A 72,089-nucleotide genomic window follows, 5' to 3' on the forward strand; every position below is an offset into this window, starting at 1 on the left:
TACAGACAAGACCACGAGGCACAAGCAACCTTCAAGCTGCAGAAAACGTGTGGGCAAGAGTCTGAGATTCAGAGAACCCAAACTACAGCTCATCTTTTCCACTCTCCTTTACCGAGGTCCCTACTATTATTAAAGACCTTCCGAATGCTCCAGCTGTTCCCTCACATTTATGAGTTATTTATTCATATTTACTCACTCTTCTAGACTCATCTTCCACATCCTAAGTTGTCTGCTTTCTCTCTCTCCCTCACTATAAATGTCCACTTAAAGCTCTCACCCTCCTCACTGCCTCTACAAACTCCTGAACTCACACTCAATCATTCTCATACTTTCTGTAACATAAATTGCTACATCTTTTTGCAGCTTTGATCACCCAAGGATGAAGCTCTTCTTTGCCACCCTGCTGCTTTGTACTCTTCTCCTAAGCTCCTCTTTCTTGGAGCCTGCCATGGCTAAGTCAGGTTATTAATGAGTGTTATTCTTTTATAAATGGCCATGTTAATTTCTCTTGTACTCTGTTCCAAAAACACCTAGAAAATACTAAAACTTCATTTGGGGCGCCGTATCTGCACTTCATAGAAATACAACATTTTCTTTTGGTTTTCAGTTTTTTGATTTTATCTTTATTTATTGACAAAGTGCATTAGTTAATGTTAAAGTTAATCGATTAACTTTTTTTTAAAGGAGTCACACAAAATTTAGTTAAATGAGCATTTGCTGATTTGTTCTAGCTATACTCACTCGATCGATTCTTCCTTTACCAATGCATTCAAGCACCCGTTAACAAAATGTACCTTTGAATCATTTGGAATATTAGACATTTCCTAGTTAGCTCTAGTCTTTTGCTTTTCAATTACTAACAGCTATTCTTATGGGTAATGTGAAGGATTTTGCACCAAGAAATGCGCAAACAGGTGCTCAAAAGCAGCGGTACAGGATCGATGCAAGAAGTATTGTGGGATATGCTGTGAGGAGTGCAAATGTGTTCCTTCAGGGACTTATGGGAACAAGCATGAGTGTCCTTGCTACAGAGACAAGAAGAATAACAAGGGCAAGCCTAAGTGCCCTTGAAATCAATTGATGGATGTCTTAAGAAATGAATGTGTGTGTGAGAGAGAGAAAGAGGAGAGGTAGGAGAGTAGTAACTACTAACTAGTACATGAAGAGTGTTCTGTGAGGTTGGTTAGGTATGCATAATAAATTCTTGGGTACAAGTTTGAGCGATATTAGTGGATCTTACTCGTGTGATCATAGTGTTATAATCCTATGGACGTTGGATATCACATGTGATATATTTGTAGTATTCTATTTAATGTTGTTGTTGGATATTAATTATCATATTAAATTATTGTATTTTCTCTTCTTTTTTAAAGTTTGTGGAAAACTAGATGAGGATGGCTTTATTCAAAGTTTGCTTATTCTATAAGGGTTATGCTAACGAGCCCTCTTAGGGCACTCATTAATAATCCATTTTAGGAAAGTTTTGATACTACTTTTATGGGAAATGAAAAAAACTGTCAAAATATTAATTACTTTTTTTTTTCATTTTTCATAAAAATTTTCTTTAAATGGATTATTAATCAGTACTTTAAGAGCACTCGTTAGCATTTTTCATTCTATAATTTGTTACTCACGTAGATTAAGAGCGTGTGTGTGTGAGAGAGAGAAAGAGGAGAGGTAGGAGAGTGGTAACTACTAACTAGTACATGAAGAGTGTTCTGTGAGGTTGGTTAGGTATGCATAATAAATTCTTGGGTACAAGTTTGAGCGATAGTAGTGGATCTTACTCGAGTGATCATAGTGTTATAATCCTATGGACGTTGGATATCACGTGTGATATGTTTGTAGTATTCTATTTAATGTTGTTGTTGGATATTAATTATCATATTAAATTATTGTATTTTCTCTTCTTTTTTAAAGTTTGTGGAAAACTAGATGAGGATGGCTTTATTCAAAGTTTGCTTATTCTATAATTTGTTAGTCATGTGGATTAAGAGCATGTTTGGTGGACTGTAATAAGCGTTGTAATGTAATAGTTATTTTTATAATTTAGTTATTCTTTAGTTTGATTATATTTTTATTATAATGAATAATTATTTCTTATGAAAATCTATTTTTCAAAATGAGGAATAACTATTCCTCTTTAAAAGGTTGTATTATTTATTCCTTAGTAAGTGCAATAATTTCAAAACTTAATATATTTCCAAATAAACAAACTTTTCATATACATCTAGTAATTATAAAAATAAAAAATCATAAAAAAATAACACATATCTCTCTTAAATTTAAAAATAACAATTTTTAAGGAGATATAATTGTATGAGTAAGAAATTTCCTAAAATAAATGTTAAGTTTCATTCTAATGTTATAACTCACAACCAAACTAATGAATAAGTTTAGTTATTATATTACAACACATTTTATTCCTAGTAATAAAGATTACAATTCCTGTCGTAATCCCCACTTAGTGTACCAAACGTACCCTAAGGTTTCAATATAACCGTCGTCAAAGAATGATGTTATAAAGTGCACTAAAGTTAAACCTGAAGTGGTTGTCCAACTTTCCTTTGCTTAGTAGAATTGTGGTTGTCCCTTCATTCTGAAGGTGCGTTTTGTGTGTTCCTTGGAGTAACAAGGGTACTCCTAGGCTAGTGGTTTCTTTTTTCGGGGGTTTTGGGAAACATAAAATAGTTTTGGTTAGATTTCGTTCTTTGGGGACTAAGGAAGATCTAGCTTAGAATTGGAGTCGTCTCACCTTGTCTAATAGGGAGGGTCCTGGATGCAATCTAACCAATAAAGATTGCTTCTTGGATTTTTCCATTATTGCAAAGTTTCTTACAAAGAGAGTTCTAAACATTGATGCTATTGCAAAAACTTTCAACCCTTTATGGGGGTCATGCAATGGTTTCAAGATTCAAAACTATACTTTTCACTTTCGACAATAAGACTGATGTTGACAGAATTCTCTCAAGCGAACCATGAAGTTTCAATAAGCATTTGGTTGTCATGCAGCGATACGAAAAAGAAGTTCTAGTTGGTGAAGTCAAATTTGACAGGGCAAGTTTTTGGGTCCAACTCCATGGCATTCCCCCACGATACATGACATTGGAAGCGGCTTTAAAAATAAGCAATGTGGTTGGAGAAGTGTCCCAACCCAAGGAATTCAAGGAAGTTGGTGGTGGAAACTTTCTGCGACTTAAGGTGAAGCTAGATTTATCTCTTCCTTTGTGTTGCGATCGCCTCATCTAGTTAGAGAATGGCAAGCAAATTTGGGTAAGTTTCAAATACGAACGATTACGGAACCTATGTTATTAGTGTGGCTGGTTAACTCATGATGACAAGGACTGCGAGACTTGGATTGATAGTGAAGACACGCTAAAGCCAAAGGACAGACAATTTGACTCAGGTTTAAGAGCTCCGGCCTTTGTCATGACTACAAAGATTAGATTGACGGTCCTGGGTTTCTACTCAACAAAGAAGAAATCTGTAGCTACTCTGTCCTACTCTTCCATGGATTTTGATAAAACAGGTCAAGCTTCGTCCAATCCTGGTGAAGTGGAGCAAGTCAGTGGCTGGAGCAGACAGGAAGGAAACAGCTCAGGTAGCATGATCGGTCACAATCAAGAGGGTAATGCACATCCTGAAATTAATCATGCGATAAAGACTCAAACAGAATTAATGTAGAGTACAAATTGTGGCAATAAGTCAGCAATTATTCCCCAAGCCATTTTTGATAACCATCATGAAGTAGTTGATTTGCATTCAACCACAATTACAGCCTTAGTTACTACACAAGCCGTTGCTGCCCCTGATGATAAGGACTTCAATACACTGTTAAATGAAATTGATGCAGAGTTGGCAAAATTTGATAGCATTGAGGAGTCCAATTTCAACTCAAACAATATCAACCCAGATGCCACAATAATTGACCAAAGCCACGGCAACTTAAAAAGCTCACGTGACCCCCAAAAGTTGGCTAGGGATTCAAATTCAGTTGCAAAGCTTTGAGTTTTATCCACCTGGTCTCGCAAAACACATGATTTTGAACCCTCTCAAAAAAATCCAGGACTTGAGCTTTTCTCTGGTAGAAAACGTCAATACACATCCTTATCAGAATCCCTTCCAAACACCAACAAACAATCCAGATTGAGCATGATGACTACTCTGAAGTGGTGGAGGCTGTTAATCAACTCCGCCAAATCAAACAAATTGCTTAAGTTGGAACTGCCGTGGACTAGGACAACCACGTACAATTCTGGAGCTCACCGAGTTGGTGAAAAAATATTCTCCCTCTATACTTTTACTCATGGAGACAAGATCGAAGGACAGCCACTTAAAGAAACTTTGTTCGAAGTTACAAATAAAGAATGTTTTCACTGAGCCAAGGGTTAATATAGGTGGTGGCTTGGCACTCTATTGGAAGAATGGAATTAATCTCAAAGTATTGGATTCAACACCAACATTCATTGATGCAGCAGTTAACCTAGGAAAAATGATGCCTGGTGGTTAACGGGATTTTATGGAAACCCAGTAACGGCCAACCGAGAACATTCTTGGGCACTATAAGACACCTCTGCTTGAAGTTGGATCTGCCATGGTTGTGTATGGGAGATTATAATGAAATCACCAAAGCCAAAGAAAAGAAGGGGGGTGCTTTATGACAGGAATGATAGATTAGAGAATTCAGGGACGCTTTGGATTTTTGTGGATTTGAGGATTTGGGTTTTGTTGGAAAACCTTTCACGTGGTTTAATAATCACTTTGATGGAGAGATGATATGGATTCAGTTGGATAGAGGGGTAGCAACTCCATCATGGACTGAATTGTTTCCAACAGTTCGACTTCACCACATTGAAGGTACATTATTTGACCATTGTCCATTGTGGTTATGTTCTGACGATGAAAATGTTAGATTTTACAAGAAATCTAGGCCTTTTCGTTTTGAGGCAGTATGGTTGAAAGATGAAAGACGTGAAGGGATTGTCAAATCTGCATGGAAGGGGACCGGTGGACAGGTTAATTTGCAAGGTTAATGCTTGCCGTTTGAGTTTGCAAAAATGAAGTAGGCTTTCTTTCGGCAATATTCGTCGATTGTTAGCTCAAAAAAAAAAAAAAAATTTAGTGCAAGCAGAACTCATGTCAATGGCGGGGACTAATCATGAACAAGTTCGGTCTCTAAGATGCAAGGTGTATGACCTTATGGTGAAGGAAGATTGTTTGTGGCATCAAAGATCAAGGGTTGATTGGTTGAAGAGTGGGGATATGAACACAAGCTGTTTTCATAGCCGAGCAACCCAACGCAAAAAAAGAAATTTTATTTCCAAATTAATTTTGGATGAGGTCAGTGGTGGTTGGTGACAAGCAGATTGGAGAGGTGTTGGTGGTTTATTTCAAGCAATTTTTCACTTCCACTTCTCCCTCAAGCTTTGAGCAAATTCTTCAAGGCATTGACACAAAGGTTACCCCATTGATGAATGCTGAATTGACTCGGGAGTACATTGCAGATGAGGTGGAACGTGCCTTAAAACAAATAAAGCCATTAACAGAACCAGGACTAGATGGTATGTTTCCAATTTTTTTCAAGTCTTGTTGGAATTTTATTGACAAGGATGTGATTGATTCTTCCCTAACAATTTTAAATTTGGGGTCCATGCCTAATAGCCTAAATCATACATTCATATCACTGATTACAAAAACTAAATTGCTTGAAAAAGACAAGGACTTTTGCCCAATAAGCCTTTGCAATGTCCTATATAAAATTGTGTCCAAAACCATAGCCAACCGTCTAAAAAACTATTCCCCAATTTAGTTTCGGAATCACAAAGCGCTTTCATGTCAAACAGATTGATCTTAGATAACATCCTTGTAGCATTTGAAATCCTCCATCACCTCAAATCTAAGAAAAAAGGGAAAATAGGGTTAATGGACCTAAAGCTTGACATGAGTAAAGCTTATGATAGAGTGGAATGGATTTTCCTAAAAAAATTGGAAAAATTGAGTTTTGATAGTAGGTGTATCTCACTTATCAGCTCTTGTATCAGATCTGTTTCTTTCTCAGTTTTGGTAAATGGCGAGCCACATGGTAACTTCACCCCTAACTGAGGCTTTCGTCAAGGGGACCCGTTATCACCCTATCTATTTCTATTGCGTGCAGAAGGGTTACATTCTCTCATACAATAAGCTAAAAATTCATGTTCAATCAAAGGCATGTCTCTTTGTAGTATAGGCCTAAAGGTTTTCTATTTGTTCTTTGCAGATGATAGCTTGCTCTTTTGTCGAGCAAATACTCAAGAGTGTGCCACTATTTTGGAGGTTTTGCAACAATAGGAAGAAGCTTCAAGTTAGCAAATCAACCGAGACAAAACATAACTCTTTTTCAGCCCCAATACAAATCCACACACGTAGGAAAATATCAAAAACCTCCTAGGAGTTGTAGTCACATCCAATTATGACAAATACCTCAGTCTACATCATTTGTGGGTAGAGCAAAAAAGCAAACTTCAATTACATTTGGGAATGGATTTGGCATAAAATGCAAGGTTGGAAGGAAAGACTATTGTCGCAAGGTGGTAGAGAAGTGTTGATAAAAGCGGTCCTTCAAGCAATGCCCACTTTCACCAGGGGATGTTTCAAAATCCCAAAGAGTTTATGCAAAGATATTGAATCTTAGTTCAGAAATTTTGGTGGGGCTACAGGGGAGATAAAAGGAAAACACACTAGGTGGGGTCAAGGTTGGAAGGAAAGATTATTGTCGCAAGGTGGTAGAAAAGTGTTGATAAAAGCGGTCCTTCAAGCAATGCCCACTTTCACCATGGGATGTTTCAAAATCCCAAAGAGTTTATGCAAAGATATTGAATCTTTAATTCAGAAATTTCAGTGGGGCTACAAGGGAGATAAAAGGAAAATACACTGGGTGGGGTGGAAGAAATTGTGCAAACTGAAAGGCCAAGGGAGTTTGGGCTTCAAGGATATTGAAAATTTCAACCTTGCTATGTTAGGCAAATAGGTATGGCGATTGCTTCACAATAAAGATTCCCTTTTCTATAAGGTCTTTAAATCCAAATATTTCCCAAATTGCACTATTCTAGAGGAAGGGGTGAAATTGAATGGGTCATTTGCTTGGCAAAGTATCCTAAAAGCAAGGAGGGTAGTTCGGTTGGGTTCGAAGTGGAGGATATGAGATGGAGAATATGTGAGGATCCGTAGGGATAAATGGCTTCCTGATTTACAAGCAAGCTGTGTGATTTCGCCTCAGAAAAACTTCCCCAATAACACAAGGGTCTGTTCCCTCATTAACGAGGAAACTGGCAGGTGGTTAGAAGACAAAGTGAGAGAGGAATTTCTTCCCTACGAAGCAAAGGCAATTATCAGCATACCTCTAAGCACCGCTGGCACCGAGGACAAGCTCATCTGGTCTGCCACAAGCAATGGTTGTTACTCTACCAAATCAGCTTATCATCTTCTCTCAAAGGAGGCGAAATTTTCAGAACCTGGTCCAGGCCATCAAACCCGACGACACACAAACAGTTCTGGAGGCAGTTGTCGTCGCTGAATGTGCCAAATAAAATTCGGCATTTCTTATGGCGTGCTTCCAATGATTCTCTACCTATGAAGAAAAATTTGCAGAAACAGAATATCACGCCGGAATCGACTTGTGGGCATTGTGGTGATGATACTGATGATACCACCCCCTCCATCTTTTTATAAAATAAATTTGTGATGGTGCAATGTTCCAGGATTTTGTCTCGGCGGGGCTGGGTGTGATGGTACGAGATTCAAACGATAGGGTCATCGCAGCTCTATCGAAACGCATCACCCTCCCTCCAACAGTAGAAGCCTTGGAAGCCTTGGCCTGCAGGAAGGTTGTCTCTTTCGCCATTGATTTAGACCTCCAGGACATTGTGTTTGAAGGCGACTCAGAGGTTATCTTCAAACATCTCAGCTCTGATCAACCAAGCATGGCTGCCTTTGGTCACATAGTTGAAGATGCATGCTCTCTAGCAGCGACGTTGAGGAGTTTTCTTTTTCACACATCAAGCGCAAGGGTAACATGGTGGCAGATAAACTCGCTAAACTAGCAAAGTTCTTGTATGAACCCAAAATATGGCTAGAGGACATTCATAGTAATGCAGCTATTTTTGTAATTTCTGACAGAAATTTTCTGTCCTAGTAATGAATTTCCACAATTGGTTTCTCAAAAGTTAAACCTAGTGAGATTCTCATTAAAAAAATAATAATAATAAATAAGTGAAATTTTACATCCTGCATGACATTTTCAAACTTCATATCATTATGTTACATATTCATTCAAGCACAAAAAATACGTGATTTAGAGCATGTCTTTTTAAATAAATGAATAACTCAAGGAAAATTGGCATATGAATTAAGTTAAACTTTGGTTTGTTCAAATTTAACATAGGGTGTTTGCTGCTTAGCAATATAGACCACGATAATGAATTTGAAATTTGAAATAGTATTATTAAACTTTGAAAAATTTTCAATTAAACTTTGAGATGCATGCTTGTTATCCAAGGGTAGTTTGATACATTTAGGGACTTAAGGTGAAAAATGAAATTGAGGCTTTTTATATATTTAAATATGCATGACTTAAAAAAATTAAATATTATTTAAATTCTATTATCTTAAAAAAATTAAATATGCAAAATTATTACTAATTAACATGAACCATGTAGAAATTTTTTATAGAAAGTCCATAGACAAAAAATTTGACAAAACTTTTCACACCTATTGACGTGATAAAATGATCGATAGATTAGTGGTAGAGTGATGTTAGTGGTGGATTTAGGTGAGAACGAGTAAAAATTAGTCAACTCAACTATTATGAAAAATGTTGTGATTTTTTTTTTTTTTTGTTTGTGTATTGATTTTTTTTTTTTAGAAGTGCTACATCCATAATATAACTCATCATTGAAATTATTTTTTTGCTATCAATAACAGCCTTTAACAACTTGTTACTTAATATTTGTTGTAAGAGTGTTGTGAAAATTTTTGTAAAAGTAGCATTTTTATCTCTCTCTTTTTTTTCTTGTTTTTCATTTGATAAAAAATATTATTTTATTTATTGACTAATATTTGGGCTTAATTAAATTAAAATTTGAAACCTTTTTTATAATTGGGGCTTTAAGCAATTGCATCCATTATATTTAGTGTTAAGCTGGCACTGTTGATATCTAGAATATAAGGGTACAACTATATAAGAGAAAAGAGGAGGAATAATGGTTACAATAGTTTGTATGGAGAAATATAGCAGTGCTTTCTTCTATAGGGAAATGTACTTTTTATTTATCGATGAAAACAAAAGAATTCATCCAAAAAATGGTTCAAAGACTAATAACGACATGAAAGAGTAAAATAAAATACAAAGAATGTGTATATTTACTATCATCCAAGTCCAAAAGTGATTAAAAAACTAATAATGTCTTTCATGACCAAAAGAAAATTAAAAACAAAATGATAACAACAAATAATTAACAAGATAATTGTCGGGGACGTTTTTGCGACAAGGGCCAAAAATGTGATATTAGCCCAAATCTCCCCTTGGGTTCTTTAGAAGTGTTTATTGTGGAGAATCAAGCCCAAAATTCCAAATGTATAATTAAAAAAAAGGCTAATAGTGCTTTGACAAGAGATAATCAAAATGCTAATAACAAAAGTGCAGAAAAAACATAAAAACATAACAAGTTTGAAACTTTGACTCACAGTCACCGAGAGGAGGAAATTGAGAGAGGTTGTGAGGAAGAGAGGGAAGGTTCCCCTATAACCATATTTTCACCCCTTAGGTTCAGAATTGTGAGAATGTTTCTTGGCTCAGTGGGTATTTGCTCTCAAGTTTCAGCTTTATAGGGAAAACGTGGTTCAATAGGTCTGAAACTTCGACCCACAGTCACCGAGAAGAGGAAATTGAGAGAGGTTATGAGGAAGAGGTGAAAGATTCTCCTATACTCGTATTTCCATCCCCAAACTTCGGAATTGTGAGATTGTTGACTGGCTGAATGAGCTTTTACTCTGAAGTTTCAGGTATGTGGGTAGAACGTGGTTAGTTGATTTTGAATCTGATTGGAGCCTTTTGTATTGAACTCGGAGTGAACTAAGTGACTGTTTTTGGTCAATAGAAGAGGCTTTGAACCCTAAGGTATGAATCAAAGAAGTTATGGTCAAATTTGATTTAATTGGGTAAGAGGGATGCCATGCTTTTTGCATAATTTTGGAAATAAAGTAGTCTAAATTCATGGGCGTGACAGGTCCTTAGAGATTGCATTTGGTTGTTGCAGCAGACCAGGCCAGCCACTTAGGGTCAGCCATGTGTTTTATGGAAAAAATGGTATAGTAGAAAAGTTTGGTCACAGTCACCCAGAGCAAAAAAGCTGTTTTGGGGTGGAAATTTCGGGTACAAGACCTCCTCTATGAGCCTAAGGTGCTACTAGTGTCCCTTGCCCACTCGGTAGCACGCATGTGTTGGGCTCATGCAAAAGGTTTGAAAGGAACTGACTCATACCCTTCAAACCACACTTTCTCAATTTCCCCCAATAAGTCGCATGGGCTTGGGCCATGCTTAATAAAATATAATATAATACATGAATTGAGCCCATAAGGAAATTGGGCTTGATTGAATCGGGCTTGTAAAAAAATGTGTCGCGAAAATGGGTATCAATAATAATCAATGACAAGGTGCTAAGGAGAAAATTCCTAAAGTATACCCTTCTATAAGAAGTGCATTTATCCATAAAAGAAGGCATCACCATATTTTTCCATACTATCCCTTGTAGCAATTCTTCTCTTCTTCTTTTTTTATTTTTCTTTTTTCCTTTTTTTTTTCTTTCTCTCTCTTGATTCTTAGTAACCTTCAATTCTAAATAACTCCACACTTGAATCTCAAATTTTTATTATATTTGTTAATTTGTAGTTTTTAACTATGCTCATTTTTGTTAATTATTAATTGTGTTGGTCAATTGGGGATTTTGATGCGGTGGAAGGCTTGACCGATTGTTTTTTGGTCGTTAGTTTTAAAATTTTCTTTGAAGAAGTAAAAAAAAAAACCATGTGCTTAGCATTTCATCAATTTTTTTTTTTTTTTTTTGGTGGGAGACACTAAAAAAAACCAATTTTGATTACAAATTCTCAAAACACTATAGGAAAAATAATTTGTAAACACAAAACCTAAAATAACAAACCAATCATATCAACGTTTCTAATTTTCATTGGGTTTGATATACTTGCTTATTTTCTAATTAAAAAAAAAGATATACTAGCTTAATTATTTGAAAAATAAATTAGAAAAAATTGCAGCTAAAAAAGAATTTTTATGTTCACAACAAATTCTTAGTGGTAGATTGTTACTAATTGTTATTAATAGACAAAAAAGTAATTTTAGTAGTGAGTTCAAATTAGAACTAGGAACGGCTTACATCTAGTGAAAATGTTGTAAAAATGTTGTGGATATTTTATATATGAAAGTATAAAAAAAACTACATAAAAAATAGTACAAAATAAAGAAAAAAAATGAAAAACCCAGCTAAACCAATAATTGGTAACCGAATTTTTTTTTAAAAAAAATGTTTTGATTAAAAAACAATTAGAGGGAAATAATATTCAAAATATTTTAAAACTACCATCAAGAAGAAAACGAAATGAAACAAAACAAAACAAAACAAAATTGCGTCGTAGTTGTATATTACTGGTTGCCTTACCCTTTGCCCTTCTCCCAAATCACTGTTTCCCTTTGAAAGCATTTTCAATATTCCAATAGAGAGAGAGAGAGAGAGAGAGGTTTTGCCCAATTTCCAACAATGGAGCACCCTAAAGTGCAAGAGGTATCTCTCGATCTCTATATCTATGTTTATGTGTAGGCATAGGATTGATGGTGTTGGTGTCGGTGATGGGTTGGGTTGGGTTGGATTTTTTTTAACCCACCATGGTGGGTTGGGTTGAAAAAACTTCATAACTTGACCCATGCACACCCCTAAATACAAGCATAGACATAGTAGCAATATCAAATACAAGCATGGACATAGCAACGGTGCTAGTGCTATGGTAATAGTCCCACTCTCTAGATTATCAAAAAAAAAAAGTCCCTTTCTTTCCCACTGTTGTGAAAATATATCCACTAACACAAGATTAAAGAAGAGAGAAGAAAATAATAGACACAAGGTTTTACGTGGTTTAGCAATTGCCTACATTTTACAGAGAAAGTTCCACTATAAAATAAGGAGATTACAATAGTAGCACACTAGTACTCTCACAAGACTTAGCAAGCCCCAAATACACACTTGGCTCTCACACACCAAGAATAGAGCACCCTATTGTATTTGCACTAGTCTTGTAGAACTACACTTTCTCACACACGATACAAATTCAACTATTGCTTGAACATAGTATACTTGTATACTAGCTAGAAAGGGTTGGTTGTGTCATGGTATACAAGTTCAATTCCAAGTAGGACATAAGGTACGTTTGGTACATTGAATGAAAATTACATTAAGAATAATAATCTTTATAACTGGAAATAGAAGACATTGTAATGGAATAACTATTATTTTTTATAAGTTTGGTTGTTACATATAGAAAACTTGTAAAAGATGATGTATAAGGAAACTTTATATTTTTTGAATTAAAAGCTATCATGTGCACTAAGGAATAACTATTACATCCATTTTAAAGAAGAATGACTATTTTTCAATTTAAAAAATAGTTATTCCAATATAATAATTAATCCATGTAATAAAGATACAACCAAACAATCAAATTAGTATTACATATGAATAACTATTCCATTATAAGAGTTATTATAGTACTAAACGTATCCTTAACGTATTGTTGCTCACTGCTAACACAATCCTAGTTTAAATAGGATTTAGTCTTGGATTTTTTTTTTCCCAAAATAATATCAATTTTCAAACAATTTTGTTAGTTAGTATTGTTTTCAAATTATTTAGGAAACCAACATCTTGAGTCTTCCAGACTCAAGTTCATTGTAGCAAATCGAGTATGGAGGAATCGATTTCCAGTGGAAGTCGAGTCTGTGGGAATTGATTTCTAGTGTAACTCAAGTATTAGATACTCGAGTTCCTGGTTTGAACAAATAAAAAAGAGAAAAACAGAGGAAAACGACCTTCGCTTGAGGAATCACATGTTTGTGGGTTCAGTCCAAGCTTGGGTTCATGGGTTTCTCCATCTGGGTTCGTGGGTTCGCCGCCAAGTTCGTGGGTTTTGGGTTTTGTTGCTTGGGTTTGCTGCTTGTGTTCGCCAGTTCATGGGTTCACTGCTGGGTTCATCAACTGGGTTTGTGGTTTCTGTTTTCAGTGTTTTGATCTCTTGCTTTAAGTGTTTTGCTGACTATGGTTGTCGTGGATTTTTTTTTTTTTCCAGATGTCGTGGATTTTTTTTAGAGGGAGAAGAGGAAGAAAAAGAGACTGAGGTGTTTCGCCGACTGTGGTTGTTGTGGATTTCAGAGGGAGAAGAGGAAGAAGAAGACTAAGGTTTCTTGGGGTTTCTTTTGTGGAAATAGTGTTTAATACTCGAGTTTCCCGTGAATTTTAATATAAATCGAGTCTGTGATACTCGATTTGCTACAATGAACTCAAATCTTTTAGCCTTGAGGTATTAGTTTGCTAAATAATTTAGAAACAATGCTAACTATTGTTTGAAAATTGGTGTTATTTTGAAAAAAATCCCTCCGGTCTCTGTCGTTTAATTAAAAAAAAAAGAAAAAAAAAAGAAAAAAAAGAAATCGGTCAAATACATCTTGACCAAGAAGCTCCCGACTCAACACCCACTAATCCTCCTTAACACTTTGTCCCTCAACCAAAAGATCTTTTCCCCTTTCTTTGTGGCTGCAGCTTATTATCCACAACCGTAAGTGTGTCCACTTCACCCAGCTTCATAAAAGTAAAGCCAATCTCTCTCTCTCTCTCTCTCTCTCTGTGTGTCTATTTCCAATGGCAGAAAATGTAGCTCTACCTCTTCTACTCCCAAACCCACCACACTCAAGACCCATATTCCCCAACAACCACCACACCCAGCACCACCCTCCATTACCTTCACCACCACCACCACCCATATCCCCTATTATCCAAGACCTCCTTCTTCTCCAAAACCCCAAGACTTCCTCACGCTCAGAGACCAACGCTCGGTCCCCAGTCCCCAGAACCCGCAACCGCATCGGCAAGTCTCGTGACCCCAACCGTGGCAAGCCCTGGTCCCACCGCCGCCTCTCCCTCAAAGGTCAGAAAATTCTTCAAACTCTCATGGACCCACTTTTTGATTCTGCTAAACTACATGAAGTTTTGCTTCAATTGTTTGAGCCATCATCTCAAGAGAGAGTTTTTTCTAGTGTGGAGTCCTTGTCTTTTGATGTGTCTGGTATAATAAAGGGTTTAAGGTTTAACAAGAAACATGACTTGGCTTTGAGTGTGTTTGAGTGGGTTCGGAATCATAAAGATTGTAAATTGATTTTGAATGGCTCTATTGTTGCTGTGGTTATTGGTATTCTTGGCAAACAAGGTAGGGTTTCGGCTGCCAAGTCTTTGCTTCACAATTTACAAAAAGATGGGCTTGATATTGATGTTTATGTTTATACTTCTTTGATAAGTGCTTGTTCTAGTAATGAGAGGTATAAAGAGGCCGTGATGCTTTTTAAGAAAATGGAGGAAGAGGGATGTAAACCTACTTTGATAACTTATAATGTGATTTTGAATGTGTATGGGAAAATGAGTACGCCCTGGAATAAGATTATGGATGTTGTTGATGGCATGAAGAATGCTGGGATTGCCCCTGATTTGTATACTTATAATACGCTTATAAGTTGTTGTTGCCGTGGCTCTTTGTATGAAGAAGCAGCTGCACTTTTTGAGGAGATGAAATCAAGAGGGTTTACACCGGATAAGGTTACTTATAATGCGTTTTTGGATGTTTATGGAAAGTCTAGGCGGCCAAAGGAAGCCATGGAGGTGTTGAGAGAGATGGAGTTGAATGGGTTTGCTCCTAGCATTGTGACTTACAATTCATTGATATCGGCATATGCTAGAGATGGTCTGTTGGATGAAGCAATGGATCTTAAAAATCAAATGGTGGAGAGAGGGATTAAGCCTGATGTAATCACATACACCACCCTTTTGTCTGGATTTGAGAAATCTGGGAAGGATGAGTCTGCGATGAAGGTTTTTAAGGAGATGGAAAGTGCTGGGTGCAAACCAAATATCTGCACCTTTAATGCCCTTATTAAGATGTATGGTAACCGTGGAATGTTTGAAGAAATGATGAAGGTCTTTGAAGAGATTGGTCATTGTAGTTGTACCCCTGATATTGTTACTTGGAATACTCTTCTGGCAGTGTTTGGGCAAAACGGAATGGACTCAGAAGTATCAGGAGTGTTTAAGGAAATGAAGAGGGCGGGGTTTGTGCCTGAAAGGGACACCTTCAACACCTTAATCAGTGCATACAGCAGGTGTGGTTCTTTTGACCAAGCCATGGCTGTTTATAAGAGAATGCTGGAAGCAGGGGTTGCTCCAGACCTTTCCACCTACAATGCTGTTTTGGCTGCACTTGCCCGGGGAGGACTTTGGGAACAGTCTGAGAAAGTACTTGCTGAAATGAAGGATGCTCAGTGTAAACCCAATGAGCTGACATATAGTTCTTTGCTTCATGCTTATGCCAATGGCAGGGAGACTGGACGTATGTGTGCTTTGGCAGAAGAGATATATTCTGGTGCAATTGAACCCCATCCTGTGCTTTTGAAGACCCTTGTTTTAGTAAATAGTAAAAGTGACCTTCTAACAGAGACCGAGCGTGCTTTCTTGGAGTTGAGTAAAAGAGGGTTTTCACCTGACATAACTGCTCTCAATGCCATGGTTTCTATATATGGCAGGAGGCAGATGGTTACCAAAACAAATGAGATTTTGACTTTCATGAATGAGAGTGGGTTCACTCTGAGCTTGACAACTTACAATAGTTTGATGTATATGTACAGCCGCTCCGAAAACTTTGAGCGAGCAGAAGAAACTTTGAGGGAACTTTTGGAGAAAGGAATAAAGCCTGACATAATTTCATATAATACTGTTATTTATGCCTACTGTAGAAATGGTCGGATGAGGGAGGCTTCACGGATATTTTCGGAAATGAAGGATTCTGGCATTGTTCCAGACGTGGTCACTTATAATACCTTTGTTGCTAGCTATGCTGCTGATATCATGTTCCCGGATGCCATTGATGTGGTTCGATTCATGATAAAGCACGGATGTAAACCAAACCAGAACACATACAATTCCATTGTAGATTCTTACTGTAAGCACAATCGTCACGATGAGGCAAGCATGTTTGTTAACAACCTTCATAAGCTTGATCCACATGTTTCCACGGCAGAAGAATTTAGGTTATCAGAACGTATAAGAAATAAATGGTCTTAGGAAATTCTCCTCTTTGAATGGATGACAGTTTGGCCCTTGTTTTTTAGCTTCTTACACTCTAATCAATCCAGTCCTTTGTTCTCTCTTTTCATGCCCGTGTTATATATAGTTTGGGCAGGGAGATGAGGAGAAATCAGATGGTGTTGTACATAATTATGTTCTTTCTCTGGGAGCTTAAAAGAAGGATTTGATTCTCGACATTTAAGGCTGGCCATGTACGTTGTATAAATCAGATGACAGAAGAAAAGGAGGGGAGTTGAGTAAATTTTAAGTTATGTATGATTTCCCACATAGCATTGAATTGAAAAACAATATGTACAGTTAACCTCTTGTTGCAAGAAGAAATTCATTTTTTTTCTTCTAATTGTTCTGACAAAGTTTTGGGCTGTAATTTATCATGTTTGCAGATGATTGTTTATGTGAATTTAATGTTAATGAGAAATGGATTAAAAAAAATGTTGTAGTATTGACAATTGGGCTTAGATTAAAATTTTCAACTGATATTTAATCATGTGAAAGATAGAATTAATCTTGGTATTCTTCTTGTTCTGGTTTAATATATATATATATATATATATATATAAATTTTAAATTTTAAATTTTAATATATGAGTAATAGAAATTCATTTAACAAATGCATAAATAAAGCGCTATCCTAGTACACGGGATGTATATAAATATTGCAGAGAAAAGCAACAAGGAACAGAGAGAAAAACTTAACAACTGAAAAGAAGTCATCTAAAAAGTCCATGAAGGTAGTTAGGGAGAAATGATAGGAATTGGAAGTCTACTTGTATAACTGTATAAGGCCTTGAGAAAGAGAAACTTAAAATGTGGCAAAGGTAACTCCTTTCCCTCAAAAGAGCAACAATTCTTCTCAATGATTCCGCTCTTCCTTAAGACATCACATGAGGTATGAAGGAGCTATCATCCTGCAGAGAATGTGGTAAAGAGAGTAAATTCTTTTGCTTTATTATTCTATTAGTACATACACTCTGCAGTTAGAAGTTCTTTTCTGGACAATTATTGTTGCTGTTATATTTGCAGACTGCTACATCATCAGACTTCTGAATGTTTTGTTTTTTCCTGTCATGCTTATTTGGATTTTGGAGCCATGCAGGGGATAAATTGATTCAAAAGCCAGAAATGTTGTGTTCTGTGGCTAGTGAGTGCAAGAAATGCTTGCAGCAGGATGTTAGATACGAGTTAGCATGATTAGAAATGGTTGTAATCATACTTTCTAAGAGTTCATGACACAAGTATCTACCTGCCTTAGAGGATTTTGTTAATTCCAGAAAATTTTCCATTTCACGGGGATATAATTCTGTTAGAAAAATCTGTATTTGAAATTTTGGGCATTTTCTTGGATTATTCAAGTCATTTTTGTATTTTATCATTTGACATTCACTATTGGTGCATTTTTAGAGCATTTGCTTCTTGTTGATTTTATCCCTAATGAATATGGAATTTCTAATTCTTTCTTGTTCAGATAGTGGTTCACTGATATCCAGAAAATGCCAACAACAAATATGGGCATATATAATACTGCTGGTTTTGTCACCTTTGATGATTTCGACCAGTTGACGTCTGTTCATGTTAACTCTAGGGATGAACTTTTTCTAGCAAGTGGGTACTCAAGAAATGTTGCATAGTATTTGTATGACATAAACAGTGGAAGATGCTTACAGGTGTTCACTGATATGCATCGAGAGCATATTAATGTTGTGAAGTTTGCCAACTATTTTCCCTCACTTTTTGCTGTACTGCTTGCTTCAAGCTCTAGGGGAAATGTATGTGACGGTTTACTTTTCTCCAGATGATCATTATCTTCTTGTGTCAGCTGTGGACAAAAGAATTCATCCAAAAAATGGCTCAAACACTAATAACGACATGAAAGAGTAAAATAAAATACAAAGAATGTGTATATTTACTGTCATCCAAGTCCAAAAGTGATTCAGAAAAACTAATAATGTCTTTCATGACCAAAAGAAAATTAAAAACAAAATGATGACAACAAATAATTAACAAGATAATCAATGACAAGGTGCTAAGGAGAAAATTCCTAAAGTATACACTTCTATAAGATTAAGGAGTGCATTTATCCATAGAAGAAGAAGGCATACCATATTTTTCCATACTATTTCCTGTAGCATTTCTTTTTCTTTTTTTCTCTTAGACTCTTAGTAACCTTCAATTCTAAATAACTCCACATTTGAATCTCAAATTTTTATTGTATTTGTTAATTTGTAATTATGCTCATCTTTGTTAATTATTAATTGTGTTGGGCAATTGGTAATTTCATTGCGGTGGAAGGCTTGACTGATTGTTTTTTTGTTGTTGGTTTTTAAATTTTCTTTGAAGAGAAGGATCGAGTAAAAAAAAAAAACACGTGCTTAACATTTCATCAAAATTTTTTTTTTTTGGTGGGAGACACTAAAAAAACCAATTTTGATTACAAATTCTCAAAACACTCTAAAAAAAAATAATTTGTAAACACAAAATCTAAAATAACATACCAATTGTATCAACGTTTCTAATTTTCATTGGGTTTGATTTACTTACTTATTTTCTAATATAAAAAAAATATGCTAGCTTAATTATTTGAAAAATAAATTAGACAAAATTGCAACTAAAAGAGAATTGTTATATTCACAAAAAATTCTTAATGGTAAGTTGTTACTAGTTATTATTAGCGGGTAAAAAAATAATTTCAATAGTAAATTTAAATTAGAACTAGAAATAACTTATATTTAAGATTTATTGTGAGTATCAAAAAGATTTACTGTGAAAATGTTATAAAATTGTTATAAACATTTTATATATACATATATATATATATATGTGGGGCCCAACAGTTTATGGGCCAGACCCACTTGCTCATGGGAAGTCCAAAGGCCCAAGCCGAAAAAGATTATGGCCCAAGCTCAAAAATATAAGGCAAAAAATAGCCCAGAGATGCAGCCGAGGACAGTTTAGTCCTCGGCAGACCCAAAGCTCCCTTGAGAAGAGGGGTAAAAAAGAGGTATAGGAACAAATCTGTAAGGAGATCTAAAATATCTTGGGAAAGTTACCCTTACTACCCTTCCCAGATAAGACTCTGCACCTAACAGAGTCGTATTCTTCAGCTTTATCAACCATCCCCAACAATTCTGGGATTAGACTGACGGGACAAATATCAGTCTTGTAAAGGTTGACCCTACACGTGGACGAAGGACAGCGAACGCAAGCTAGTATAAAAGAAAAGGTAAGTAAATTTGAAAAGGAGGCCCCAAGAAAAATGAGGGACTTCCATCCCACCTGGAGGGGAAAGACTCCATGGATGAAAACATCTTAACAACTTATGCACATCACAGAAAAAACCCACCGTTGGGTAACCAGGGTAAGACCTTAATGATCCTCGAACCAAGTCCGAGGAGACCAACCCCGCAGGATACGAAGCTATAGGGTTTAAATGCTCAAACCCAACTCCTTTTTCTACATGAATTCCTCTAAAATCAAGACCGGACCATCGCCCCGTGATCAAAGGCAAGCCTTTCAAGCCCACTCTCTACAAATCATATTGTGAGGGATCATTCATGTACGAGCCCAACATCATTATTGGGCCGTTAAAAAAATCGTGTCCCTACAATTGGCGCCGTCTGTGGGAAGGCTTGCGCGTTGGCACAGGTGGCGTTCTAGTCAACTCTCTAGCAAGCAGAGATTCGCGGGTTTTCCCCCATCTCCGGCGACATGCAGTTGTTATTCCGACATAAACTTGTGCCAGGGCTTACGTCCTGTAGCGCCAACGGCACGGGCAGCTCTAGGGGCTTCCGACCCCAAGTCAGCTCTCCCCGCCATGGTCAAGGGGCTGACCTGCGAAAAAGCAAATAAGTACAAAAAAGTACTCAAAAAAGTTTTGGACAGAACCAAGGCCTTGCATGGTCCTCGGACTCAAGCCTATGGGGAAACCAAGTACTCAAAAAGTTTTGGACAGAACCAAGACCTTGCATGGTCCTCGGACTCAAGCCTATGGGGAAACCAAGTACTCAAAAAGTTTTGGACAGAACCAAGGCCTTGCATGGTCCTCGGACTTAAGCCTATGGGGAAACCAAGTACTCAAAAAGTTTTGGACAGAACCAAGGCCTTGCATGGTCCTCGGACTCAAGCCTATGGGGAAACCAAGTACTCAAAAAGTTTTGGACAGAACCAAGGCCTTGCATGGTCTTCGGACTCAAGCCTATGGGGAAACCAAGTACTCAAAAAAGTTTTGGTCAGAACCAAGGCCTTGCATGGTCCTTGGACTCAAGCCTATGGGGAAACCAAGTACTCAAAAAGTTTTGGACAGAACCAAGACCTTGCATGGTCCTCGGACTCAAGCCTATGGGGAAACCAAGTACTCAAAAAGTTTTGGACAGAACCAAGGCCTTGCATGGTCCTCGGACTTAAGCCTATGGGGAAACCAAGTACTCAAAAAGTTTTGGACAGAACCAAGGCCTTGCATGGTCCTCGGACTCAAGCCTATGGGGAAACCAAGTACTCAAAAAGTTTTGGACAGAACCAAGGCCTTGCATGGTCTTCGGACTCAAGCCTATGGGGAAACCAAGTACTCAAAAAAGTTTTGGTCAGAACCAAGGCCTTGCATGGTCCTCGGACTCAAGCCTATGGGGAAACCAAGTACTCAAAAAGTTTTGGACAGAACCAAGGCCTTGCATGGTCCTCGGACTCAAGCCTATGGGGAAACCAAGTACTCAAAAAAGTTTTGGACAGAACCAAGGCCTTGCATGGTCCTCGGACTCAAGCCTATGGGGAAACTAAGTACTCAAAAAGTTTTGGACAGAACCAAGGTCTTGCATGGTCCTCGGACTCAAGCCTATGGGGAAACCAAGTACTCAAAAAGTTTTGGACAGAACCAAGGCCTTGCATGGTCCTTGGACTCAAGCCTATGGGGAAACCAAGCACTTAAAAAGTTTTGGACAGAACCAACGCCTTGCATGGTCCTCAGACCCAAGCCTATGGGGAAACCAAGTACTCAAGAAGTTTTGGACAGAACCAAGGCCTTGCATGGTCCTCGGACCCAAGCCTCTGGGGAAACCAACTACTTATAAGGAAAAACTACATTACAGGGACCTTAGGATTTATCCAAGGAAAACTCTCCACTAGCAATTGGGGTAGTTCCTAAATTGCGAGGATTCTCAAGTCTGGTTTCGAATCTTCAGCACCAAAGGGATCGATGCGATATATAGAGCAATATGTCGCCTGAAAAACGATCGGGGTTCCCTACTGCTCAGTCAACTCCTCGGGTGGATTATTTAGAGATTATCATTCTCGGACGATATTCTCGCACTTATCACAGAATATTCAGTTGTTACCTCGGTTAGTTTCCTAAGTTTAACTTACTACGAATTATCGTTGTAATGCCTGGTAGTGTTGGTAAATTAGAATTAGTTGGATTATGTTTCAAGGTTTCCTGCTCTAATTATCATTGAAGAAACACACACATAGAGCACACCCTTTCACAAAATAGTGTTGCAAAAAGAATAGTATTCAAAACAAATAAATAAATTCCCATTTTTTACTAAAACAAAGTAATAGTACAGCGTACAATGAAAAGCTGGAATCAGCTTATGTCAAAACTTACTACATAATTGAAAAGGAAGATACAAGAGAATAAGGCAAAGCCGAGGAGGCAGTACAGACGAGAGGTTGGCTTCTAAAGCTAACCACATAATCAAAAGGAAAGATACAAGAGAATAAGATAAAGCCGAGGTGGTGGCACAGAGGAGAGGTTGGCTACTGCTTCAAGACCTTGTTCTTCCTCAATGCTTTTACATGCCCATAACTCAGGCAGCAAAAGAACCCAGCTTCAGGCTAGCGTAGCTGAAGAAAAGGTGCATGAAACCCAACTTGAGTCTCACACCGCTGAAGGAAAGGTGCAGGGAGTCGGAAGTTGAGGAACTTTCACCAAAAATTTGCCTGCAACAAGGCAGAGGCGATGATGGCGGAGAATCTTTCTTTTGACACACCAAAATTCTGGCATGAACAGAACCTGCTTCGGATTTTGACTAAAAGGGGGAGAAACACCCTTTCCCCTCTGTCGAAACGGAATATTCTCTTGAATTTATGCCTCCTTTGCCCGTACCTCACTATTTTGAGTCTCAGGAGGACACGGCGCCTCTGTAGCGGAGAGAGTTCCTTTTCCCCAACCCTCGCCTCAAACATGTTATGCTAAGGGAGGATAGCACCGGATATGGGAGTTGTGATTTGGGAGGAAACTGCAGGATTTGTGCGTAGGTAAAGCAACTTTCTCTCCTATTTATTTAAAAAGATAAGGTGGTGGCATTTAATTCACGCAGCGTCCCAAGGAACGCTACAGACAAAATGGCTCTGGCTCAATTTCCAACGTCACCTGCAACCATGAGATTAAAGGAGCCTCGTGAAGGCGCACCTCGAACACTGGGACGCCAAAGAGTACCGCGTGACCAAAGACTGCAGAAATACCTCTTAATTTGTGGGCCTAGTGAATTCGCGGCCCAGACCCGTTCTACATGGGGACCCAGGGACTAGGGCCCACGTCGAGAAATAGCCGTTGCCGAGGACAACCTCCTGCTCGGCACCTCGTGAAATACCTGAGGAAAGGGAGAAACTGAACTCAAAAAAGTTTTGGACAGAACCAAGGCCTTGCATGGTCCTCGGACTCAAGCCTATGGGGAAACCAAGTACTCAAAAAGTTTTGGACAGAACCAAGGCCTTGCATGGTCCTCGGACTCAAGCCTATGGGGAAACCAAGCACTCAAAAAAGTTTTGGACAGAACCAAGGCCTTGCATGGTCCTCGGACTCAAGCCTATGGGGAAACCAACTACTTGGACGACAAAATTAGGTTTTGGACAGAGCCAAGGCGTTGCGAAGTCCTCGGACTCAAGCCTATTGGGACGCCAACTACTCGGATGGGGAAAGTCCTCGGCTCAAATACTGTAAAATGTTAAGGCCAATAAAAGTGTTAGGATGATGGCGAGAAGCCTCACCATTCGGTAGCCTAAGGGGGCTGTTCATTTTTGCGGGTGATATGTCTTCGGATGATTACTTCCTACACCGCATAGAGTATCTAGTTCTAATCTCGGCATTGTTTCGGGCAAGTATCGTTATTCACAGGTACGCATGGCCATGTCAAACGATTCTATTAAAGTTATGGTGACATCTTTTTATTAGCAAGTATTTTGGCCTTAGTTGTCATTGATTCAAATGCTATATTATTGTGCCGAGCAGCGCTTGCAAATTTGTAAAAACATAGACAGAACATGCAAAGTAAAATAACAACAATTCTTATTAATATGAAAAATTATTACAACGTACAAAGAAGGGCTTGAACAAGCCTATACAAAAGGTGAATTGCCGAAGCAACGGTAACATCCGCAATACAGATAAATAAACAGTCGGGTGTCTTTTAAACTCGTCTTCAAAGTCTCTTTAATCTCTGCCTCAGTATTGCCCATATTGAGAGAAGAACATTCTTTGGAAAAAGATGAAGGAGAAGGAAGAAGAAGATGAAGGAGAAGGAAGAAGAGGATGGAGGAGATGAATGAGGAAGATGGAGGAGATGAATGAGGAAGATGGAGGACATGAGTAAAAGAAGGAGGAGAAGAAGAGGGAAGAGATGAAAAGAAAGAGAAAGGAGCAAAAGAGAGAGAAGGAAAAGCACCAGGATGGATCTGGTGGTGGAAAGAAGAAGAAAGAGAGGCAAAGGGAGGCGCCAGTGAACGAAGAGAGAAAGAAGCAGGGGCACTTAGTCCCTGCCCCAGTCCTGACTCCTAACACACTGGTGCCATGTTAGATATGCTTATGAGGGAGCGGGTGGTACTGATAATGTGTGTCCTCGGCTCAGTCACGCTGAAAGTGTGACGTGACGAGCCCCTGCTTCGGATTTTGGCTGAAAGGAAGGCGAGACAAATCTTGAGTCTCCGCCATCCTTGCCCTGACCGAGCCATTTCGAGCTTCGTTAGAACATGGTGTTTCAGGGAGGGGAATGGTTTTTTCATTGCCTATTACTACGGTGAGTGTATTTCAGGTTAAGGTATAGCCGGAGAGTAAAAGTAAACTCCAGAAGGAATCTAAGGGTTTCAAATTTTGGGGGGATTAAAGGGATTCATCTGTGGGAGAAACAACTTTTGTTTCTTCTCTTTATATAGGGGACGAAGAAGAGAGTACTTAATGTGCTCAGATCTCCAAAGAAATCTGCAAACAAGAATACGCCCGTTTCATTCCCCCACGCCATCAAAAACCGTTGAATCTGGGAGGTCTCGTAAAGGGAAGATATTAAAGACGCGCTTCGGATAACCAAACGGCATAAACGCATCGTACGCCAATTAAGGGGAACATCTTGTAGACAGGTACACTCCCTGGGCAGGTGAAGAGTCGCCAGCGTCAGTCAATGGATGAATTAAATGAGCCATAATAAAGGCTTGGTATTACCAAAACCCCCATCTCCAACTAGGATGTTGGACAGCAGGGTTTTGAGGGGCTATTGTGGGGCCCAACAGTTTATGGGCCAGGCCCACTTGCTCATGGGAAGTCCAAAGGCCCAAGCCGAAAAAGGTTATGGCCCAAGCTCAAAAATATAAGGCAAAAAATAGCCCAGAGATGCAGCCGAGGACAGTTTAGTCCTCGGCAGACCCAAAGCTCCCTTGAGAAGAGGGGTAAAAAAGAGGTATAGGAACAAATCTGTAAGGAGATTTAAAATATCTTGGGAAAGTTACCCTTACTACCCTTCCCAGATAAGACTCTGCACCTAACAGAGTCGTATTCTTCAGCTTTATCAACCATCCCCAACAATTATGGGATTAGACTGACGGGACAAATATCAGTCTTGTAAAGGTTGACCCTACACGTGGACGAAGGACAGCGAACGCAGGCTAGTATAAAAGAAAAAGTAAGTAAATTTGAAAAGGAGGCCCCAAGAAAAAGGAGGGACTTCCATCCCACCTGGAGGGGAAAGACTCCATGGATGAAAACATCTTAACAACTCATGCACATCACAGAAAAAACCCACCGTTGGGTAACCGGGGTAAGACTTTAATGATCCTCGGACCAAGTCCGAGGAGACCAACCCCGCAGGATACGAAGCTATAGGGTTTAAATGCTCAAACCCAACTCCTTTTTCTACATGAATTCCTCTAAAATCAAGACCGGACCATCGCCCCGTGATCAAAAGCAAGCCTTTCAAGCCCACTCTCTACAAATCATATTGTGAGGGATCATTCATGTACGAGCCCAACATCATTATTGGGCCGTTAAAAAAATCGTGTCCCTACAATATATATATGAAAATATAAAAAAACTGCATAAAAAAATAGTACAAAATAAAGAAAAAAACAGAAAAAGAAAAACCCAGCTAAACCAACAATTGGTAACAGGAAAGAAAAAGAAAAGAAGAAGTTTTGATTAAAAAACGATTTAGAGGGAAATAATATTCAAAATGTTTTAAAACCACCACCACCAGCACCACCAAAAAGAAAGCGAAAGGAAACAAAACAAAACGACGTCGTAGTTGTATATTAGCCTTCGCCTTTTGCCCTTCTCCCAAAATCACCATTTCCCTCTCACTCTCGCTCTCACTCTCCTTCTACATACATGCATCTGAAAGCATTTTCAATATTCCAATAGTATCGAGAGAGAGAGAGAGAGAGAGAGAGAGAGATCTTGCCCAATTTCCAACAATGGAGCACCCTAAAGTTCAAGAGGTATCTCTCTCTCTCTCTCTCTTGATCTCGATCTCGATCTCTATATCTATGTTTATGTGGTTGATTTGATTGTGTTGGTGTTGCGCAGATTATAGAGAAGCAAGTGCTGACGGTGGCGAAGGCCATGGAGGACAAGCTAGACGAGGAGATCTCAGCACTGGATCGCCTTGACCTCGACGATCTGGAGGTGCTCAGAGAAAGGAGGCTCCAGCAGATGAAGAAGATGGCCGAGAAGCGGAGCCGTTGGATCTCCCTCGGCCACGGCGAGTACACCGAGATCTTCTCCGAGAAGGACTTCTTCTCCACCGTCAAGGCCAGCGATCGCGTCGTCTGCCACTTCTACCGCGAAAACTGGCCCTGCAAGGTCCTTTTCCTCATATATTTATTTTATTCATTCTTTTTTCACTTCAATTCTACATTACATTGTCCTTTTAAACTTTAATATTTGATTATAACAAAAAAAAGAAATCTTAATTATGCGATAATTAATGAGACGAGCATGTGAACTTAAAAGTAGAGTCTAACAAAAATTGAAGAAACTTTGTTAATTGCTGAATTTGAAATTTAAGAGACATTGCCACTGATCTCAGACTTTATGATGGGAAAATGTGCGATTTACCAATGACTAAATAAATTTTATTGAAAGAGATGATTACTTCATGTTCAAAATGAATTATTACAACATATCAAACCAAAAAACACAAAGTGAGTGTTGGAACAATAAAATAAGGTTACAATGTGGGTTCTGGTTAGTTAAATCAGTAAATTTTCTTATTATCGAATAAGAGATTTGGGGTTTTGAATCTTGCTTATACCAAAAACTGATTGGTGTTTTGGCATGATGATAACGAGTGTAATTATTATGGAGCGGACATGGTAAGTTGAAATTCTATTGTGTAAACCAAAAAAAGAAAGAAAGTATAAAACACCTTGCGGGAGGCCAATTTAAACAATGTGTGGATTAATAGGGATTTCAGCTCCCTATCCTCCAAAGTGTGACTGTTATATTCTCTCCATACTAGCTACTTCAAACATAGCAAAGTAATATTTTAAACCTCTGAAGAGTTTCCTGGACCAATATCTTTACTCAAACAATAGGATAGCTACTATTGAGGGCACCACCCATTGAACCCCAAACACCCTAAAAACTTCATTTCACAAAGCATAAGTAGTCTCACAATGAAGTAACAAGTGGTTTATAGACAGAGACCCTCTTGGTGAGGTTATCATAGGTAATAGTCTGATGTAAGACATCTTACCCCAAGCTGCAGTTTGGACAAAGGACATCCTCTTTGGGGCCTTAACACACCATATACTCTTCATATGGAATGAAGAGGCATTAGTACCTCTAAGAGCCTAGTAAGAATGAACATCAGACTTTGCCACTGCCTTTGCAATCTATCACCTTCCTCCTCCCTAGGCACCTGTGAATAAATAAGACCTAAAAAGGAATTCGCCTACTTTAATTCCCAATGCAATTTACATTATTTATTTAATTTTTTTAAAGGAAGGATAATAATAGCCATGTGGTTAATTAGAATATGGTATATTCGACATGTTGTCCAGTTCACATTTTATTGGAAACTTGAAAGAATTGAAATTTGATGACTAGTGAGCTCGTATATGAAGGGACCTTACTGGAAGGTAGGTTTCGATCTAAGAAAAGCACAATTTGTTGTTATATTTATAAAAATGCAGTGAATATGGATTACGTAAATGTATGTGTATATATGAATTTGAAGAGAGTGGAATCTATGATACTGTATAGAGTTTGGAAAGATTTAAACCTTTAAAAGTGCAGCTAGTGAACTATGTCTCACTCTCAGTCTTGTTTTAAGATGCCATGCTTTTAAATGGATACAAGCAAAAAGACCATGTTATCAAGCTCATATATGATAATGACTCTAAAAATTTAAAGGATGTTGACCTTGTTAATAGACTGACTGAGCAAAATACTTGGTTATTTGTTTAGAGTTTGTTTGTTTTAGCTTAAAACGTTAGTTTATTTTCATTGCTAACTTATGTACCGCTTTTAAAAACCTTTCTTTTATATAGTTTTTTTTTTTAAACCAAAATAATCTTATCCAAACACGCTCTTACATAGAATTTTTTTTTGATACTTTTAAACCTTACATTAAAATGATTGCATTGTGGGGAATATTTTCCTTTCAATTCATTCCATGTTCACCCTTTTGGAAAGTATTGCTTTGTACTGGGTCCTCTTAACTCTTTGATACTTTGGTTCTGTAATTCATATAATACTGCACAGTCACATTAGATAATGTTGTAATGCTGTTTTCCTAGACTCTTGCAATTTTTGTATTTGATTTCCTTTCCCTTGTTCACTTCCGGTGCACTTGGGTGTTCCTTTTTTTCAATATATCTTATTACTTATCAAAAAAAAAAAAAAAAATGTTGTAATGCTGTTTAAACATCTTCATATTCTTTCTTATTATTTATAAAAAAAGAATTGTGGTATGTTTTGGTATGGAGTGCAGTCTCTATATCTTGCATCCTTAACCAAAATTTCCTTAGGAATGAGCATATTATACATGGCCTTGAGCCTTGGCTGCTAAAGGTTGGTGTGGGTATTTGGTAGGCCTTTGACATGGGATAGAATTGGGACTTATCTATGTGTGCTTGTGGTAGGTCCGGGGTTTGGAGAATTTGAGAATCTAGGGTTAAGGTTCATGAACAACTAGGGGGTTGGTGGGGAAATAGGTAATATTATATCTAGGATTGCAAAAAAGGTGAGAAGTCAAGAAACTAAGATCGCATCTACCCACAAGCTGTGAACAGGAATGTGAATAGTGATAGAATGCCTAGGAGAAGAGAAAATGTGGGGGGGGGGGGGGGGGGGAAATGCCAAGGTCTAACAAGACTCAATATTTGAAAATTTTTTCCATTAATCAACTCAATCTATTCTTTGAATACATTGGGCACAAATATATTGGAACTCTTTCTTGTACTAGTAGCATTAGGATTAGGAAAAGGTTTAGCTCCAAACATGTTTAGAGCCTTGGGCTCCAACCACCAATAAGAAGATGATATTTGTCTCGTCAAGTGCAATGCACATGACTCACTTAGTTAGTTGGGCTAAGTGAGTAATATGTATATGTATTTGCATGTGACAGGAATTGACATAATCATCCTATTGGTTGTTGGAGCCCAAGGCTCCAAACATGTTTGGAGCCAAACTTTGCCCTTAGGATTACTAATTTGAAATGGTAAAGCAAAACAAATAAGGTATTAAAAAACTAACTTATTCTCAAATCTTACCAATCAAGAAGAGTACATGTCATTATGCTTTGGTACTGATGATGATGCATTCTAATTGGTACATGTGACAAATGTGTAATTAGTCAATGAGTGCTAGCTCAAATGACAGTTCTTTTCTTAATAGTGAGACGAAAGGTAAGGTTGTAGATATGGGACTAATGAGGTGCATGCGTAACTTACCAATAAAACACATGTAGTTAAGATTGAAATCTTGGTATGTTGATGCATTGCCTGTTCATGTCAATATTTCCAATATGTAGCTGTAGCATGTATGTGGTTTTAAAGTCTCCTTGTCTGTTGTGTTTCTTAATGTTAGATATGGACAACATGAAAGTAGGATGGCCATTGGCCGATGGCATTTATCCGACCAACATGACCTGATCCAACCCACATCAACACGACCCCCACACTATTAATAGTTAAAAAATATATGTACTTAAAAGTTGTTAGTTTGATTTTTATTTTTTGTTATTGTTAGACTTAGTTTTGATAAAATTGGAATTTAGGCTTAATTGTGTAGATTCTAATAATTTATTGAATAATGAGTTTAAATAGTTGAATTAAAACCTTTTTTTTTTGTTGGGTCTGACAAAATGGCTTCAACCTGACAACCCAACTTGATCCTTGGGTTGGATTAGGGATTTCTCAACTTGAGTAGTTTGGGATGGGTTGAAAAATACCTCAAACCCAACCCAAATCCTACCTGTGTACACCCTAAAATTTTGATGGATTTGAGGAGAGTTTATTATTCCTTTCAAGTGCAAGTATACCGTTTATTCTTATCTCCGTAAAGAGGTTTATATGGGTTACCTTTTGTTTTTTTGAGGCGATGGAATCTTGGAAAGAGAACTGTGCCAACCTTACCCCCTTTCTATTCATTGAAGTACTGAATAAGTTTCCTGTGGCATTGATATCTTGAGATACATTTGAGATATAGGGGGAGCCATTTATGTTTACAGTTCATTTGCAGGTTATGGACAAGCACCTGAGTATTCTGGCAAAGCAGCATTTAGAGACACGTTTTGTGAAAATCCATGCTGAAAAAAGTCCATTCTTGGCCGAGAAGCTCAAGATCATTGTTCTTCCAACCCTTGCCCTCATAAAGAATGCCAAAGTTGACGACTATGTGGTATGATGGTGGAAAATGCACATACTTTTTACTGAACCCTCATTTATATTCTTATATGATTATTCTGGTCTTGGGGGCTTTCATGACGTTAGCATTACAATGTCCAATATGATGTGTATCAGGTGGGATTTGATCAGCTTGGTGGGACGGATGAGTTCAGCACAGAGGAACTGGAGGAAAGGTTGGCTAAATCCCAAGTTATCTCTTTTGAGGGTGAATCATCTCTAAATGCATCTAGATCTGGTTCACAAGCCAGGAGTGTCAGGCAAAGCACAAAGGCAGACTCATCAGATTCAGAGTAAGCCTTTGTTGCTGCAGATTGTGATCTAATTTTAGTCATTTGGATCACCACCCTTATTTTATCTTAATAGAGATGAATATTTGATGGCTACCATAAGGAGTGGCCTGATGTTTTGGAGTTTTGTGTAATCAAAATTTTAGATGTAACCCTACTGTATGTAAAGTTCATGCTATCTTCTTGAAATTATCCTTTGGTATTGGAGTGGTATCAGTCCTTGTACTCATGCAATTTCGTAATCTTTTGAAAAAGATGTCTTCCTTATTAGTGAAGTTTTGAAGTTATCTTGTAGGTTCCAATTCGTACACTTTACTGTTATGATTTTCTAAATCTAATAGTATATAGATTACTATGTTATTTAATTTTAAATAACATGACAATCTATACCTCCTAAGATTTGTAAAAATTAATCTAAACAATGAAATTGATTGATTTCAGAGGATCTCTTTTGTCAGTTGGGTACTCCTCTCATTAAAGACCTAGTAGCAAGGCACATAGTTTGGACCTGTCAATCTCATCAAAGCCACAAGCCAACATTCAATATCTTATTTTATTTTAATGATAAATAACATTGCATAAACTTGCTGATCCATACGGACCATACCTTCAATACTTGTAATTCTTCATGAAGTGTAATATTTATAATGAAAAAAACGTAGTTTTCTACCGTGGGATTTCTTTCTATTCAGTCTTCCCCGTAAAATTAGTCCCACATTTATTATTAAAGAGAAAAATGTAAACCATACATTTATTATAAAATTTACCATTCTTTCCAATTATCTTTGATTGTTGAGCTGTCAAGTCATTCGTAGTTTACATGACAATGTCGGATTAATAATCTCCCACTTAGGTTAAAAAAATCAACAAATTACTTTTTTTTTTTTTTTTTTTGGAGAAGGAAGAAATTACTTAAAATAATTGGGTTATTTATTTATTTATTTATTTCTTGGGGTAAATCCAGATAACATTAAGGAGCAGAATCAACAACAATAGAATTTAGATGACTACGCTTCTCATAATACAAACCTACATTGTTTTAAAATAAAAGCAAACATAAGTTCACAGGGAGGATTATCAAAATACATAATATCCTAATCTAGAGTTGAACCTTTTTTGGCCAAAGCATCAGCACACTTATTTGCTTCATGGAAGTAGTGACTCATCTTCACTTGAGGAATTTGGCTAATGAGGATCTTGCAATCCAAGGTATGAGAAGCATGATGTAAATTACTACTATATTTCTCAATTATTCAACCAAACACAGTTTTAGCATCTATTTCAAGTTTCATTGCACCAAGATTCAATTTTTCCACATTATTAACCCTTCCCTTAGAGCCTATAGCTCTGTATCAACACTGGTAAAGACCCCCAATAGAACGAGTGAAGCCTTTTATTCAACTTAACCTAGCCAATTTCAGGTTTATCTCAATTGACCTTTAAAATTATGACCTGCTTCCTTTTAACCAGTTCAGTTCGAGAGGCACAGTACATAAATCACTAGCCACAGCCCAAAACCTCCCTGTATAATGAATACAATTGAAATGAGAATGGGGTTGTTAATTTATAATGATACTTGCTTTTTTTTTTTTTTTGGTAATTAAGTAGTGATATTTGTTTCTTATTGTGTAAGAACAGAGATAAGAAATGAAAAATACCTTATTCCAGTACCCGCAAGAAGTTTCTACCTAGAACAACTACTCAACTACATTTTACAACACGTGCAAACAAAAATCAGCTACACAAAAATACATTCACTTATCTAAAACCAAATAATGATAATAATAATAATAAAAAATAGTGAAAGTGTAAAATTGTGAGTAAATTGATAAAATAATTAAGGGTTTTATTAATGTATGCTCTTAGGACATATATTAGTAAACTATTTTAGGAAATTTTTTATGGAAAAATGAAAAAGTGATTAATTGTCTTGACAGTTTTTTCAATTTCTCATGAAAACTTTTTAAAAATGATGGTTAATGTATGCTCTTAAGGCATATATTAATCGAATCCAAATATTAAAATGAGGTCAATCAAAAGTTAAAATTGTTCCATTATATATATATATATATATATATAAAAGTGATTTCCTATCCATAAAGAATAAAGGCAAGCTAAATACAGCAATAAGAAAGTAATAATCAACAAAGAAGTCGACAAATCACATAAATTTAAGTTAAAAATAATAATAACCAAAAATTCAGCAGTGATTATTATTCATTTTAAATTCTTTCTTCTAGAGTTATTATAAAACACATATCTGTACTATCAAATTATCTATCTCACATCATTAAACACAATCCGAAGTTCCCAACTAATCCAATAACTATTAAATAGAGTTATGTTAGGACTGTGTTTATTGTAAATCTACTTGTATTTTCTAGTTTCTTTACCAAAAAAATAAAATTTTATAAGAAGTCTTGGTACTTTGGGAGAATATGGAAATCCTATCAATAAGATACGGAGCATATAGAGACGTAAAAAAATAGATGTGTTTTACCTTTGCAGATAATTACCTTGAGTCCTTCACTTTCTATAAACTATTAAACTATACTCCTCACTCTCATTCCTCACTTTCACTCTCTTCGGATTCACACACCACACAAAGATGCCGAGTCCACGCATTCTCGTTCTCTCATTCATGGCTCTGCTCCTCTTCTCCTCACTCTCTCGAACCCTCTCCAAACCCAGCGAAGTTGATGAAGACCTGTCATCCCTCGAAAAACTGGAGAGCAAAAGCGAACACACCCTCACTTCTGCTCCGGATCATATCAAAGACGAGCTTTATGAGGAGGAGGAGGAGGAGGATGACGAAGAGTTCATGGAACATCCCCGTGCCGATCCCCATGAATGGGACTACCAGGATCCGTACAGGCATAGTCCTCCTTGGTGAAGTTTATGTAGTAGTAGTGTAGTCAAAGTTACTGTTAAATTATATCCCTTGGACGATATTGGAGTGGTATTAATAATACAGTATGTAATTTATTAGTAGAGTTTCGAAGTTATATTGTGGGTACAGCGATTTTGTGTTTGCTATTTATTCAATGTTGGGACGTTTGATGTTGTTGATGTTATTTTAGTTCTTATTGCAACGCATATAGTAGTTTGGACCTTTCAATCTCATTATAAAGCCATATAAAAGCTGATTCATACATTTAATACTTAGTTTTTTTTTTTTTTAGAGAATTTCAACTTATGGCGTCCGCTTCTGATAATAGTTCTTTATCATTAGACCAAGATACCAATCAGTTTTTGGTGTAGGTGGGGATTGAATCCCAGATCTTTTATACAACCATCAGAAACTTTACCAATTGAGCTAACTGAAACCCACAAATACTTAGTTATTAATTCATCTATTCTTATATAATTCAATGGTTGGGATAATTTCAACCCTAAACATATATTGAAACATAATTGAATTACAAGATTTTTGGCCATACTTTTAATACTTTGCATATTTATTTGGGAATAGTATTCTAATGTTGACTTCTATTAAGTCTTTCAATACCTCCCCCCCCCACCAAAAAAAAGTGTCTTTCAATAGAAATTCAATACCTTCTCATAAAAAAAAAAAAAGGTCTTTCAATAGAAAGTCTTTCTCATAAAACTGAATCCATAGTTCATATATGCTAATCACATTTTTCTTTCATCTTTGAGATGTTTTGACTTTTGAGATGTAAAGTCATTGTTAGTTTACATGAGTCAGACAATTGAGGAGTGATCACTTCCTTGAGTCACATGACAATTGGGGAGTAATCACTTCCTTAAGTTAATTGGGCTTAGAAACTAGTAATTAATTGAGTAGCATATATTTTTTAAAATATATTTATTGTTTATTATGCCATGGTTTAACTAATATCTTAGGAAATATGTTTGTCAAAATAAAATGCGTTTTTTTATTTTTAGTTTAAAATAATTTTATAAGTTTAAATGTTACTATTTTCGCTAAAGAGCTTTTTCTCGTACATGATTATCCATCTTCTTTGCCCTCCTAATTCTGCATTTTCTATTTTTTTTTTTTTTCAATTACAAAGATTGTGGAGGAACAAATTTTGCTCTTTTTTTGCCTTTTTCCTTTATTTTTTTATTTATTTATTTTTTCCAATCACAAGATTGTGGAAGAACAAAAGTAATTTCAACTATTAGTTTTTCGGAAAGTGTGAGAGAGAGATTGATGATAGATTATGCCAATGGTTTACTGTTTTACACTTTGGGGTCTGTTATTCACCAACTAGTTTGGTGTTTATCTTATATAAACATAGTTTAAATTCAAAACAATTATATGAGCCCCTAAAAAATTTGTCCCCTCTCAAAACCATCTTGCTATTCCGGCACATGCAGAGCCTAGGCAGTCGTACGTGGAGGCCACCCTTGGGTCTGTTTACAAATTAAATTTTGACGCCACTGTATTTATACAGATAGGTGCATCAAGTTGTGGTGCAGTGGTTCGAAATGAGATGGGGTTAAGTGATTTCTGCTCTATCGGCTAAGGGACCTCCAGTAATGGATAGCAAGGAGGCAGAGGCATTGGCATGTCGGAAAGCAATAGAGTTTGTGGTAGATGTAGGTTTCTTAAAGATTATTCTTGAGGGAGACAATGTAAATGTTATGAAAGCAATTTCATTCCCATCTATCAATCTGTCTTGGTTGGATCTGATATATGAAGAAATTCGATGTTTAGCTGCAGGCCTTAGGATCTTCTTTGCTAGTTGTGTTCCTTGTGGTGCAAACTATGTAATCCATTTTTTGGCTTGCTATGCTTGCCAAATATATGATGATATATGGCTGGAAGAATGATCACCACCACCTGCCTTAGAGGCATTGTATTTGGATTCTAGTTTTTTAAATATTGAATGAATGATGTTTGTTTTTGGCTTTAAAAAAAATTTGTCCCCTGACTGGATTTTATTTATTTTTTGAATATTAAATAGAGAAACCTAAAATTTTTAAATTTTAAATTCAAAAAAAGAAGTTATTAACTGTGTTTATTATAAATCTACATGCATTTTTAGATTAAAAAAATTGTATCAATAGATAATTACATGATATAAAGAAGTAATTCATAAAAATTTATTTAAAAATTTGAAATCTTATCCATTTGTCAATGGTCAGTGGTGACAGATCAAATTTCCTACTACTTGGCCAATTATTAAGTAAAGGATAAGAGAGAAGACGTGTAACTAACAGTGCAAACAAACCCTAATTCTCATTCATCACTTTCATTCTCTTCGGACTCACGCAAACTTCCACACAATAGACAATACAAAGATGCCGAGTAGACGCGTTCTCTTCCTTGTTCTCTCACTCACCGCTCTGATCCTCTTCCTCTCCTCGCTCTCTCTAACCTTCTCCAATCCTATCGAAAATGAAGACCCCTTCTTCCTCCAAGAAATGAGGAACGAAATCAAACCCGATATCATCAATGAATGGCCGATCGATGAAGAAGAAGAAGAAGAAGATAATGATGATAACGACGACCAATTCGATTACTATAACAATCGTTTTGCCGTGCCTGACGAATGGAAGTAGCATGATCTGATCAGCGCAAAGACAGACTCACTCACTGGTAAAGTTTGTTTATGTAATCAAAAGTTTATGCTTAATTTGAATGGTTTTGAAGTGATATTATAAAATGAGTTTCTTATAATATATTAATATTGTCATACTTAACAGCAATTTTGATTTTGATTTTGATTTTGGAATCTCTGAGGTTATTAAATTTAAGGTTTTTAATATCATTAAACATCTTGTTGCAATGCACATAGTTTGGGATCTGTCAATATCATTGAAGGTTTTAATATCTTCGTTAAATGTAATTCTTATTGAGGAATAGTATTCTGATGTGGGATTTCTGTTAAGGATTTTTTTTTTCCTGAGAATCCTGTTATGTCTTCCTTATAAAACTAGACCCACATTATAAAAGAGAAAGATGTTAATCACATTTTTCTTATAAAGTTTACCATATTCTTCCCATTTATCTTTCATCTTTGAGATTGTCATGTTTAGTTTACAAGACAATTGAGGAGTAACGTCTCCCTTAAGGTAAAACTTCAAGAAGTAATTGTGCTTACAAACTAATAAATTGATAAACTGAGTAACATATTTTATTATTTATATATGATATATGGTTCAACCATCAAACCTTGATTCAACTATAAAAATCGCGAATAACTTTCCTTTTAGGTTCTTTGTTTAATAAAGTTTTTATATATTGGAAATCCATGCAAGTTGAAAGTATAATGCTCTTATTTGCAGATTTGGAAGTGCAATACTCTTGCTTGCTGTGGGTGGATATATACTACCAAAGAAACCATTGGGTGAGCCTTGAAGGAGTCAAAATATGTTTCAATTTTTATTTTTATTTTTGTAAATAAATTAGCATAACTTTTTATAATGAGGAGTCCCTTTTGTAGGATTGAATGAGACTTGTAATTAGGTGTCCTACTAAAAATCTATTAATTCCCAATAATTAGGTGTTCTACTAAAAATCTATTAATCCCCAATAAATGGTTTCATTTCTTCCTTATATAGGCCATATTAAATTCTTTTTTGTCAGGTGTTTTGGATTTGAACTACGAGTTTTAGTTGACCAGACTTTATGGCTTATCAATTATAGACATATCAAAGTGGATCATGCCAATGGTGATTGAACAGCATAATTTCTAGACGAGATTAAAAAAAAAAAAATTTGGTCTAGATATAAGATCTTAATAATTCCAGTCTAATATTAATTCTTTTCCATGTTCTTTCAATTTGTGCTGCCAAATTTGTTTGAGTTAGAACTTAGAAGCCTTCAAACATGCCTGCTAAACTTGTTCATGAAGAGACTTTTAAAGTTTCATTTAAGGAAATAAAAAGAAAAGGTTTTTTATTTTTATTATATATATATATATATATTTAAACAAATTAATACAAGTTGATAGTTGCATTAGAACTGATTAAAATAAATAAATAAATAAATGTCTGATAGATATACTTCTTTTTGAAGGAAGAGGGTTAAGTTGGATACTTGGTACTAGACCTTTTTGTTTTGTTTTCTTTTTTTCAAAATTATTCTTATACTCGTTTTTTTAGTCATATACTTTAATTTTTTATACGATTTTGACAGAAATGTTGAAGGTTAAAGACTTAATATATAATTCAATAAAAAAAAAAAATTAGAACACCAGATTACCTTGATTATCTTAATATAAATCACAATACTAAAAGAAAAATTCTTACATCCTTGATATAAATCACAATACTAAAATAAAAATTCTTACAGTTTTAAAGAAAAATTCATTCATATGGATATGACCAAAATGGTCAAACCAACAACATCACAGTATGTGCATTGTGATCCTAACTTTTTCAGCTAGATGCATTTTCTGCTGTTTCAATAAAAATACAATCCCTAACTTTTCTAGGCTAACTTCACTTTGGTTATAAATTTCCTTCAATATCTCAATAATTTTCTTTATAAAAAATTTGTAATTTTCTATTTTATAGATAAAATAGAAAGAAATAAGAGTCGTATAGTGATTGATCTAATTATATATGTTTCATATTAATTGTATGACATAGTAATTGATATAGATATGTTTGTTTCATATCTACTTAAGAATGTAAATATTGTTTTGATAAAATAAAAATGCACATATTCTTATCATGAGTCTCAATTCCATTGTACTTTTTTTTTTTTTTTTTTTTTTTTTTTTTTTTTTATAATTTCTTTCATATAGTTTAAACTTCTTAGAAAATTTTTTTGATAGAATAAAAGACAAATTTTCTTTTACTAATTCAAAAGTTCTAATAATTTTAAAATAAAATACCTATGAAATCATAATTACCAAATTTTTTAATATGTTACTGTTTTCATTTTGAAGAGTTCGGGCATTTTCTCTTGAATTTTTTTTCATACATAATGAATAATTCATTCAAAAAGAGTGTGTGAGAGACTAAAAAATTAACTATAGATTTTTCCAACTATGATTTGGTATTTTGGTTCATCCATATTCTAATAGGATAATACTATGTACCAAAATCTCAACAAAAAAAAAAAAAAAAACTAAACTAAACTAAAAGGTATATTTAATTTGAATAATCATACCCCAGGTAATTTAAAATGACAATACAATGAAAGATTAACTTACCATTTACCAACTGATGAAAGAACCATGCATGAAAGTGAACCGGAAAAATTACACTGATTTCCCCCTCGTTGTTTTTTGTTATTACACTTAAATTTCTCAAAATGTAAATTATTTACACTGACATAACTAAAAAAAGGTTTATTAAAAACTCTGAAAAAAAGGTTTTAAAAAAAATCTTGATTTTCCTTTTAAAAGGGGCATGGATGACATTTTAAGTAGAGGGTAAAATAGGAAATTTAAGATTTGTTTAAGCCATTTTTTAGTCATCACCTCCTCTAAATAACTAAAAAAAGGTTTATTAAAAACTCTGGAAAAAAGGTTTTAAAAAAAATCTTGATTTTCCTTTTAAAAGGGGCATGGATGACATTTTAAGTAGAGGGTAAAATAGGAAATTTAAGATTTGTTTAAGCCATTTTTTAGTCATCTAGTGAAGGTTCGTATAAATAGTTTGAATTTTATGGGAGGTGAATGTCTTATTTCAAACTAGAAGAGAGGTGAGTGTAATAACAGAAAATCTCAAGGAATATTAATGCAGTTTTCTCAAGTGAACCTTGCAACCATAATTGTCAAGTCTTTTGCTGTCTTATAAGAACTTGAATTGTCACAACATTTTAAAACTGTAATTGACCGGATGACTAAATTGACTATGTAAATTGTTAAAACTTAATTTTATTATAGATATGATAAAATTTTAATTTATAGCGTTTACTCCATGATGATTGCTCTTTATTATTAGGCCAAATGTCAAGACACTAATTGATTTTTGGTATAGGTAGAGTTTGATCTCTAAATTTCTTATTCGATAGAAATAGACTTTACCAATTGAGTTAACTGAGGCCTGCTTAATTGTTAAAATTAATGACCTAAAATGACAAAATTTAATTTCAGTGAATTAAAATGACAATTCACCAAACTTGCAATGTGAATAGTATTCTTATATCAAAAGAATGATTAATAGCTTTGGCCCAAGCGTCCAACCACTAGGCAAGTTAGTCAATCATCTAAAGCCTCCAAGTGAATGATGGTCCCCAAATTTTGACCAATAGAGCCCAAGATATTAGTCAATAGATAGAAAATAAAAGTTTTATCAAAAATTAAAAAAATGTTAAAACTTTTACAAATTTTACTATATAAAGCGTAAGGGCTATCTCTTAGATGCTTAAGGAGTTTAAATATTTATCTGGATTGAAGATTAATCCTTCCAAAGAGTGATAATTTTTTACTCTGTTGTTCCTACATCAGTGAAGCAGCAAATTTTGGATATATTATCATTCAAGGAAGGTACTCTTCCTGTCAAGTGTCTTAGTCTACCCCTTATTCCTGAAAAATTGTCCTAGAAAGATTGTAAGCTGTTATTGGAGAAGTTGGCTTCTATAGAATCAATTCTTGGGCTGCTAAAAAGCTCTGTTTTGTAGGTAGAGTCCAACTTATCATATCTGTGTAGTTAGGGATTCAAATATATTGGACAAGTTCCTTTATCCTCCCCGCCAACGTAGTTAAAGACATTGAGAAGCTCTTTAATTTATATCTGTGGAGTGGATCTAATTAGACTATTCATAGGCCAATTTTGCATGGAAGCAAGTTTATTTGCCTAAATCTGAATGTGTTTTGGGGCTAAAAGGATTAGGGACTGGAATGAAGCTGCAATCACACTAAGCATATTTGGAATTTGCTGACTCAAGCAGGCTCTTTATGGGTGGCATGCGTGCACAAATACCTCCTAAAAGGGAAAAACATTTGGGAAGTTAAAATACCCCTGAACTGCTCATGGGATTGGAGGCAGATTTTGAAGATCAGAGGGGCTATTAGAGGTTTTTTTTTCAAATAGAGGGTTGGTGATGGTAGCAAAATACACCTCTAGTATGACAATTGGCTCCCTCAAGAAGTCCTTTGTTAAAAATTTGATGCTCGGGCAATTTTTGCAGCAGGTAGTTACCCATCTGCTAAGGTGTCTAGTGCTCTTGCAAATGAGCAATGGCAATGGAGATTAACTTGTACCGGAAATTGGGCAATGGCAATGGAGATTAATGAGGTTAACTTGTACCGAAAATTCCAAAGTGGAATATCAAATGTATTGTATTGGGATATCCATGCAGTTTATTTCTCAAAACACATGCAAAACAAACGCAAAAAGATGGATAATATCCAAGCATTTAATTTAAACCACTCTTAGCAAAAAGCCCAAGGGAAATGGGCAGTGGGCTAAGAGGACAAAGTTTTATGGATGAGGAGCTCAAAGGTGAACCCTCAGATCCATATGACAAAATGGGTTAAAACCCTCACAAAAACCATAAAACAGGTTTTTTTTTTTTTTTTTTGGGTTTCACTCATAAAATGAATAGATTTATGACGTAATGCATGCATGTTGGTTTCGAAACTTTGCTTGTTTAGGCTGCCAACAAGACCCAAAAGCGTAGGTCCTTGGGTCCATGCAAATATTGAATTGGTGTTAAGGAAAGACAAAATTGAGGTACAGTATTTTAGATGCTATTATTTAGGTTTCTCTTTTAAAGATTTAGTCATATGACTACTTAACTAAAAAATACACTTTCATTTCATGAGAAAAAATTCACATAGCAGAATCTTAAAATGAGAACCTAAAAAATAATATTTAAGTACTGTATCTAAGTCTTGCTCTAAAGAAAAAAATAAAAATAAAAAGAATAATTATTGGTTTACTTATCGGTTATGTAAATTATACACAATTCTACACATTTACAAATTGTGTATAATATTGTACATGTTTGCTTAGTTTACAATATAAAATCTTACATAAATAGTTTAATGTGAAATAAAAATTTTTCAAATAAAAATTTTAGAACCCGTAATGCAATGGCATTAAAATTTAGGAATATTATTACAATTTACCCCATTTTAAATAATTTCCATGTTTTTGACTTGAAAATGGTTGAACACCAAATCCACGCTTTTGAAAAAGTTGTTTTTTTACCCTAGCCTCCACATACAAAGGCTTCACACGGTATACTAGAATGCTGTTACAAATGAAATGAGAATAGAGATTGTTGATTTAAAATGATATTTGCTGCTTACCTAGTAAGAACAAAGATAAGAAATGAAATATACCTCATTCTAGTTATTGAAATTTGGTAATCGGAGCAAATAATCCTTTCCAGTACCCGCGGCCGCAAGAAGATTGTACCTAGAACAACTCAACTTCATTTTACAACTTGAGCAAACAAGATATATTCAGCATTACAAAAAACGCTTTCACTCATCTAAAACCAAAAATTAAATAAAAAATAGTGATGAGGTCATGTCAAAAGTAAAACTTGTTCAGTTTTATGTATATGTTATAGAAAAAAAAATATTATAGACAAATATTTTAAGTGATATTCCATTATATGAATAATTAATTGAAAATGAAAGTAGATTAAATAATAATAAAATAATGATCAACAAAAGGAATCTTGTAGAAAAACTCGTCCTTTAAAATAAATCATACAAAACTTTGTTTAAAAAAGATGAATCACTCAGCTAAAAAAGAATAATTGAATTGAAAAGAAGAGTTGAAAAGAATATGGATAAAAGTGAGTGAATTATTTATAATTCATAATTAGCTGATATTAATATAAAAAACCATATTAATATTTTATACAATTCAATTATCTATTCAAGATTAAATAAAGTCTCAAATTAATCTAGTAAGTATTAATTAGGGTTATCTTAAGATTGTGTTTGTTATAAATATACTTACATATATGTTTTAATTAAAAAAAATTGTGAAAATAAATAATAGAATGATATAAAGATAAGGCTTAGCAAAAAATTCTTTACAGAATTGAAATCCTATCCATTTGTTGTTACTAGTGGTTACACACTAATTTGTAAAGAGTTTATTTGGAATCCGTTTATTTTGCTGAAACTAAATTTTTTTTTACTGAAAGTACTGTAAATAAAGGTAAAAGTTAATTGAAATAGTATAGTGGGATCCATAAATAATATCAAAAAGTGCAATGAGACCCATGAATAATAGCAAAAATAAGCTGAATGGTAAAATAAGTAGGCAAAATTAGTTATGCCAAATAGACACTAAGGGTTTGCTTAAGATTTGCTTATTTTACTATTCAGCTTATTTTTGTTACTATTCATGAGTCTCACTGCATTTTTTGATACTATTCATAGGTCCTGCTATACTATTTCAACTAACTTTTATGTTTATCTACAATACTTTCAACAATAAGTTTTCAGTTTCAGCAAAATAAGCGGTATTCAAGCAGACCCTAAGTGATTACATATTGAAATTTTTTTACTGTTTCACCAATAATAATTTATATAGGCACAAGAGAGAGATGTGTTTTACAGTGCATACATATAGTATGATATAACACACTTTTACATGCTTTAAAGCCCTACCCCTACTCTTTACTCTTTAATCTTCACTATCTTCTAACTCAATCACCAGACAAAAATGCCGAGTCGACTCATTCTCATTCTCGGTTTCACAGTCACTGCTTTGCTTCTCTTCTCCTCACTTTCTCTAACCCTCTCCAAACCCATCGAAGACGGCAAAGATAACATTGACCACATAGGCCTGTCGTCCCTCAAAGAACAGGAGCGCAAAAATGAACCTGCTATCAGCTCAGCTCATGACAATGTTGATCATGGACCCGTTAATGAAGACAACTTCTTTGATGATGATGAAGACTATGAGGAATGGTTGAGTAAGGTTCCAAATACAAAGCCTATTAATTAGCTATGTTGATAAGAGTTAATTGAGGTTTTTATGTAATCAAAACTTTATCCTTTAGATGTTATTAATTGGAGTGGTATTATATATGTGTTAGAGATATATTAGCCCATTAGCATAGGCCCAAGTCTAATTTTACTTTGTGTGCAAGCCAAGTCTCCTACTTGTACTAGAAGTCTATTAGTCTAAGGTTTAGTCTACTATATATACACATGTTATGATTCATTGTAACACAGGATTTGTACTACACTTTATTATGTTATTGATGTAGCCCTTTAGGCTTTCCTCCGTGGATGTAGGTTGTTAGGCTGAATCACGTAACTCTCGTGTGTTATTGTGTTTTATACTTTATGCTTTCGCTTCCGCATTTATACTAGCATATTCAACATGGTGTATCAATGCTAATATTTAACATGGTATCAGAGCCACCTTCCTGTGGCCATGGTTTTCTGTCCTTACGGTATATTTAAGAGCAATCTTTGTCTTCCTCGGTGTTTTTTTTTCGCTGCGTTCATCTTCTTTGGCTTTCTACTGCCGCCGTCAAAACTCTCCGGTATAGTCAAGCCACCGTTAGAAGTCGCATCAACACTGCAAGACCATTGCCTTCCTCAAACTACCGTCACAGAGCCAAACTTCATTCAAGGGATCTTCTCAACCTTATCAAATCTCAAGATTTCATCAAGCTTCCATCTTGAGTTTGAGAGGGGGTGTTAGAGATATATTAGCCCATTAGCATAGGCCCAAGTCTAATTTTACTTTGTGTGCAAGCCAAGTCTCCTACTTGTACTAGAAGTCTATTAGTCTAGGGTTTAGTCTACTATATATACACATGTTATGATTCATTGTAACACAGGATTTGTACTACACTATAATATATTATTGATGTAGCCCTTTAGGCTTTCCTCCGTGGATGTAGGCCGTTAGGCTGAACCACTTAACTCTCGTGTGTTATTGTGTTTTATACTTTATGCTTTCACTTCCGCATCTATACTAGCATATTCAACATGGTGTATCAATGCTAATATTTAACAATATGAATCACTTCTTTATCAAGTTTTGAAATTATATTGTCGTAATTATTAACAGCAATTTTTGTTTGTTTGTTTGTTCTGTAATTGACGTTGGGATCTTTTATGCCATTAATTTTAGTTCTTATCTCACTAAAGAAGTGCAATATTTTTTAATGACAATATATTCTAATGTTTGATTTCTGGTAAATAAATCTTCTTCATATATAAAACTAGTCCTGCAAAGATTTTTTTTTTTTTTTTTTTTTTTTTTTTTTATAATTTTTTTTAGAGAGTTTCAACCTATGGCATCTGCTCCTGATGATAATTTTTTATCATCAGACCAAGACACCAATCAGTTTTTGGTGTAGGCGGGAATTGAACTTCAGATATTTTATTCAACCATCAGAGACTTTACCAGTTGAACTAGCTAGAACCCACGTCCCGCAAAGATATTAATTAATCACATTTTTATTATAATTTTTTTTGATGAGATTTTTATTATAAAATTTAACCATTTTTCTCACTTATATATCTTTCATTTTTTAGGTGTAAATTCTTTTTTGGGTAAATTGTAACTTACATCTCTACAGTTTGAGGGTGATTGGATTTTATACCTTGAAATTTCAGAATTTAGATTTTACCCTCTGAAATTTAAGGTGTTTGGATTTTACATTCTGATATTTTAGAACTTAGATTTATTTTTACCACCTAAAGTTTAGGGTTGTTTAGATTTACACCCTCAAATTCAGAATTTGGATTTTACTCTCTGAAGTTTAGGGTGTTTTGATTTTATACCCTGATGTTTCAGAATTTAGATTTTACCACCTAAAGTGTAGGGTTGTTTAGATTTACATTCCCAAATTCTGAAACTTTAGGATGTAAAATCCAAACACCCCAACACTTTAGGGAGTAAAATCCAAACACTCCTAAAATATAGAGGGTAAAATTCAAATTATGAAACGTCAAGGTGTAAAATCCAAACATCACCAAACTTCAGGGAGTAAAATCCAAATTCTGAAAGTTTAGGTGTAAAATCAAATCATCCCAAAACTTTAAGGGTATAATTTGCAATTTATACTTCTTTTTTCTAGTGTCTTCAAATTTGGTAATCAAAGCAAATTATACTCAATGTTTTTCACCCCTAAAAGGGAAAAGCTCGGAATCCCATATGGATTCAAATTGCATCAACAAACACACGATAAATTTTTTTTTCAAGTACCCGCAAGAAGTTTGTAACTAGAACTACTCAACTACATTTTACAACTTTTGCAAACGAAATTCAGCATTACGAAAAATGAGTTCACTCATATAAAAAAAAAAAATTAATAATAGTGATGAGATTTAAAATTACAAGACCTCAAAAGCTTAGGTTGACAAAATATTATAAAGTCAATAAAAAATAAAACTTGTTCAATTATATATATCTATATATATATATAATTATAAATATAGATATTTTAAGTGATCTTCATCATATGAATATTCCATAGAAAATGAAAGCAAAAAGAATCTTGTAGAAGAAACCATCCTTGACAAATAAATCATACAAAACTTCGGTTAAAAAAAAAATGAATCACTCAACTAAAGAAAGAAAAAAAAGAAAAACCAAATTAAAAACTTATTTATAAAAGAGCTGAAATGAATGGGATAATAGTTATTGATAATGAAGTGGTTGTTATTTCTTAGAATATAAATTCTATCAGGATTAGTTATTATAAAATACTATATTTATAAAATTATATTATCTATTCACGTTAGATTAAATAATTAAAGTCCCAAATTCTTCTCCAAAATAATAATAATAATAATAAGTCCCAAATTAATCCAGTAAGTATTAATTAGACTTATGTTAGGAGTTAGGATTGTGTTTGTTATAAATCTACTTACATTTTTTAATTAATTAAAAAAATTGTGAAGATAAATAATTGAATGATATAAAGATAAGGCTTAGCAAAAATTCAGAGTTGAAATCCTATTACTAGTGGTTCACACATACTAATGTGGCGTTTGGTACGGGGTAATGTTTTAGGATTCCTAGAAGTGTTTAAAAATTCTCATGTTTGGTTGCAAATCACACTAGGGAATTAGTTGCTAGGGGAATATGGATTCCCCCTCAACCACCTTTCTATAGGAATGTCGATTTCCTTTAAAAAAGGTAGGTATCCAGATTCCCAAGGTTAAAGGAAATTGTATTTTTTATAAATTGACAATTTTAACAATTTTTCCTTATCATTTAAGCAATTAAAATAAAATATAAAACAAATCATCAATATCTTTTCTCTTGTCTTTATCTCTTCCAGCCAAAACAACATAAACATAATAGAGAACTCTATTGATATATTCATTAACAAAGTTCTATTTAGGTTTCATGTGTAAAAAAAAAAAAAAAAAAAGTTTGAAGGAGATCTTCCATTGTTGTTAGGTATTCACTTTTACTGTTATGTGTAAATTCTTTGTTTGCTTTATTGATACTTTGTTCTTTAACTGTTAAGATTTATTTTATCTTATTCGGCCTTTAATTTTGCGGCAACTTTGTCTCTTATTATTGCAGTTTGTGGAGGCTGTTATTGGGTTACAAGCGGGTTCCAGGTATATCATAGCTTATTCACACTCTTGAGAATGCTTTGTAATATTACATTATTTCCTTAATGAGTTGCATGAATTTAATTGGGGGATGCTTCATAATGGTAGTGATTTTGTGAGTATATAATGTTCAACTTTTGTAAAGACATGGAAAATACATCTAGTGAATATGTCAATAAAGGAAATAAAGGAACTAAATTTCAATGGACACTTGAAGAAGATGATAAGTTGATTGAGTGTTTATTGGAGTTGGCTGGTGATGTTAAATGGAAAGTAGACAATGGTTTTAAGCCCGGTTCTACAGTTAAATTAGAGGAATTGAAATGTTAGACTATAGTTTTTAATGAATTTGTTACCATTTATAGTTTATATTTTGTTTTTCATTATTTATTTAGAGGAAGATATTAAAAAGAAAAAGACTTGATATTAGATTTCGAAGAATAAACCAAATATTATAATCCCACATTCCTAGAAACCTTATTAGATTCCCAATTAAACTAAACATAGGAATAGTTACATTCCTAGACGTCCAGATTGCAAGACATCACATTCCTAGTAATCTAAATGCCAGGAGTAATGTGATGCGGATTCCCCCATACCAAACGCCATCTAATTGTTTGGCCAATAAAAGAGAAAGATGTTAAACCATTCTTCCCATTTATCTTTCTTTTCTGAAGTGTAAAATAATTGGTATTTTACATGAAAATTGAGGAGTAATCTGTAAAATCAAGAAGTATCTCTAAGAATAATTGGGTCACAAACTAATAAATTTAGCAGCCTATAATTTATTTAAATATTTATTACGTATAATGTCATAGTTCAACCTCGATCAAAACTTGATCCAACTTCAAAATTGAGAATCACTCCACTTTTAGGTTCTTTGTTTGATCTGGTCTTTAAATAATTGTTACATATATCTCTCTCCCACTAAAACACACACACTCTGCTAATTGTTTGCAAACTTGGAAGTGCTGGAAAAAGCGAATGGAAATTAGATGAAAATGGGAATGGACTGTTTTATCAGGTATAATTTACCAGAAAAGCATTTAGTGATTGTGACATCTTTTATTTATTTATTTTTATTAATGAGATAAAATCGCTTATGGTACGCGCATTATTTTTATTTTTATTTTTTTAAAAATCATTGATTATCTATTTAGTTTAGGATGGAGATGTTACCTCTTACTAGTATTTATCTTTCTTTCTTCTTTTTGAAGACAGATTTTTTTTTTTTTTTTTATTATATTTATCTTGTTGAATCCTCTCTTTGCAAGCAAAATTATCTCTTAGTTATAAGTTATTTAGGACCTAATTGATAAGAGGATTTTTGTTTTTGTTTTTAAAACAGTATAAAAACAATTTTCAAAAAATTGAATTTAAAAATAGTTTTTAGATAATAATTTTTATATTATATGTGTTTAGCTCCATTTTTAAGAACAATTTTCAAAATACTAAAAACAAAAAATAATTGTTTGGGAGACCTTTTCTATTTTTGAGATTAAAAAAAAATTACAAAAAATTAATGTGTAGAATTTGTAGATTACTTTTGTGTGTGTGTGTGTGTGGATAATGATAAGGAAATAGTGCTCATCATGTATTTTTTTTAATGATAGTTTTCAAATTTGAAGTGTGGGAATTCATTTTGTGATAAAGATAAACTCTTTAATTTAAAAAATAAAAGAGTTTGGACAAATATGTGAGGTCCACTGTTTTCAATTTATTTACAACTATGTTATTAAAAACATTTTTTGTATCTTCAAAATCTTGTTCTAAACTAGTAAAATAGGATACAGTTTTTTGAAAATTGTATTAAGAAAATATTAACTAAACAATAAATTCAAGTGTGGGACCCACCATTTTATGAATTGCATAACAAAAAATTATAATTAAATACTCTTACCAAACAGGCCCTTACCGTCCCTTTTAAAAGAAACCTAAAACTTGCATGCAGTGCATGTCCATTCAAACTTTCCTCTTAAAGCATTTAGTGGGCATTTAACTTACTTTTTATAATTGAAATGACTTGATTATTTATTTATTTTTATTTTTTGAGGTGAAAGAAATGAAAAATGACTTAATCTGCGCATTAATAATTTCATTGTTCATATAAGTGGGTATAAGGGCATTGGCATATATATATATATATATATATATGCTCAAAAAATTGGTTTGAGGTAAGTTTTCAAAGTCATGTGGCAGTTTGGAGGGGAAAAAAGAAGTAGTAAAAGAGTACTTTTTAACCATCACACACCCTTGACTTGATGGTCATTCTAAAAGTATAAATGCTTGTTGGGTGTGGGACAAGAGTCGAGTTCAAGTCTTTAGGAGGGAGTTTCACACACATATACACTTAGATTAAGTATTTCTATTTTGTATTTAAAAAAAAAAAAATAGGCTCATGAATTTAATGGAAAACTTATGTGCCACTCAATTATAATAAAAAACTTACCCCAAAAATAAGAAAATGAACACATCATTAGCATTTTCAAATATAAAATGTAAAAGTCACATTAGAAAATCAACTGCAGAAAATGGCACAAAAAAAATCAAACAAAGAAAATTCTCCTTAACACCAAGCTCCCCCCCCCCCCCCCCCCCCCCCCAACACACACACATACACATAGACCCAAAATCAAATCTTGATCAAAGCTCCCCTCTCTCTTCTTTGACCCTTTATTTCAAATCCCAAAACCATTTCTTTCATAGCAAGTCTTCTAACATGTCCATATTTTGCTAGTTGATTTTTTTTTTTTTGGTGATTAAGTGTCATAGAAGCAATCCGTTAGACATGTTAACATTTTCTTAAGCCAAAACATAATCTCTTATTGTTTAATAAGAACTCTAGGGGTTTGAACCTTGCCTACAAAAAAAAAAAAAAAAAAAACTGATTAGTATTTTGACTTGATGATAAAAAACAATTATTATGACACGGACATCATATATTGAAATTATATTGTATTTATAAAAAAAAATTAATGATAATAATAACATTGAAACGTTTTCAAACAATCAAAGATGAAATTGATACAATTGATTTTTTTTTTTTTTTTAAGACCAAAATGAATTTGATTGTGAAAGTTAAGGACAAAGAGTGTTTTTCTAGCGTAAAAGAATATGTAAAAAAAATTCTTTGATCCAATAAATTTTTTTTATTTTTATTTTTAAATAAAGCATTTATTTACTAGATATGGTGGGAAAACAGAGATGCTATAAGGCCCTTGTATGACATACCAAATAATGCGTTAAACCACAGCTGAACAAGCAAAATAATATCAAACGACATAACATAACAAAATACATAAACAAGTCTCTAACAGTCAAAACATACCCATTTATTGATAGAAGCCCCAAAAATTAAGTTTCTAAAATACAATTCAACAAACCTATAAAAACAAAGTAAAACAATCCGCAACATATTATATAACAATCGGTAACATACTATATATTGTGCGTGGCATAGGACAACTAAAGTTGTAATATATATGAATGTTCTCTCAAATATCACACATATTATACCTAATTTCGCATGGAGCACCTCCTATTTTATTATGATTATTGTTCTGCTTGTTATAATTGTTGTTGTGCCTGTTTTTGTAGGATCTGCTTATCCATGCCCCATGAAGATGGCTTTTTAAATACTGGGAGTCATTACCCACAAGTTTTTCATGGATGGCTCCCTGCATTCATTGAAGAAGAAACATAATTTAAAAAAAAAAAAAATTTATAATAACAGATTCACATTTATTTCAGTTTTATAAAAATATTTGATCTATTTCAATTTTTTGTAAATTTCAAAATAATATCTTTAAATAAAGGTAATCATATATAGTTAAAAGATGATGCTTTAAAGAAAGGTATCATATATAGGATGATGCATATTTATGTTCTAATAATTAAGTGGAGTGATGCATATGTTCTAATAAGTAAGAATAATGCTAGAAATACAAACTATTTTATAAAAAATTTTACAAACTGCTAATGTGGTGAGTGATTAATGGTAATTGAAAAAGTAATATTAATTGTGAGCTTAGATAAAAACCAATAAGAAGTTGATCACATCAATATTTTGTAAAAATGTTGTAAAACAATTTGTGCTTATAGCATTACTCAATAAGTAGATCAACTAACCTTAGATACTGCTAATGTTGACTGAATAATAAAATTTCCAAAATTATCCTGAGCAACATTTTCAGAAAAATATTTGGTAAGTTCCATAATAATTCTATTAGAGCATTCTTCTCCAAGCTCTTAGAAGCATTTTTGCACTACATGATTGCCAAACAGTGCTAATACCATTCCTGTAACACTTCGTTTCCTCAATCCAAAAAGTAAGTACGGCACCACATAGTTCCTGAAAAAAAGAAAAGAAAAAAAGAAACAGAACTTTTATAATCCAAAAGGTAAGTACTGCAGAAAAAGAAAAAAAAAAAAAAAAAAAAAACTTTTATAATAGCGGAAGTGAGTTCCAAAAAATATGTAATTTTTGTTTGTCAAACTGCATACAAATTGATGACTAAAACTGATTAAAAGATTCAGGAATATCATTTGAAATCTAAACTATTATAAATATGTGAATTCAAGATGGTCAAACGATTCAAACCCAAAAGCATCTTTTGAAAGGAGAAATGAATTTGTTACAATTTCAGCCACAATATGCTCCGTAGCTTTTTCACCGTCATAAGTAATACATTGTTGAAAAAGACAATTCCCACTCTTGTCTCTCGCTATATCAACACATCTCTCTGCTATTTCATTTTCACTCAGAATATGCTGCAAGTGAAAATGGTTTAGAATAAGAGATTTATGAATCAGAATATGCTGCAAAGAGAAGTGAAAAAGGTTTAGAATCAAAGATTTATGGATAGATGCGTGAGATAAATAAACTGCTTTGCCCACGTCTAAAAGAACACCCACCTAGATTTTATGAATAAATTGCTTTGCCCACAACACGTCAACACCTAGATTTTATGAGTTCATACACACAAAAGAATCAAAGGCTTCAATTATGCTCGTTTATTTACCATGTGTTAATAGTAGCCAAAAAAACACAATCTTTATCATAAGATCCGTATCTTCCCCTCGTCTTCCTGGGGCGGATTCTCAAAAAAAAAAGATCCGTATCTTTCCAGTTCTTTAAGTAAATTTAAAATTTAAAATTTAGAGTAATTGTGATGGAAGTAGAAAAAAAAAAGTAACAATACAAATCTATTTTGACTTAAATTTTGAGTTCCATCAAACAAAAATATGATATAAAAATTTACATATTTAGTGTTCCCAAATAACAACCACATATGCCATTCACAAATGGCTATCAACCAAAAGTAACTTTTTGGTCAGTAATTTAAATAATGCCCCTGAATTTTTACTATCTAATGCATTTATATGGTTGATTAGAGCATCCACAACAGATGTTGTAAAAAAAAAAAAAAATGTCATTTTGACACATCAAAAGCTTACTTTATTATTTAAACACATCATTTTACAACATCCCATTTATCAGATGTTTTATCATTCAATTCTATACATTAAAATGATATTTACTACACATTAAAATAATATATTATCTCCTCCCCATTATCATCAACAACAGCAACAACATCAACACCGATCAACAACATCAATAGCAACAACACCAACAAATTCCAAATCCAAAAACCTCAACAAAAGAGGAAAAAAAAAAAAAAAAACCAAACCATCACAACACAGCAGCAACAACCACTTCCATCATTGCCCCACCATCCACAACCACAAACTACAGCAGTAGGAAGAAGAAGAAAAAAAAACACAATCCAGGCCTTAACAACCTTCCTCTTCTGCCACTTCTCAACTGGCAACCACCAACCACAGCACAAAAAAAAAAAAAAAAAAAAAAAAACACCCACAATCTAGTCACCACCAACCTTCCCCCTTCCACCTCTCAACCACAACCACAAACACAGCACATTCACTGTGACTCACCTCTCACCGAAATCAAGCCATCGAAGCTCAACCCAAAACCTCAATCCAAATCAAAACCCAATCTCAGATGCGATCCATGATCCGGCCGCAACCCACAACCTTAATCCAAATCACCTGAATCAACCCATCGAAGCCACAACCCACAACTTCAACCCAACCCATCGAAGTCACCTGACTCACCACCCACAACCTCAACCCAAATCAAAACCCAATCACAAACCCAAAACCCACCAAATCAACCAAAACCGGAGCATGAGGCGGCGAGATCGACGGCGAGTTGTGGAGAATGAGGCAGCGAGATTAGCGGCGAGGACTGGCGAGATCGGCGGTGAGGATTGGAAAGTGAGGCGGCGAGATTGGTGGCAACTTTCTTGAGAGTGATCTTAAGCAGGGAGGAGAGGGAAGAGATAGAGAGTGACAGAGAGAGAAGAAATAAGATAGAGTCGATGGAGAGAGAGATATCTGTGGAAGAGGAGAGAGAAAAACGTAATAAAATAATAATATCCCATTTTGCCATTGTTGTCCGTACCGTCTCATATTTGAGACGGTACTGTAGCAATGTGGCATAATTTTTTAGATTTGCAACATCTGATAAAGCTCCGTTTTTGTGTTTGGTGTGCCAAATGTGCCAAATATTTGGCATTTGGCACATTTGAGAGAGCTGCTACGGATGCTCTTAGGGTACGTTTGGTATGCTGTAATAGCTCCTGTAATGGAATAGTTATTCATATGTAATAGCAATTCGGTCATTTGGTTGCATCTTTATTACATGGATTAATTATTACATTGGAATGATTATTCTTTAAATTGAAGAATAGCTATTCCTCCTTAAAATGGATGTAATAGTTATTCCTTAGTATATATAATAGGTTTTAAAATTAATATATTTCCAAAAATATAAAGTTTCCTTATACATCATCTTTTACAAACTTTCCATATGTAACAACTAAACTTATGAATAGTAATAGTTATTCCATTACAATGTCTTCTATTCCTAGTAATGAAGATTACTATTCCTAATGTAATCTACATTCAGTGTACCAAACGTACCCTTAATGTATTTTTTGTTTTCTCTAATTACTATTATGTCATACATAACTAATTAAATTAAAGTGTATTTAATGTATACTATAAATAATATAATTATGTTTTATTCTTATTAGATTCACTTGTCAAAACTTTTTTTTTTGTTTTTTTTGTTTTTGTTTTTGTTTTGCACAAAGATGTAAAGACAGACTTGATGTAAATATTTTTACATAAATAAAAATTACAAACATTCTTCATGAGTAAACAATAAATAAATATAATATATGTGTAATATTAATATTATTTTATATATATATAAGTTGGCCCCTGAAATTTTTTTTTGCCTCTAGTGCTGAATACAAAGCTGTTTTGATTGAAAGTTCGAAGTTCCATCAAATATAAATACGATATGAATGAATGAAGCACTAATAATGTATATATTTAGTGTTCCCAAATAACAATAATCATATATATATATATATATATATATATATTTATATGAAGCCCATAAATAACGATTCAATGGTTAGGGTGAAAACATTTTTTAGGACCCAAAATTAAAACGCCATTAAGAAAAAGTGAGGAAAAAAATACCACTTTAATGCATGTACTTACCGTCAAAATGGCAGGTAATGCCTACATAAAATGTAGGCTTTAGAATATTTTTTTTCTTGATGTTTATGTTTTACATACATCCCTGAGATTTAGAGATAAACTAACATGACAAGGAATATGATTGATATATTTTGAATAACATAATAAATGAATATTTAAATTATTTTTTTTTTGTGAATAGTGAGACATTAATTTGTAAAAATTATAGGCGAAAACACTATTTTGGTCCCTACATTTTAGGGTCACGGTCAATTTGGTCCCTACATTTTAGTAGCAGTCAATTTGGTCTTTGTTTTCAATTTGCAATCAATTTGGTCTCTACCGTTAACTCACTAACGGAAAATGCTTACGTGGCAAATGATGTGCACAATTGGCATAATTAAAGCTTACATGGCTTATAAAATAATAAAAATTTTTAATTGAAATTAAAAAAAAAATGCCCCTATAAAAAAAATGCCAGGTCAGCGTAGAAAAAAAAATTTCTCAAATTTTAAAGAAAAAAAAAACTTAATTTTTCTTTTCTTTGTCGTTCTTGACAAACAAACACAGCAAAACTGATTTTTTTTTTTAATTTTTTTATTTCCCTCTCACCAAAATCACACCCCAAAAAATTCCATCAACCAAAAGTAATATCAACAAACTAAAATCATCACAGAGAAGTTTCAATTATTTTCTGAATACAATTTCATTTCTTAGCAACCAAACTGAAAAAGAATATATAATAAATATCATAGAGACATTTCAACAAACACAAGAGCTTTAGTGCAGTAATACCTAGGCAAAACGAAAATAAGAACAAAATGAAATGAAACTATAACACAAAGCCCGTAAGAAGTAGCAGATGGATTTGTTTTTCCCAAATCGACCATTATCTCCGTCCTCCATCTGTCGATAAAACCATCAAGGGTTATACCAGTTTGGCCAAACATGCTCACTAATTCAAGGGTTGAAGAAAGCCATTGCCATGTCGTTGCCATCCACTGGACATGGTTATTTGTGAGCCATTGCCATGTCGTCACCATCCATTGAGGACTCTCTCCCCCTCTTCAAGTACAACCCAAATTTGGGTTTTGTGTTGGTGACATAATAGATTGATTATGCATAGATCCACTCCAAGGACCCCGAAAGAAAAACCCAGCCACCAACTGCATCCAATCTCCACCAAACCTCTCTCATCTGATTTCTTGCCCATGGTTTGAAATGTACTTTATCTTGAATCTTCCGTGTGATTTTTTTCTTAAGTTTTTAGTTTTTACATGTTTGGTTGCCTAGAAAAGATTTTTGGATGTTTTAATTTTTTTAAAAAATAGTTTTTGCTGATTTGGATTTTTTTAATAATTAAAATGCTGATTTGTCATTTTTTAATATTATTTTTATAAGCCACGTCAGCTTTAATTGTTCCAACTGTGCACATCATTTGCCATGTAGACATTTTTCGTTAGTAAGTTAATGATAGGGATCAAATTGATTGCAAATTGAAAATAACAAGGACCAAATTGACTGTTACTAAAATGTAGGGACCATATTGACCGTGACCCCAAAATGGTGTTTTTGCCAAAATTATATGTTGAACTTTTGGATTTGTGTTCAACTTGATCTATTGACTAAAGTAATTGGTGTCGAAATATAAGTTTGAAAATCAATGTATCTTTGACATAAATATCATTAACTTGTTATTAATTTCCTTCAATATCTCAATAATTTTCTTTGTAAAAAATTTGCAATTTTCAGTGTTCGATTAAAATAAACAATAAGAATGATATAGTGATTTGATCATACTACATGCATTTGCAACTTTGAAAATTGTATGACATTGTGACTGATATAGATAAACATGTTTCATACATACTCAATAATGTAAATATAATTTAAAAATTGCATGATATGGTGCCTGATATAGTCATATAGATGGGCATGTTTCATGCCTACTCAAGAATGAAAATAATGTTTTGATAAAATAAAAATGCAAATTTCCAAAAAGGTAATTGACTTCCAATTATATGGTTTGCTTCTTTAGAGTCACCTAAATACGTACAACTCTTTTTTTTTTTGGTATATTTTAATCGACTGGACTTTATAGGTGATTAATCATAAGATTATCAAAGTAGATCATCTTCTTCTTTGTTTTTCTTTTTTTTCAATTTGATAGTTACAATAATTATTGGAGGAGGCTTGAACCTCTTGGCAAAATCTTGAATAACATAATTCCAAGAATAATCCTAAACAACATTCAGTGAAAAAAAAAAAAAATCCTTATTCTTCCCCAAGCGTTTTCAAAACATTTTTCCGAACTTCTTAGTGGAGAGAGCTAGAAAGTTGCCTTCAAATTGTGCTAGTATTATTTTTTGTAAAAGAATGATCATGGACCGGGTTTGAGTTGGGTATACCTAATCCAAGTATGTAATGCACTGCATAGTTTATGAAAAGAAAAGGGCAAAAGTTTTGTTGCAAGCACATGGGGCTGCTGCCTGCAGGCTTTCCCCAGGAGCCCATGCACATTGCCTAGTGAGTAGTGATCTAGTTAACCCCACCCAAATAGAATTTCTCATGTCCTGGGTACTGAGATTTCTCTTCCTATAGAGTACTCGACACCAACACGAATATAGTACATAGAAAATTTAAAACATGCGTGGTACTTAAATTTCAATACATTAATAAATATAAATTAAAAACACATGAAATTAACTACGTTAATGAGGTTAACTTGTACCGGAATTCCAAGGGTGGGGATCATACGCATTGTATTCTTTGAGTATTCATTCTCGACAAACATGCAAAACGAACACAAAAAGATGGATAATATCCAAGCATTTTATTTAAACCATTATCAGCTAATAAGCCCAATGGAAATGGGCAATTGGCTAAGAAAAGGTTTCATGGATGAGGAGCCCAAATTTGAACCCTCAGGTCCATATGATCAAATGGGTTAGAACCCTCACAAAAAAAAAAAAATTAAATTAAAATAGGCCCAAAAAAAGGTTTGTTTATTTTCTTGGGTTTTCACACATAAAATTTAGAGATTTATGGCATTTGCATGTACATGGGTTCATGCATACACTGAATTGGTGTAAAAGCCCACATGAAAACCCTATCCATAGGCAAAAACAGGGGAGAAACAAAAAGGATGTGCGCGCATCTTTGCAATGAATTAGTGTAAGCCCAAATGAGATCCACCTGCATTATTCGTTAGTACACGGAAGGGGGCCTATTTGGAATTTGGTAACAACGCAAAGTTTATGTATCAAATTAACCAATAAAAATTCTAGAGGCCGTAATGCAACCTCATTAAAATTTAGGACTAGTATTACAATTTAGTACTGCACAAAGTGTGGCTTGATTGTAGAAGTTTTTATCCCAGTACCCAGAAATGAGCGGTTTGAGCGATAGGTCCAACAAGGTCCGTGTGGTACACGTGATATTATTTATTGCCGTTATGTAGTGTGGGCTAGATGAGCACACACTAGAGACCCGTTTTTATTCAAAAAAAAAATTACGATTTAGTGATCTACTCGATTTTAATTTCCATGTGATTAACTTGAAATTGGTACTAATGGTTGGACACCATTAAGAATGAAATATACCTCATTGTAGTTCTTGAAATTTGGTAATGGAAGCAAATTATACTCAATGTTCACCCTAGAAGGGAAAAGCTCGTAATCCCATATAGCCAAATTATATCAATAAACACACGATAAAAATTTTTCTGGTACCCGCAAGAAGTTTGTAACTATAACAACTCAACTACATTTTACAATTTCCCTAAAAAAAAAAAACTACATTTTACAACTTTTGCAAACAAAATTCAGCATTACAAAAAATGCGTTCATTCATATTAAAAAAAAATAGTAATAGTTGAAGAGGAGAAAAATCACTTTCGTCCATCATATAGCAAAAGAAGAGAAAAATAGCATTGTCCATCAAGCCAGCAATGTTCATCAGGCAAAAGCGTAACCAACGAACCAACGGGCAAATAACCATTGAAGTCTATAATTCCTCTGTATTCATTACTGATGAGTGTTAAGATCGTCCATCTCTCGACGGACGAATTAAATGCTATTCAATGCAAGACGTAACATACGGACATCAATAACGAAACCATAAAAAATATTCAATGCCCAAGATAGCTAAGGAGTAACGTACGGGTATTAACAGACGAGTAGCCGTTGGCAGACAATAAAAGCCAGCTATTAATACCAACGGCTCCATATCTCATAAATGCAGATGTTCATTTAGACAATGAAGACAAGGACTATAAAACCCACACAAACCAAAGGGAGAGAGGTAAATAATTCTGATCCCAAAAACTATTCCCAAGTTAAATTATTTTACGATATACTTCAATTGAATTCCATTTTAACTTAATCATTGGAGGCCGTTTGGCACACACCACACCGGTGTATTTTTTTTTTCTTTCTCTATTTCATATCTTGTTGCAAGTTCGTCTCTTGACGAATCCAACACCTTCTTCCATCTATATTGACAAGGAGTTCAACTGACGATTTTTTGCATCATCAATAATGATGAGATATAAAATTACAAGACCTCAAAGGCTGATAAAATATTATAAGGTAATCAAAAATAAAACTTGTTCAGATACACATAGACAAAGAAAATTCTTCTTAACGCCAACCTCCCACCCATAGCCCCAAGAACCCAACACAAACACACATAGACCCAAAATCAGATCTTGATCAGAGCTGCTCTCTCTCTTCTTTGACCCTCTTTTTCAAACCCCAAAACCATTTCTTTAATGGCAAGTCTTTTAATATGTCCATTTTTTACTAATTGATTTTATTTTTTAATTTATTTTTTAATTTAAATTTCTATATAGTGATTAAGTGTCATAGAAGCAATCCTTTAGCTATGTTAACATTTTCTTAAATCATAACAGTCTCTTATTGTTGAATAAGAAATTTAAGGTTTGAACTCTCGCCTACATTAAAAATTGATTAGTGTCTTATCTTGATGATAAAAAGCAATTATCATAAAATTGACTTTATTGATTGAAATTCTATTGTACTATTTATCAAAAACAAAAATGATAACAATAACATTGAAATGTATTCAAACAATTAAAGATGAAATTGAAACAATTGATTTTTTTAGACCAAAATGAATTTGATTGTGAAAGTTAAAGACAAAAAGTGTTTTTTTTTTTTTTTTTTTTAAAAAAAAAACGTAAAAGAATATGTAAAAAATTTCTTTGATCCAATAAAAAAAATGTTGAATAAAGCATTTATTTACTAGATATGGTGGAAAAAAAACAGGCAGCCTTGGAGCACTTGGAGCATAGAGATGCTATAAGGTCAGGACATTGTATGACATACCAAATAATGTGTTAAACCACAATGCCAAAAAAAGAAAAAGAAAAAAAAAAATTCATGGCTGAACAATGGGTAACACTCAGAATAATCTAGCAAAATAATATCAAACAACATAACACAAAATACATAAACAATTGGTAGAAACCCAAGAATTATGTTTTTAAAATACAATTCAACAAACCCAAGAATTTTGATTTTAAAATACAATTCAACAAACCTATAAAACAAAGTAAAACAATCCGCAACATATTATATAACAATCGGTAACATCCTATATATTGTGCGTAGCACAGGACAACTAAATTTGTAATATATGAATGCCCTCTCAAATATCGCGCATATTATACCTAATTTCGCATGGAGCACCTCCTATAATTGTTGTTCTGCCTGTTTTTGTAGAATCTGGTTATCCATGCCCCATGAAGATGGCTTTTTAAAAGCTGGGAGTGATTATTAATGAGACTCACAAGTCTTTCATGGATGGCTCCCTGCATTTATTGAAGAAGAAACAGAAATTAAAAAAAAAAAAAAAATTATAATAACAGAGTCACATTTATTTTAGTTTTATGAAAAACTTTGATGTATTTCAATTTTTTGTAAATTTCAAAACAACAGCTTTAAATAAATAAAGGTAATCATATATAGTTAAAAGATGATGCTTTAAAGATAGGTAATCATATATAGGATGATGCATATGATAATTGGAGACTTGGAGTGATGCATATGTATATTCTAATAAGTGGAGTGATGCATTTATAGATTAACTAACCTTAGATATAGCCAATGCTGCCTGAATAATAAAATTTCCAAAATTATCCTGGGCAACATTCAGAAAAACATTTGGACTACAAGTAAGTTCCATAATGATTCTATTAGAGAATTCTTCACCAAGTTCTTGCAAGCATTTCTGCACTACATGACTGCCAAATTTGTTCAAGGATAGAGCTACAAATTTCCCTTCAAACTGTGCTAATATCTTTCTTGTAATACTTGGTTTTCTCAATCCAAAAAGTAAGTACTGCACCACGTAGTTCCTAAAAAAAAAAAAAACTTTTATAATCCAGAAAGTAAAAAAAGAAATAAAACTTTTATAATCCAAAAAGTAAGTACTGCAAAAGAAAGAGAGAAAGAAAGTGAGTACCAAAAAATATGTATTTTTGTTTGTCAAACTGCATACAAATTGATGACTAAAATTGATTAAAAGAGTCAGGAATATTATTCAAAATCTAAACTATTATAAATATAAATATATGGATTGAAGATGGTCAAATGATTCAAACCCAAAAGCATCTTCTGAAAGGAGAAACGCATTTGCTACGATTTCAGCCACAATACGCTCCGTAGCTTCTCCAACGTCATAAGTAATACATTGTTGAAAAAGACAACACCCACTCTTGTCTCTCGCTATTTCAACACATCTCTCTGCTATTTCATTCAGAATATGCTGCGAGTGAAAAAGGTTTAACATAAGAGATGGATCAGAATATGTTACAAAAGAAAAGTGAAAAAGGTTTAGAATCAGAGATTTATGGATGGAAGCGTGAGATAAATAAATTGCTTTGCCCACGGCTAAAAGAACACCCACCTAGATTTTATGAGTTCGTACGTACAAAAGAACCAAAGGCTTCAATTATACCCATTCATTTGCCATATATTAATAGTAGCAAAAAAAAAAAGACACACATAATCTTTATCATAAGATCTGTATTTAACAGTTCATGAAGTAAATTTCAATTTTAAAATTTAGAATAATTGTGATGAAGTAGAAAAAAAAAAAGTTCAGTAACAATACAAAGCTGTTTTGACTTAAATTTTGAATTCCATCAAACATAAATATGATATGGAAATGTACATATTTAGTGTTCCCAAATAACAACCACGTACATTCGCAAATGGCTATCAAACAAAAATGTATATGATAGTCATTGAGATAAAAGAAGAAAGATTTTTATGTTTCATAATAAATTTGTTCATATGCGAACGATAAAGTTCCAGTTCATATGCGAACAATAAAGTTCCAAACTCTAAAAAAATTGATGTTTGATGTTCCAGAAGAGGTTAGAGGAAAAATCAAGTGTGTGTGTATATATACACACACATATATATATATATATATATATATATAGATTTGATGAACTGGTTAGGGTGGAAACACCTTTTCAGACCAAGCCAACACCACCAAAGATGGTGAAAAGCAAAGTCCTCCGTACTGAAATCTTCATTTACAAAAAAGAATATATTGAGAAAGTATCTTTGTCATAAATAATATGATTAATGGATTTCTACAACATAATATATGAATTATTTATTTTGTATTTTTTTATATAGTGACACATCAGTTATTATATTGTAAAATTTACAGTATTCCATTTCAACAACATAATAAATAAATAAATAAATAAATAATTTTTTGTGAATAATAAGTAAAATTTATAGTATTGTTATCACTCATTTTCTAACTCAAGATAAAAAAGAGAACACTACTACGAGAAATACAATTAGATAGGAGAACCAAAAGTAACTTTTTCTGTTTTTATGTGCTAAAAAGTAAAAAGAAACTTTGATCATTTGGATACAAATTCTTGTGAATACCATTAAGAGTTCACAAAGGGACAGATAATTTCAAGGCAAATTCTCAAAAGTCAAACAAAGGTCGCCAACTCCAAACAATTCACTCTACATTTTCTTATGGAAGATGACCTATCATTCTTTAAGTTCCATGGGATTATGAGTTAAAAGATATACATAAATATGTCACTAGCTACTCACTAATTTTTTACTATCTTTGTTTTTGTAAGCATTTTATTGTTCTATCTTAATATATATGAAAGCCATTATAGCCCTTCCATAAGAAGAAAACAAGAATAGAAATTATATAACATCTCCATAGAACATGAAAATAGGTAGCATGTCATAATGAATGGGTAATTAAATCTTGGAAATCCGACTACCTAAATAATTCATTTAGTTTACTTTAAAAATTTTCTTCTCCCCTTCATAAAGAAAGGGATCTAATTAGTAGAGCCCTCTCATACTGCTGAATTACATGAAATTCAATGGCCTAAATAATTGATTTTCTTTATTTTAAATCGGTATTTTAAAAAAAAAAAATTACTGCTGACTTCAGAAATTGCACAAATTTAGGTGAAGAAAATATTTTTTTTTCTTATATTACCTTTATATCTTCGACGTAAGAGAAAATTTGCAAGCAATGTTTAATTACATGACAGCCATCCTTTACTTTGGTTAAGCGAAATGTGATCTTCCTTAGAGCCGATATAATTAAGGATTTCTGCTCTGGGGTTCTGAGAAGACTCAGAAATTTCTGCATAGACCTACTTCTGCAATTAAAAAAAAAAAAAAAAAAAACACATTTTAGAGACTACAGAAATCCCAGATCAATTCCTTTAATTGTGCTAAACAGCAATGCTATTCCGTCACAATTTATTTTTTCTAAAAAAAACTAAATAACCAGTCATACCCTTGGTGATGAGTGCATATGTTAAAAAGCATTTGTTCATCACAGTTCATTGCATGAAGATATCTAGTAATTTCTCTGTTGTTTTGTTGGAAAAGCTTCTGAACATAATTCTCGCCATACGGGTGAACCATCAACTTATGCAAAGAGCAGATCAATGGGCCCTTCAATTCCTCTGGTCGAATCCCATTTCGATTCGAAGAAGGCCTAATTGTAGAACGAAACATTTTTTGCTCATAGGACCCCCACTGTAAATCATTGCCAATAATGGGGTTTGAAGAGGCATACTGGTAATTCATTTCTGCACCAAAACTTTGGCCCAAACTTGTAGAAGAGCTTGAACTTGAACTTGAACTTTGTCGCGCAAGAACACGGTAATTGGTTTGCCATGGTGGTAGGTCATGAAGCCAATCACCAGTATGTCCCCTCACTGCAGACTGAATTCTCATAGTGTGTAAATGCTGCTGTTCTTCTGTATAATACGGAGGAGGAAGCCCATTTTCTCTCTCAAACTCATTGGAACTACGCCATGGAATTGAGTCAATTGACGATGTATTATCATTGGCAGAGAAGTGAGACCCACAACAAGGATCTGATAAACTGAGAGCAGTAAATGAAGTTTCAAGTAGGCCTTGTTCATGAGATCTGGTTTCATTGAAACCATTGTATGGATTATCAATCCCATCCCATGTTGGCAAACAGTACTTGGAATGGTCAAAGTCAGCAGCCAATAAGGTTTGAAGAGAAGGGTTTTGACTGCGGGTAGGGTTTTTGTTTGGGGTAGATGCAGCCATGTTTTGGCTGCGGATGATGATGATGATGATGATGATGATGACAGTGTGTGTGAAATGTGAAGTGTTGTTGCGTTGCTAGGGTTATTAAATAGTAATATCAGGATGAGAAATATTAGGGAGAGAGAGAGATAGAGTTTCCATGAATTAAGGATAGGTTTTCATTGAATGCAGAGCTAGAATTTTTATAAGAGGGTGAGTTCAAATTCAGCTAATTAGCTGCTTGTCTATCTCTCTTTCCTCAAACTTCGTGCATGAATAAAAAAAATGAAAATTAAATTCTCACTCTCCACGTTTAGTCCTATTTAATTTTTTAGTATTTTTTTTTTAATTAACAACATTTTTAAGTTTTACCAAACATTTAAATTGTGGTTTTTAAAATTTCATTTTCAAAACACATATTTTCAAATCACTATTTTTAAAAATGCATTTTTGCAAACAATTAGCCCAAATAGACATTAAAATTACTAGATGTATATTTATGCACATTACTTAAATAAGTCACATAACTCATTTAAAAAGTTTTGAAATTAAAAGTACATCTAAATAATCTTTAAATTGGAGGAAGTCTCATCTAAATCGGTTTGAAATTATTATTTTTTATTTTTTATTTTTTTTGAGTAAGTTGGTTTAAAAGTAAACTTTTCCCTTCTTTTTTAGTAAGTCTAGAACTACAAATTTTTTCACAATTGCTTAAATATCTAGCCGTTATAAATGGTAGACAATAAAGTAATGTTAGTAATGAACTCATATAATAATAATAATTTATTTATTTATTGTCTACCATTTATATAAAAAACTTTTAACTAATTAATAGTGGATAATTAACATTTATTGTAATTTATTTAATCTTCTTCTTCTTCTTCTTCTTCTTTTTTTTTTTTTTTTCCTTCGCATTATCATAAAATCTTTTTGCTTTTCATAATTCAGCCCCACTTCCATATACCACCAGTCCATAGCTACCTGGCTAACTTCCTTGGGACTTTGCTCAAGCGACAATTTTGCATTCTTTGATAGAGAATATTAGGTCCTTTAGGAGGATGATTAGGTCGATTAGGTCCTTTAAGAGGATGGTTGAAGTGACTCTCCTGATCCTTCCAACTAATAAAATGTCGTTACTTATGCAAATATGTCGTCACAAACCTACATATGTTTTCTTTGTTTAGGAGTACTACTTGTAGTCATTCTAGTGAACCTAATAATTTATTGTTATAGAGATATATACCAAATTTCAGTTCATATCCTCTCCCTCTTTCTGAAATTATATTCTGTTCGGTAGCGAAATTTATTTTTAAAAATTTTATTAGTTAACAAATATTTTTTTTATTACTATTGACATTATTGACATGATCGGTTGTGATATATATACATACTAGTATTATTCCTATGCAATGCATGGCTTAATTAAGAATTGCGTGCAAACTAAAGAAAATAAGAAAATATTTCTTAATTTCATTGAAATTAAATAATAAAATAGATGATAAAAATAAATTATTCTTTTACCTTTTTTTTTGGAAGTAAAGTAATCTTTTAGTTTAAGTTATATAACGAATGCATGTTGTACAAGATTAAGTTTTTCTTTAAAAAAAAAAAAAACATATTTGTAGCTCCAAATTTATATACATTAAAAAATAATTAAAATTGAAAACATAAAGCACCACAATATACATACATACATATATAAATATAAATGCCTAAGATTGAATATTTAAATGCAATCCATAAAATAATTTAAAACATGGTTTAGTAATAGCTTCAATTAAAAAAATTAAGATAAAATGTTTATCTATAAATCTAAAATAAAAAAATCTTATTTCATTTAAATATTTTATAAGGTTCCAAAGAGAAAAACATTAGTTTTCTCTCTAACATAATTAATTTCATTAAATTAGAGAATTACAATGTTTCTTCTTACATCAATTAGTATTTTTTTTTTAGTAATATTTAAACTTAAGAAATACTAAATAAATAGATTTATTTACTTAATTAAATCATTATATATAATTAGATATAGTCTAAGGGAATTATATAAGTTTATATATTTTAAGATCATTATTGTAGGGGTAGACTTTGGTTCTTTGGTCCAAAAGATGAATGAATTAAGGCCTAAAGAGCCCAATACAATAAATTTGTAAAGAGTGGGCTGAAAAGCTAGGTTTCAATGAAGGGACGACGCCCTTAATGGGCCAAAGATGGTAAGAGAGCAAGGAAAAATAATGAATAGACAAATGTGATGCACATAAATTCTTCCTTGGCATGTCTGAGGAGAGTAGTTCTTGAATATATTTTTCTTGGATTTGATTACAGCTCCTTTTCTTAATACTACAGTGTTTTCTTTACAGATTTCACTCCCCCCCCCCTCCCTAGAAGGTCTCTCACATTATATAGCTCCCTTCAGGTGATCTTAACCTTCCATTTGTTGATTGCCCAGTTCACCACTTGAATGTTTGTCCCATCAGACACTTTTCCAAACATCTTGTGAGTTACAGCAGCCAAGGCAGCACTGTTTAGAGGTATTCTCCACATAAATGCAGCCAGGGGATTTGGTGGGATGCATTGAATGTGGAGGCAGCCACCATCCCTCCAGTCATGCTAGGGCTAACCCCCTCTTCGAAGCCTTTTCTCAACAGCAAGACCTCCTCTAGCAATATGCCATTAACGTGGCCTTACTGTTTGAGTGTGTAGCCTCTTCGGCACGATAATGGGCTCCTGACCATGGACATGACACGTGGCACAGGTACCTTACCTAAATTCTTGTGCCCCATAAGAGCCTCTCAAAACTACAGTTTTTCTCTTATTTGAGGAGAACATGGGGTTTTGACTTTGGCCTACTAGTCTCGCACGTTCCTTTGACTTCCACACGTGAAAGCGCTACTTCGTGTGTCCCGTAACCGTTCTGGCGCTTCGAAGTCCACAACGTTTCATTAAATGCTCCAGGCGGCGCTTTGTTCCCCGCATCCTATGGTGAGATGGAGATCCTATGGCTGGTGTTTCTCCTCAAATTTTGGGCGAGATGACTCCTACCCAGTTTCGCCCCTATATAAGGCGCTTGGGGGAGTCATTTTCCCCACTTTGCAAATCTTCGAGCTCTCCAGACCTCTAAACTCTCAAACCATCAAGACTTTCCAAACTTCCAAGTCCTTCAGATCTAAACAAATGTTTCTAAATCTTTAAGAAGTTTAGGAAGCCACCCCCGTGCTTATTCTTGTAAGTTCTTTATCTTTTAGGTTCTTTTCTCCTCGGCTAGTCTCCTCAACCTTCTACTCTTTATTTCCTTTCCTTGAAAACTTCTTTCACTTCACTTTAGCCTGCTTAAATGGGTAGATTTGTTCACCTAGTAGATTCTCCCACCGGTATGGAGGGATTTAGGGCCAAGTACCACATTCTCCAGGGAGTAGCCCTACGGTATTGTATTCCGGATCAGGTCCTTACTCATAGGAATAAAGGGGAGGTGGTCATTCCCATGATCGCCTTCATAGAAAGGGGGATGACACTTCCCATGGGTAGGATAACCCAAGATTATTTAATTGCCCATAGGCTGTGCCCCCACTAGTGTGCGCCCAACTTCTTTGGGATTTTGGGTAGTGTAGATGCTCTCAACGAGCAAATGGGGCTAAACCTCACTTGGCACGACATCGTTTGGATGTACGAGTGCCACCTGCTCGAAGACGCAGGGTATTTTCTTAAGTCTAGATCCTCAGTTGTCAGGCTTATCTTGTGCCTCCCTAAATCCAATAAGGGTATGAAGGATGAATTCCTGATAGCCTTGGGGGCATGGCACGATGATCTTCATTGCCCAGTCTGGGAGGGAGAGCCAGGTGTGGCACTTTAGGTTTAGGTTTCCTCCTTTATTTATTTATAACATGGGCATTAGTTTTGTGATTTCATCGCTATCTTCTTTCATTTGGTATTTTGTATACTTTTGATAGATGGCTTTGTTATCCTAATCGTGTTTTTGCTTCTCGGATGATTTTGCATAGATAAAAGACATGTAGCTCCCAACTGCGATCTCGTTAACTTCGCGGGCCTTAACAAGGTGCTAAAGTTTGAAGTGTTTGTGAGTGAAGACAGGCAATTGAGAGCTGTTCACCTCATCCTTGACTTCGAGCCCCTGTTGGATAAGTTGCAGGATGTAGGCCACGCAATAAGAGCAGGTGATCCTCGGCTAGCTCGGATTGACGTCTCAGTGCCCGATTTTCTGGCTCGAGAAGATCTCCTGCTAGTCGAGTGGCCCTTCCACCGTTCTCCTAATGAGGTAGCGGCTTTGAGGGAAGAGTTGAGGGCAACCTCTGTGCCAAGGCTAACAGGGCCTTGGGAGTTGCCGAGCAGAAGAACTAAGAGCTTAACGCCAAGCTGTTCGCGGAGGAGAGGGGGCAAAAGAGTGCTGAGGCCGGCCTATAAAATGCCTAGGACCAGGTTGAGGATCAATGCAAAAAGCTTTATCTTTCTAAGATAGAGCTGGCTACACAAAAATAGCTGGTCTTGGAGCTGAAGGCAGAGTTGCAAAAGGCCAAGGAAACAGCTCGGATGGCCAAGGAAGCTGCTGAGGCTTTGGAGCAGGCATCCTATGATTGTGGAGTGTAAGAAATTGAGATCCAGCAGGCAGAGGAGATGGCGGAGGTGTGCAGGGACTACTACAAGGAGGTGTGGGTAGAGGCTCTCAATCAGGTAGGAGTCCCTGCTACCTCCGAGTAGAGGAACGCTGAGAACATCTTCTACCCAGAGGACATTTGAGATGTTCCTATGGTGCTCCTTCCTCCCGCTGCTCTTGCCTTTCCCCCCTCTAAGCAGCCCTCCACCACCTAGGACTTTCTTCCTTCTCTTGAAGTCTCCAAAGGGCTTGGCAAGGCTGGTGACCAAGGCCAAGAGGTTAAGGTGGCCAAGGGCAAGGTGGCTAGCTTGGATGGTCCTCGGCCCAAGGACAAGGGCAAGGGCAAGGAGGTCAAGCCCCTACTAGAGACCAAGATTACCGAGACTGCTCTCATGATCAAGGATACTGAGCCTAAGTCCAAGGCAGTTGATCCCAAGTTCAAGGTAGCTGATCCCAAAGATGACCCTTCTTGAGCCAAGGCCTAGTTTTAGGATCTTTTTCCTTTACTTTTCTCTTTTTTTTTTTTCTTTTACTTTTCTTTTTTTCTTTGTTGTGGTAGTTTGCCACTGTTTATAATGTACCCCTTTTCTTTTATTTAATGAAAAGATATCAATTTTTGCTTCATGAATCTTTATTTTCTTTGCAATATTTATCTATGGTTGGTGTAGTTATTGCTTTGCCCTCTGATGAGACTTGAGGTTGATGATACCTTTAAGGGTGAATACCCAGATTTTAACAAAAGCTAACAGTAATGAATTGTTGCTAATTCAAATGAATTAAATGCGTATAAACAGTGAGAAGAATGGCTATGTGCTAGTATTGAAAACTATGCAATCAACAGAGGGGGTTTAAGTTTTTAAAGAGAAACATAACACTTAGATAAGTAATGAGAAGTATCACTTTACCTAGGGCATGTGGTCCAAGGAGCCAACCACAACCAAGGTTCTTGTTTAATACTTAGAGAAATAAGGTGAAGTATTAATTTGCCCAAGGCATGTGGTCTGATGAGCCAAGCACAACCATGGTTCTTGCTTAATACTTAGAGAAACACTGGAGAGTGTTAATTTACCCAAGGCATGTGGTATGAGGAGCCAGGCATGGCCAGTGTTCTGTTTAACACTTAGAAAAATATTGGAGAGTGTTAATTTACCCTTGGCTCAACGACCTTAACTTCAAATTGGAGTCATACCCTTGCTTGAGTTTTTGCTGGTAATATGCTAATTGCACCATGGCGTTTTTTCTTCGTTCCTCAGCTAGGTCAAGGATTTTTTCTAGTAGGTTGTCATTATTGTCTAGAGTGAATAAACTAGTCCTCAGCGTTAGGAATCCAGTCTCCAAAGGAATCACAGCCTCGGCCCCATAGGTCATTGAAAAGGGAGTCTCCCCTGTTGATCTGTGAGGAGCGGTCTGATATGTCCAGAGGACGTGTGGAAGCTCGTCCACCCATTTTCCCTTTGCATTATCCAACCTCTTCTTGAGTCCACTCGCTATAACCTTATTAATAGCATCGTCTTGCTCGTTCCCCTGGGGTAAGCTAGAGTGGACCACCTATTTGTGATACCCAATTCACCACGGTACCTACTGAAGGCCTTGCTATCAAACTAAAGTTCATTGTCTAAGATGAGGGTATGTGGAATCCCAAACCAAGTGACAATTTTCTTCCGTACAAACCTCTTGGCATCCACATCCCTAATGTTTGCTAGTGGCTCAGTTTCAACCCACTTGGTGAAGTAATCAGTGCTAACTAGAAGCCATCTCCTATTTCCTTATGCTTGGCTGATGAATGTTAGGAGAGAATCTCTGACACTGGTCGCACTTCTTCACATATTCTTGCGCTTTTCTTTGCATATTGGGTCATCAATATCCTTGCATAAGGGACTTGTGAGACAAGATCTACCTTCTGTATAGCTTTCACAAATTTCCTCATGCAAGTCTTCTAGGAGTGGTTCTACTACTTCAGAATGGATGCATAGTAGATACGGCCCAGCAAAAGAGCATTTGTACAACTTTTGGTCCTCGAACAGCCAAAACTGCGGAGTCTTCCTTCACACCTTATCAACCTCGCCCTTCTTCTCGGGTAAGATATCATCTTTAAGGAATAGGACAATAGTATCCATCCAACTAGGTCCCACCCTTAGTTGATGAGCCTGGACCTTCTTCCTCTCCATCTCAATAGGGTTGCATAGATCCTTAACTAGAATGACCTGAGGTAGACTCTAGGCCAAGGAGGTTGCAAGAGTGGCAAAGGAATCAGCATGCGTATTTTTGCTTCTAGGGATTTCGTGCAAGGAAAACGAGTCAAATCCTAATTTCAAGTGTCTAGCCCGGTTCAGGTATTCTTGCATTCTCACATCCCTGGCCTCTAGTTCCCCCTTTACTTGGCCTACAAATAACATCGAGTTTGAAAACATTTCCACTGCTTTTCCTCCCATTTTCTAAACCATAGCCATCCTTTCTAGTAAAACCTTATACTCGGCTTCATTGTTCGTGGCCAAGAAGCCCAGTTTTAGGGATTTCTCAATGATGATCCTTTCAGGAGATTCCATAACTAGCCCCACTCCTAATCTCCTTTGATTTGCCTTGCCATCAATATACACCTTCCAAGGTAGAGGTTCTTATAAGGAGATCATCCCAACTGACTTTCCATTCATGCTCTGCCTCTCATTGCCTTCTTCAAACGAAGGCTTAGTGAACTCAGCCACTACGTCGGCGAGGACTTGCCCCTTTATGGAGGTGCGAGGCATGTATTTGATGTTGAAGGCTCTTGGGATCGTTGCCTATTTCGCGACCCTCCCTGTGTAATCAGCTTTCCATAGTAGTGATCGGAAAGGGAGTTGGGTTAGAACCATAACAGTATAAGCCTGGAAGTAGTGAGGGAGCTTCTGTGTAGCATGCACTATTGCCAAGATAGCCTTCTCCAGTGGTAAGTAGCAAACCTCTGCTTCATGTAATGATTTGCTCACATAATAAATTGGTCTCTGCACCCTATTCTCATCCTACACCAATACCAAGCTCACCACATGTAAGGCTACAAC

The 72,089-nt window shown here is 34.6% G+C and overlaps 4 protein-coding genes and 1 long non-coding RNA gene across 5 annotated transcripts; 4 read left to right on the forward strand and 1 right to left on the reverse strand.

Annotated features, from left to right (window-relative positions):
* The first annotated feature begins 204 nt into the window (after positions 1-204).
* Positions 205-1,353, forward strand: LOC126706474 (snakin-1). The gene is made up of 2 exons (XM_050405958.1): positions 205-461; positions 887-1,353. Exons 1-2 carry the CDS (start codon positions 380-382, stop codon positions 1,069-1,071), a joined length of 267 nt encoding a protein of 88 aa, XP_050261915.1. The 5' UTR covers positions 205-379; the 3' UTR covers positions 1,072-1,353.
* A 12,432-nt stretch (positions 1,354-13,785) lies between these two features.
* Positions 13,786-16,827, forward strand: LOC126707549 (pentatricopeptide repeat-containing protein At5g02860). Its single transcript, XM_050407262.1, has one exon. It carries the CDS (start codon positions 13,956-13,958, stop codon positions 16,419-16,421), a length of 2,466 nt encoding a protein of 821 aa, XP_050263219.1. The 5' UTR covers positions 13,786-13,955; the 3' UTR covers positions 16,422-16,827.
* A 9,079-nt stretch (positions 16,828-25,906) lies between these two features.
* Positions 25,907-31,121, forward strand: LOC126707550 (thioredoxin domain-containing protein 9 homolog). The gene is made up of 4 exons (XM_050407263.1): positions 25,907-26,135; positions 26,224-26,499; positions 30,385-30,543; positions 30,666-31,121. The coding sequence occupies exons 1-4, from the start codon at positions 26,112-26,114 to the stop codon at positions 30,843-30,845; spliced, it is 639 nt and encodes a 212-aa protein (XP_050263220.1). The 5' UTR covers positions 25,907-26,111; the 3' UTR covers positions 30,846-31,121.
* Positions 31,122-36,011: 4,890 nt separating this feature from the next.
* Positions 36,012-37,393, forward strand: LOC126705910 (uncharacterized). The gene is made up of 2 exons (XR_007648458.1): positions 36,012-36,404; positions 37,094-37,393. It is a non-coding gene; the product is annotated as an uncharacterized LOC126705910 (long non-coding RNA).
* A 13,997-nt stretch (positions 37,394-51,390) lies between these two features.
* Positions 51,391-64,466, reverse strand: LOC126704974 (pumilio homolog 15-like). The gene is made up of 7 exons (XM_050403950.1): positions 63,676-64,466; positions 63,370-63,535; positions 61,475-61,638; positions 60,964-61,228; positions 51,863-52,041; positions 51,565-51,622; positions 51,391-51,447 (listed from the first exon to the last, which is right to left on the reverse strand). The coding sequence occupies exons 1-7, from the start codon at positions 64,464-64,466 to the stop codon at positions 51,391-51,393; spliced, it is 1,680 nt and encodes a 559-aa protein (XP_050259907.1).
* Between the last annotated feature and the right edge of the window lie 7,623 nt (positions 64,467-72,089).

This window comes from Quercus robur, chromosome 11 (assembly GCF_932294415.1).
Source record: "Quercus robur chromosome 11, dhQueRobu3.1, whole genome shotgun sequence".
NCBI classification, from domain to species: Eukaryota; Viridiplantae; Streptophyta; class Magnoliopsida; order Fagales; family Fagaceae; genus Quercus; species Quercus robur.

What these genes read in the sequence shown, in the direction of transcription:
- LOC126706474 (XM_050405958.1), top strand. Translation starts at nt 380, where the DNA reads ATGAAGCTCTTCTTTGCCACCCTGCTGCTTTGTACTCTTCTCCTAAGC. An exon ending in GCCTGCCATGGCTAAGTCAG is followed by an intron (nt 462 to 886) that starts GTTATTAATGAG and finishes GGTAATGTGAAG; the next exon opens with GATTTTGCACCAAGAAATGC.
- LOC126707549 (XM_050407262.1), top strand. Translation starts at nt 13,956, where the DNA reads ATGGCAGAAAATGTAGCTCTACCTCTTCTACTCCCAAACCCACCACAC.
- LOC126707550 (XM_050407263.1), top strand. Translation starts at nt 26,112, where the DNA reads ATGGAGCACCCTAAAGTTCAAGAG. An exon ending in AGCACCCTAAAGTTCAAGAG is followed by an intron (nt 26,136 to 26,223) that starts GTATCTCTCTCT and finishes GGTGTTGCGCAG; the next exon opens with ATTATAGAGAAGCAAGTGCT. An exon ending in GCGAAAACTGGCCCTGCAAG is followed by an intron (nt 26,500 to 30,384) that starts GTCCTTTTCCTC and finishes GTTCATTTGCAG; the next exon opens with GTTATGGACAAGCACCTGAG.
- LOC126704974 (XM_050403950.1), bottom strand. Translation starts at nt 64,466, where the DNA reads ATGGCTGCATCTACCCCAAACAAAAACCCTACCCGCAGTCAAAACCCT. An exon ending in CTTTCAGAAGATGCTTTTGG is followed by an intron (nt 61,229 to 61,474) that starts GTTTGAATCATT and finishes TTTTTTTTTTAG; the next exon opens with GAACTACGTGGTGCAGTACT. An exon ending in CAGCATTGGCTATATCTAAG is followed by an intron (nt 52,042 to 60,963) that starts GTTAGTTAATCT and finishes TTTCACTTGCAG; the next exon opens with CATATTCTGAGTGAAAATGA.